Source organism: Archocentrus centrarchus, chromosome 11 (assembly GCF_007364275.1).
Source record: "Archocentrus centrarchus isolate MPI-CPG fArcCen1 chromosome 11, fArcCen1, whole genome shotgun sequence".
Lineage (NCBI taxonomy): Eukaryota > Metazoa > Chordata > Actinopteri > Cichliformes > Cichlidae > Archocentrus > Archocentrus centrarchus.
Window position 1 is genome coordinate 27,487,934 of NC_044356.1, and position 67,965 is coordinate 27,555,898.

The 67,965-nt window shown below is 40.4% G+C and overlaps 2 protein-coding genes and 1 long non-coding RNA gene across 4 annotated transcripts in view; all 3 read right to left on the reverse strand.

The window, feature by feature from the left end:
* Positions 1-294: 294 nt before the first annotated feature.
* Positions 295-30,880, reverse strand: LOC115787835 (hippocalcin-like protein 4). Of its 2 annotated transcripts, none has more exons than XM_030740575.1 (4): positions 30,846-30,880; positions 6,428-6,601; positions 3,984-4,199; positions 295-3,897 (listed from the first exon to the last, which is right to left on the reverse strand). In XM_030740575.1, the coding sequence occupies exons 2-4, from the start codon at positions 6,587-6,589 to the stop codon at positions 3,700-3,702; spliced, it is 576 nt and encodes a 191-aa protein (XP_030596435.1). In that variant the 5' UTR covers positions 6,590-6,601; positions 30,846-30,880; the 3' UTR covers positions 295-3,699. The 2 variants fall into 2 exon arrangements, with proteins under 2 accessions (XP_030596435.1, XP_030596434.1); XM_030740574.1 differs by having other exon boundaries at positions 30,705-30,860.
* A 29,004-nt stretch (positions 30,881-59,884) lies between these two features.
* On the reverse strand, positions 59,885-63,687 carry hsbp1l1 (heat shock factor binding protein 1 like 1). The gene is made up of 3 exons (XM_030741621.1): positions 63,469-63,687; positions 63,312-63,378; positions 59,885-60,794 (listed from the first exon to the last, which is right to left on the reverse strand). Exons 1-3 carry the CDS (start codon positions 63,547-63,549, stop codon positions 60,700-60,702), a joined length of 243 nt encoding a protein of 80 aa, XP_030597481.1. The 5' UTR covers positions 63,550-63,687; the 3' UTR covers positions 59,885-60,699.
* A 2,413-nt stretch (positions 63,688-66,100) lies between these two features.
* The window catches only part of LOC115788570 (uncharacterized), a 12,757-nt gene continuing 10,892 nt past the window's right edge, over positions 66,101-67,965 (reverse strand). Inside the window, exon 3 of the long non-coding RNA XR_004020603.1 lies at positions 66,101-66,718. This is a non-coding gene — a long non-coding RNA (uncharacterized LOC115788570). The remainder of the gene's footprint in view (positions 66,719-67,965) is intronic.

Below are 67,965 nucleotides of genomic sequence, written 5' to 3' on the forward strand. Positions count from 1 at the left end.
AGAAACATTTAAATTTCAGTAAGAAAATAAATAAGACTGATACCACTCTCATATCTGTAGACCGCTGTAAACATGAGATATCATAGTAATTCCTCTCCTGGTCACCTGCTTTCATTCATATTCACATACACAACATGAGCCACCTCTTCAACTTTTTGCTCTTTTTCATATTGATTTTAGATCTAAGCTGACTTCAGAAAAGTTCCTCCCCCTCCACCTATTATCAAAGCGCTTCCTCCCTGACATTTAAAGAGGAAGAAGACAAAAAGGTGGTGGTGGTGGGGGGGGGGGGGGGGGGGGGGGGGGGGGTGCCCGTTTCAGCTTTTCATGTGAAACAACAGTGAATCATGGAGGCAGGTTTGGCCTTTCTGAGAAATACTGTTTGTGTCATAAGGCCTGCAATTACTGTCCTGATTATCCCGATCCATGCTGCTACACTCGATCCTCCTGTGGCTCAAATTGCTGGTCTTAGAAAAGCAAGATTTATATTAGAATGCATGTTTTCGTTATTTCGGTCGGGACTATTTTAGTCATAGATTATTGCAATCTAGAGTAAATTATATTTAGCTGTAGGGCTCTTTTCTAGGATCACCCACCTACTATACAGTAGGTGGAGAGCAGCAACAAGACCCTCGGTACAGAACAAAGCATGTGACACTGAAATAAGACACGGCATCAGTGTTGGGCTATAGGTGGGTTGCAAAGCAGCTTGCAAAGGTAGCAGCAACAGAAAGCAGACTAAAGGAACTTGGACAATAGGACGTGTAGAAGGGCATCAGGTGATACATTGGCTGATGTGCAGCTAATGTCCCAGATTTATTTATTTTTTTGCACTTTTTCCCACCGCGGCTTTTCGTGACAGTGGAGAGAGACAGGAAACGGGGGAAAGATACAGGGGAAGACACGCGGGCAAATCGGCGACGGGCCGGGACGCAAACCCGCACCACCCGGACCGCAACGCGGCGTGTGTATGTGGTCGCTGGCTGCACCACTAAGCCACCCAGGCGCCCATGTCCCAGATTTTTGGCTGAGTTTGACTTCATAGTCAGTCTGAAGTAACATATCAAATTACCTTTTTTTCAGTTACTTCACTTTTGCTCTTTCTTTCCTCTACTACACAAAACAGTGCACACAAACCAGATCTAACAGCTTAACAGAAACTTAAATTAAACCTTTTAATGAAATAAATACCCAAATTTGCATGTTCAAAATTAAATAGCGGCCTTTTATAGCTGTTTTTCTCAGGGTGCTTTTAGTTTATGTTGCCAATCTACTGTTAACCATAACTGAACAAAGCAAATCCAAGCAGTCCTGATTAAACGGGTAAGGTTTTGGATTTTTTTACTCTCAAAATAATGCAGAGGAAGTTATTTTCTGCATTCAAACAGTGATCGTAACTTATTTAGTCACTAAGATTGATTATTATAGAGAAATTAACACTAAAATGTAGGCTGAAAAGAGCACATCCATATTTTTGGCAATAAAAAACCCTTGCCATCAGAGAGCTAATAGAAACTATACATACTATACAACTACACATGGTGGCGTTAATGGCAAGCTGATGTAACTTTCAGACTTTCGAGGCGTTGTTGCATAAAGTAATTATCAAGTGAGCCATGATGGGAGCACCTGCTCAAAAAAGCTCTGAATATATTATCTGGAAGAGAAGATTCAATTTAACTTGATTACAAGTCTTATTATGAAAACATAATATATGTAACCATTTTGATTACATATTGATTTTTTTAATCAAATGTCAAAAAGCCAGAGGCGCAGCCACAAGTCACTGAGCAGGACATCAGTATGCCTCACCATGCTGCTGGTGGCAGCCAGCTGAGACATTCATCACCTCCCTGCCTCATATTTAGAGTAAAGCATGTGGACAGCGTGCTGTAATGAAGCAGAACTGCTCTCCGTAAGCGACATATAACTGGCTGTGCATTTGGCTGTAAAGGAACTAATGACTGCCACAGCGTGTTCTTACAGAAACAAGTACCTTCAGACAGGGCAGTCTGACCTGGCTTTACAAAGTGTATTCACTCCTAATAAGTACACACATACAACAGGGCCTTGGTGGGTTAATACAATCCTGTTTTGTTTTGTTTCTTTAAAAAAGAACATCATCTAAAATACTGAGCATTCCTGATGGCAGAGATTACATTGGGATCCAATTAGATATTAAAGCAACATTTAATTTATTTATTTATTTTTTTTAGTAAAATTATCATTTATTTCATGAACTTTCTTAACCACTTATCCAGTTGAGGGTAATGGGAGTCTGATGCCTATCCCAGTTGTTATATGGCGGAAGGCAAGGGTACACCCCTGACAGGTTCATAGACTATCACAGAGCTAACACAGAAAGACACACATCTGCACCTACGGCTAACACAGAACCACCACTGAGAGGTGGGTGCTCATGCTAGAATCAGACAAAACAGTAAAGGGACATACATGAGCTGGTCCTGCATTATTGTGTGCTACTATGTACTGTTGTACATGAGAGTATCATTATAATTACAGTAACACTTTGGTTTCCAAGACTTGGACATGACTTGGAAACCAAAGCCGTCTTGTGTAGCTAACCACCCTCATGTTAATCATTACTGCAGAAGGCAAGTATTAGTTGTACATGTGTTTTTATACTCAAGATGCAACTTAGCAGCTAGTTAGTTAACTATAGCTCGCTTGCTTGCAAATGTTGTCACTACCAAAATAAGTCACTTTAGTTTAGGTTTCGTTATACTAATGTGGAGTTTGTATTGTACTCTGTGTTGGTGATGTTAGTGGACTCTATTTAATGTTAATGTTTGGATATTCATGCTAAATATTCCCGAATCCTCCACATTAGTCATGCTTAATGTTCATTCAAGACTCAACAAAACCCACTGTAAAACTGCAAGTTGTACTATTCAATTTGCACACATTTAAAATACATATTAACCAGTGTGCTAATTAGTGTGTTATTCTAAGTGTTACCCTTGAAAAGAGCCAGGATAGCTGTTTCCCCTGTTATCAGTCTATGTGATAAGCTAAGCTAGCATCTCCTATTGAACGGACATACATGAGAGTGACATCAATCTTTCCATCTAAGGCTTATCTGTTAGCTTATATAATTTGGAAGTAAGCTGCTTTACATTTACATCTTGTAAGATTAAAGTCTTGAAAAAGGTAGATGAACCATCCATGGTACACAAGCAAAAGGTCATGTTCAAAAGAGATAGCTGATCTATGCACTTCAGTCATGCTGCAGCCTTGTAATCTCACACACAGAGCGTGACAGCGTGAACGCCTGAGTGACACTTCTACATATTTCCTCCATAAATTTCTGTTTTATTTCTTTGATCTGTGCTAAACAGAGCTGAAGGGATTTCCACTTCCCACAGATCAGGCTGAATTTATAAAGACACTCAGCTGGACTGAAGCAGAAGTACTGCAGGAGTGTTGCACAGCAGGGCAACCTGGATAAAAGAATGGCATCAATCAGGGGGCCTCCATGTTCCAAACATGGCTCATTTCCAGTCATCACTGCCTCAGAAAAAAAGGGGGGGGGAGATTCCCTGCCTCTCTCCTCCTAGTCCTCCTCTCTCTAGCAGCATCCCTCCCTTTCTCCTCCTACTTCACTCTTCTCAGCCTCCTTCCTTCTCTAGTTTCAGTTCAACTCTATTACCCTCACTCTGTTTCTCCACCCCTCCCAGTCTACTTCTGCATGTCACACTGCAGCAGTAGGACAATGGAAGGGTCAGATTTGGCCGCCTCTTTAAACTCTTCCAAGGTGATCTCATCATTTTGGTCTTTGTCCATCTTGGAGAAGATCTTGTCTACGCGCTGCTGAGGGGTTAGGCCGTCCTCGTTCATACGCATCATAATCACTGTGCCCACCATCTTGTAGATGGCCTGCAGAAGGGGAAAGGGAGAGAAAAAAATGCTACATTTTGCTTTAAATAGTACAATTAACTGATTTATTTTTGACAGACACACACCTCGATGATCTCAAGCATCTCCATGCGTGTGATCTTTCCATCTCCATCCAGATCATACATGTTGAAGGCCCAGTTCAGTTTCTGCTCAAAGCTGCCCCTGGAGGTGATGGACAGGGCGCAAATGAACTCTCTGAAGTCGATGGTCCCATCGCCATTTTTGTCAAACGTCCGAAACGCATGCTGAGCGAACTTGGAAGCATCACCATATGGGAAAAACTGCAGTTCAAACATGAGAAAAAGTTTGCATAAATGAGACATCTGTGGTATTTTACATCATGAGACCATATTGGCCACTTTGGGTTAAACTGTTGACTGTGACTCTCTTTTAGAAAAGAACTGAAAAGAATTAATGAAAAGTATTCATTGGGACACTGTCCATGTTCAATAAAATAAAGAAATAAGGTACAGCATGACTTTTTCATTGACTTTACTTTAGGGTTAAAGTACCTTTCATGTCTCAACCAATACCAGGGCGTTACCTGGAATTGGGTACCGGTACCAAATTATAATATTTTTCGGGATTGTTCTCACTCTGAAATGAAGATGTTCTCTGACAAAACAAATCCAAACTTCTCAATTGAAATTGTTCATTTAAAAAATTTTACACATCACACAAAACACAACCTTTGTGTTTTGACCAAGTGTTTTGCCATGGACAGCATTTGCATTTTGCACTAAAAATGTAGCAGACAGCATTGTCTGAGAGCCAGACTCACTGCAGTACTCTCCTGGATAATAGATGTCACTGTTCAGACATTGCATCAGTGTTGGTACGGTAATAGATGCAGTCAAAACAGGAAGTAAAGAAGTTTCATCTTTTTAAGCTGTTGTCACATCTCCCTCTGTATAACCTGGGAATGGAACCCCATGAATCACTGTACTGATACATCATTTAGTAAAAACTAACACAATTGTATGTTCATGTCTTCATCGCTATGCTGCACAACCAGTCAAAATGACACAAGTGTGTGGTATATGCTAAGGATAAAAAAACACCCTGGTAATCCACAGAAGATGAAAGTGATGGATAGTCACAGGATCCCTTCCATGGTAAAGAAAAACTCCTTCACAACACCTAGCCAAGTGAAGAATAAAGAATTATGACAGGAAAAAGTATATTTTCTGCCAATTCATGCTTATGTAAGTTAGGAGGTTGCTGTGGCAGAATCTGTGTGAAAGATACTCTTCCTGCCAGTATCTCAGCTAAAATTCAGCCAAATGCAGCAAAATTAATTAGATGTCACCTCACAGTAATGACCCAGCTGACAGTGACCCAAAACAAGCTCTGGTTGCAACCCAGGAGTTTTTGAAGGTAAAGAATTGGAATATTCTGCAGTGGTCAAGACAGTCACCTAATCTCAACCTGGTCTTGGCCACCCATTTCACTTGCTGAAGGCAGAAGCAAAGTCAAAAAGCACCAAATAGAAAGAAACTCTGAAGACAGCTACAGTAAAGGCTTGACAAAGCAAGGAGGAAAAACACACACTTTGCTGGTGTCCCAGACTTCAGGCAGTCAATTTCTGCAACAACTTTTCAACAAAGTATTAAAAATTAGGTTGTTTTTTTTAAGATCATTTTATTTATGCTCATTTGTCTAGTTAAATTAGAGCCTTTGAAAACAGGAGTCAGTGCAGCTATATTTTCCTCTGCAGTTAATGCCATACTTTCATTCAACAACTCAGTCAGCACTTAAGCCCACAGATACATAAAACTCTTCATTTTTAATATGTTTTGGTAATCAGTTAAAATAATAAAAGCTGTGTCAGTGTCTAAATATATATGGACTTACCTGCACATTAAACTGACAGCTGTAACTGCAATTACAGCTCTGATTTCAAGCATTAATTGCTTAAAATTAGTCTAGTTTTTTTTACTATGTATATACAAAGTGCAGTTTGCAAATGCAGCATTTACCTTTCCTGCAATTCCTAAACACAGGATGTTTTTTCAAAGAATGTCAGTAGTTGACTGAAAGAGACCTATGAAAGACCTGTTAGCAATGCTGCTTATAAGTTTTTTTTTTTCTCCTTCCGCCCGGAGAACTTTTAAGAGATTATCCGTACAAACCACAGTTGTTTTCTGTGCCCTTTAAAATCAAGTGGGAGTGAATGAGCCTGAGAGGATATGCAAAATTGATTTAAAAATATCTTTTCCCCATCCAGCCAATGAAAAATCAGTAGGCCGCTTTGTGGCACTGTGGCATTTTTAAAGCTCCAAATATATTTGGAGGGAGTTTTCGGTAGCAACAGAGGCATTAATATGGGCTCCTCCTCCTTTCTCTGCTCTCAACAATTGATTAGTCAGCCTCAGTAACAAAGGCTTTCTATGTAACAACACAACAGTGCTATGAGTCATCTAAGAGGTAACTTTTTTCTTTACATAACTATGGTACAGAATGAGAATCATTTTTACTGTAGGCAATGCTTGAGGTGGCTTACTCTCACCTTGACATAGAGCTGCTGAAACTCCTCCAAGTTTAGAATGCCTGAAGGACAGTCTTTAAGGAAGCCCTTGTACCACTGCTTGAGCTCTGCCTCATTGAATTCAGTGTTTTTGGTCAGGTCATCCAGGACCTCTGGAGCCAGCTTGCTGTTGTGCTTCCCCATGATGCCTCGCCTCTGTTGGAGGGAAGAAGCAGAGACAGAGAGAGAGAGAGGGTGACCACACAGGTGCTAGAGAAACAACAGCAGCGGCAGTAATACCCCTGAGCAGCTGCAACAACCTAGGTCTCTGAGGATTGATGCAAACAAGGAATTACTGAGACACACACTTAGAGAAAACCCTGCTGTCTTCTTATGGTTTGCATGTCAAAATAAGTCATCTTAGCATTGTGTTCTGTCCTATGGTTAAGAACCATGCACACAGTAATCATACATTTATATTTATCTTATTGTGTGTGTTACTACCTAAATTTAGTTATAATTAGTTGGTTTTAGATTTTATATTCTGGCAATTATACTCTTAGATTATTTTAACAGGCTCGTATATTACTCAGACTGAAGTATTATATCAAGTAGTTCATTTGATCTATTTTATAACTCATATTGGTGGTACATGTACCTAAGTAACAGAAAACAATTCAGTGTCATACCAGGGTGTAAACTAGTATCAGCAAAAAGGTGTTCCTCAAGGTTCTACTCTTGGACCACTGCACTTTATTGTTAATTAATGATTTTTCAATATTTTTTATGACTGCTATTATTTTTACTTCAAAATCCTATTTACCACAAATTAAGAAGCTAATTTTGGTTCAGGAAGATGGTACATCTCTCAAGGAAGATGATTCTATTACAGTACACTTGTAGTGAATCCAGCCACTTAAGGCTATCTTTCATTAAGTTGCTGAAATCTAATGCTAAAAATAAAACAATAGAGTATTGTACAGTATATATGCAACCACTTTAGTGCTTAGTTTTAGTGCTCTAAGGAAACATGCAGCAGGTGGAGAACTAGTTTTTATGCTGCTATATGGAGGTCAAAGAGGCTGCAGGTGAAACAAGGACTATCAGCTGCAGTCCAAGACGTGGAGTTAAAATCCACGGAGAGACTCACTCCAGAGGTACCTGGTTATGTTGCTGCTTAATTTATTTGTCTCAAAGTATTTGGCAATTATAATATTTGCATATTCCCCTTATAAACAGTACTAATTAGCACATCTGGGCCTCTGTTTATGGGAACACACAAGAGCTGCCTGAAACCAGTATAAAAGCACCCAAAACATAATGTGTTAAAATTGCTTCTTCATTGTTGACGGATGCTGAATCCAGTTATAACCACTCAAAAGGTTAAAGCTATGGAAAACTAAATATAGTCAAAGATGTCCGCAGTGCAGAGTGTATGGATAGAACTGCAGTGCTATACACATCAGGCTGGTTCAGTTCAATGTTAAGGCTCTTTGATTACTCTTGCTTTTTATGTTTCATCCATTTTCACATTATCTTTTTTTCCCCTGAACAGTACCCTTCATATTCTCTTTGACAGAAGTAAGAGGATTCATTTTAGCTTTTTAAATAGATAAGATGACACCTACAATTTTCAAAGCAGTAATGCTAAAACAACCTGTCTCCAATTGAAATCCATTGTTGCTTTTTCTCTATGCTACAGCACTTTCACATTGTCACAGGAATACAAAGTGTATAATCCTTAAAGATTCCTTTTTACACACATTTCAGACAGGATCTTGACAGTCAAAACACAGTTTTTATTTTCATCTGCAATAATTTATATTTGGCACCTTAACTGAGTTCTGGGTCTAACTGTGCAGGACCCTTGCACAGAACAAAACAGGTATCAGTGGCAACAGATGACACTGATTTAGCTTAACATAGCATGGAATTTTAAGCTGAGGTGGGTTTCAAAGTGCCTTGCAGAGGCAACATCAACTATGGTCAGCTTAAATAGCATGCCCTATATGTGATTTGCCAATTAAATGGGTAGAAGTATTTCAGCTGAGCCATCTGTTTATATGAGCTGGAATGGAGATCAGCTGATTTGCTTGTGATCTGAGCTGCTTGTGGTTTTTAAATGATAAAATTTTCTTTCTGGGAAAATATTTGCTTGACTGAATTTGCTTTTAATGCATATACTAACAATATAAAGTGGTTTCATAGCACTACTAAGTAAGTAAAGTAAGTAAAAAATTATTTATGAAACACATTTAAACAGTTTTTAGTGACCAAAGTGCTGCACACTGTATACCTATACACACGTGTGCTGGCAATTACATTTATAAAGAGAAAAGTAAAAAGTGAACATATAAAATACGGATTAAGTGATCATTACCAATAAAAATACACATACAGATGCAGCAGAAGCTGTTTTGTTCCAGATGTTTCTTTATTGTCTTTACAGTAAGGAAGATGCTAACATCTCTAATTATATTACAGATACTCAATTATGTATGTAATCTGTAAAAAAAAAAAAAAAAAACATTATACAAAGGTCTATGCATATATTGGTCTCCATGTACAATTACACAGAAAAGTGTAAATGAATTAAGGAAGTTTCTCTTTCAGTGGTGTATTGAATGGACAGTAGCAGTGCACATATATAACAGACATAACCACTGTACTAGAGAACTTTTCCATTCCCATAATGGCTGATATCTACCTCCATGATCACCTAATGTGAGCTAAGCCCATGACAGCATCTCTGCTATATTGGCCATAAAATGGCCCATTATTCCCATCACCAAGCACATTCACATGACTGAGGACCACTGCAGTGCCTTCATGACGCCATTCCTGACTCATGGCCCTGTCTGACAGATTTCACACTTTGACACCAGGACACAGCCAATACTGCCACAGCCAAGTGGCCACAAAATCCTCAGAGTGTGAGGTCAGTGTAATGGCTGAAATATCATCCTGTCTTACTTTATGGGAATGAGTCACACAGGAAGAGGCAACTAAACCCCAAATTACTGCAAACTGCATAAATATTTTAGATTTTGCATACCTGTGACAAGGTGAAAGTGTTGTAATGTAGAGAAAAGCAATAAAAGATTTCAATAGTTGACGGGTTGTCTTCGTATTACCCTGCTTTGAAAAAGGTAGCTGTCATCTTATCAAGTTAAAAAGCAAAAAAAAAATGAATCATCTTAAGAGCTGTCAAAGAGAAAAAAAAGGCTGCTGTTAGGAAGAAGATGTAATGTGAACAAGATGAAATATCTGACAAAGTGTCATCATAATCTTCATCTTTTTACTGCACTTCTCTACATACACTCAGCAAAGCAGACATCTTTGACTTTACTGTTTACAGTTGCTTTAACAACTTTAATATATATATATATATATAAACCTGCAGCTTAAACAAGCAAAATTATTGTTTGCATGCTCTGTTGTGCCAAGCACCTTTGCTGTGCCAACAGGAGCTCTATTGTAAGCTCTATTAGTCTCTTTCTTTTATTTTCTTTCTAGTTTCTTTATTCACACGTTTAAATGGCATGGCCCAGCAACACCGGAACTGACAGGCGGGAAGGAACAGAAGAAATGATGTAGAGATTTTTGGGGGTGTAGAAAGAAAAAATAAAACAGGAAGACTGCGTTTAACCTTTAGAGTACAACTTCAAATTCAATTCCAAAAAATCTGACACTATATAATGTAAAACTATTATAAACCCATATTTTATTCACAATAGAAGGTTGAAAAAACATGGCAGCAACATGTTTCAAAAATACTGGGACAAGGCCATGTTTACCACTGTGCAGCATCCCCTCTTCCTTTAACAACAGTCTATAAACTGTTGCATGCTCCATAAACATGCTCCATAAATGTCAGGGAAATGAGGAGAGCAGCTGCTGGACTTTTGGGAGAGGAATGTTATCCTATTCTTGTCTGATAGAGGATCCTAGCTGCTCAACAATCCTGGGTCTTCTTTGTCATATTTGTTATTTAATGATGTGAAATGAGAAAGGTCTGGACTGCAGTACCCGGCCTATTCTACTACAAAGTCATGCTGTTGTAATAGATGCAGTATGCAGTTTAGAATTGTGAAATATACTTCCCTAAAAAAAGAGTCATCTCAGCAGGAGCTTATGTTGCTCTGAAACCTATATATATATATACGTTTCAGCACTGATGGTGCCTTTCCAGATGTGCAAACAGATTAAGATTTCTCCAGATTCTCTGAATCATTTGAACTGTATGTTCTGCACATGATGAGATATTCAAAGTCCGCACAATTTTACACTTAGGAACATTAGTATGAAATTGTTTTTGCAGATTGTTGAAGCTATCTGTCATCTCTTCTGAAAAATGCTGCCAACATAACATGCTCTTTTTTTTTACTGACCTGCTGCCAATTAACCTAATTAGTTGCAAAATGTTCCTCTAGCTGTTTCTTTTTAATACCACTTGCTATCTTGCAGCCTCATGTTGGACCCATCCCAACTTTTTTGTGGCGTGTTGCTGTCATCATGGAAAAAATAAAATATGCAACAATATAACGCCAATATACTGGGGTGGCCCACACAAGTGAAGTCTAAGTGTATGAAAAACTGGGGGGTTCTATTTCTACAACCGCTCCATTTAAAGGAATACTTGGCACACACTGATCACACATATCACTCTAGGTGCACAGTGGTGTTTAATTGACTATAACACCACAAAACAGCTAATTTGCATCTGTAGTATATGGACTGCAGTCAGTAACACTTCAGTAAGCACAACAACTAAAAACAGAAGCAAATAGAAGAGCACTCAGAAGAGCGCATACCTCCCCCACCCAAAATTTTCTATTTTAATGGCTTTTAAAAACTGTAAAATATGATTTTATATTTGTATTTTAAAAAATGAGATCCACATGAACAGATAATGGCATATTTAATCGGAATATATTTTATTCAGTTTACCCTAATGGTAGCCACTAAAAATCTAAATGACAAAAAAAAAAAAAAAACATTTGGCAAGATATGAATTGTATGTGTCTCTGATTTTTGTGTAGCATTTGCAGTTTACTTTGCATTATTGTGAGTATTTTAATTTAAAATAGAAAAAGACAATAAATTATCAACAGTAACTGTTTATACCTGAGAACCAATTTCATCGTGATAGATGAAAAATTCACTGAGATATTAATTTTGTCAATGATGGGATAGGGATATTGAAAAATTTTGGAAATATTTTGTAACCTTGATCTTTGACCTTTAAAATGAAAGCCTATGTTCTTGGGCCCCTAAGGAATATTTCCACAATGTTTCACAAATTTTGCTTCAAAACCTTTTTAATGGGGGGTAACCATTGATTTATAGAGGTTCGTTATATAAATGTTCACACTTTTTTCAAAATGTTTTTTTTCTGTGTCTAAATTATTGACAGCATCCAATCAGGGAGGCGTGTACATCACTGACTGCGGTAGCAAAGACAGCAAAAATAAAACAACTTATACCACAAGCAATTTATTTTGGATTGTACCCTCCTGGGCACACACACACACACACACATAATCCACAGAGTTGTAATGTTGTTTCCTGGCTCCAACTGGGGAAAATGAGCTTTTATCCCTCTGTTAGTGAAGCAAATGTAGCAGATAATAGAGTTTCCTGAGAAACACGGCAAGAAGCAAAAAAAATAGCCACTCGAACAACAAGACTGGAACCTTATTTTGTCTAGAAGAATCAGAATATATATGGCTCACGGTGGCAAAACAGACAACCTGTGGGTTCAGTGTAATCATTCCCAGGTTGGGTCCTCGTGTTCTGAGCTCATTCTACTGAAGCAGAAATCTAATGTGGCAGAGTATTCAGGTGATGAAGGTTATGCAGAGGTATCCACAGTGTTTCTTTTTCTTGGCTTAGGCTGCCTTTCACTGCAGAGTCAGATCTCTGCAGAGCCAATGTGAAGGGCTGAGAACACAGATTAACAGGCGTCTATATCATTTTCTCGTCTAAGCTGCCTTGGAGAAGGTTAGGCTTATCTGGGTGCTTGTGAGAGAGTTTGCAGTAAGGATGAGCCATTTGTATTAGGATAAAGAAAAAAATAGAAAGGCAGTAATAAGAATGCGTGAAATACAGACTCCAGAGTTGTTCCACCACATAAGCTGGGGTCAGCTGCACCACTACCTGCAAAACAACTCACAAAGATCAGAGCCTGGCCCAAAACAACACCTGTTTCCATCAAACACAGTGACAGAAAAACTGCCACAAAAATGAGCAAATGTGGATGAGAATGAAACAGCTGTACACCGAGACAGAAATCATTACTCTTAATCAGCATGTTAAATAGGAGTTACAGTTTCCTAGAGAATTAGAGCAAGGGGAGCATGCATGTGCAAACATGCATCTGAAAGAAGGTGTACCAATGCTTTCTTAATTAAAGTGATAAATAATATCTCATTTGTGACAATAAATAACAATGCAATATTCTGCTGTCCCTCCAGTCAGTTCCTCATCCTGTGGGTGGACCTCAACTCAACTGCTAGCGCTAGCCCTCGTTCTGCTAAGGAACCTCAGCAAGCTTGGTGTAGTGACACAGTTCTCTACCTGCCGCAAATTATAATTAGTGGCCACACAAAACAAGAACTACCATTGGTATAGCTGGAATTCCGAATGACCGGAAGATGAGAAACTTTGAAGCACAGCAGAGTGAGATTGTGGGCTGCCATAATTGCAACCTGGTCAACCAAAGTGTTCTCAAAATGACATAATATAATATACTTGCTTCAATGCCAGTAGTTTGCATGGAAGATGCCAACTTGCATCTTCCATGCAAACTACTGGCGACTGTGGTAACCTGTTAGTGACCAAAGCAATTGCAAGGATGTTTTTGGTGCAGCACCATATACCTCTTTGCGACCAATTTCATGCTAGCAACTACCAGCAACCACTCACCAACTGGTTGGGAAATACACTTTTCTCTAGCAATCACTGGTTACCAAGAGGTTCCTAATTTAGAAATCGATTTCACAGTAAAGGTAGAAGTTCTGATGGCAGACAGGGAAAAAAGCATCGTCTGCAAACACAAGTTGATTGCTAATGGGTTTATAGGACACCCAACCAAATCGAGTAACTATTTCTACAACATGCTAAACCACTGGGGACAATTTCATTAGCATGGCCACACAGTGTTAAACACTCTTTCTAAACTTTCCAGTGAGATAAGAATGAAGTTCAACATATCCTGAATCCAAGACTACCAGTTTCCATCGGGACATAATAAACCCTTAACAGCCTAACAAAGGATCCAATTCAATGAGAAACGCATTTATGCTCTTTATTGCAATCATCACCACCTCTGCTGCTAATATGAGTAGGTCTAATACCTAAATGCTGCACTTTCCCTCTAGTGTGCAACCCTGAAAGGCAGCTCTGTACCTCTTAGCAAAAGGATCCGTTGATGTGGCAACATGCTGTTGCTTTGCACGATGACGTCTTTGACATTCCATTCACGTCAACACACAGTGCAAACGCACACACAGACACACATGCAAACATGAACATTTAACCACAGACCTATTAGGTTTATCACACACTGACAATCTTACCCTTACAGACACTCACACATTGACATTAAAGTGACAGAAGATGAAAAAAGGATAGAAAAAAAATAAAGAAGCTCCATATAGAAAAATATGAAGAGGATGACTCAATCTGGATTCACACCTCTCAGGGAGAAGACAACAGACGAGGAGAGAAAAGGTGATAAAGACGGAAGGATGGAGAGAGATGTGAGACAGCAGGCAGATAAGCAGAGCTTGTAGAAAATTGTCCCAACATTCATTCAAGAGAGAAAGACGTGCTTCTTATTGAGTCTGAAGGGGCCTTAATGCATGTTCATTCCAGCTGTCAGACTGATAGTAAACACTAAGTCCAATCTGTGTATCCCATGTAAATGCATGAGAGACTCAGTGTGTGTCACTGTGTCTGTGTGTGTTTGTCTGCACAGCATGATGGCATTCTAGCTGACTAGATAAGCTGGTACAGTAAACCATGCAAAAGCCCATATTACTTTTTTTTTTTTAATTCACAGCACTTGTGAGGCTGATGTATGGCAGAAGTGCTACACTCCAAGCTTCTCAGAGTGAGATCAGATGGCAATAAGAAACTGCACTCCCAAGAAAACCAACAAAGTTAGTTGTTTGAGCAAAAGCTCTAAAATAACATTTGTTTATTTGACGAATCCTTCCTGGAGCTGTAATGACAATGATAACATTAGCTAGGTGATACTGTTAGAAGTAAAGGTCAGCAGTTGGGGCAACAATAACTGAGAATAATCTTCTTTATTACATTTCAAACAAACGTTTTCTTTTTTACTAGCCACATTGTCATCAAGGTGTGTTTACATTTAATGTGTAGCAAAGTCATACGTCAATTTAAAGACGTGAACTGATGCAAATTCTGGCCCGAGGAAACAAATGATGCAAATTTGTGTCAGTGTGACTTGAAAATATTTCAACTTCTGCAAGAAATTCAGAAATTGCAAAAAGCCTTTTAGCTTAGATTCTCACATAGACTGTGGATTCTAGACAGAAATGGGGGACAACTTTACTTGCAGACAGGGATAGAACAACAACAGAGGGATTGGAGACGTATGACCAACATTGCTGGTTAAGTTCTAAAAAATATTAATTGTGTTTCCATAATCACTTTAGTGTCTTTGCATTTTTGCCAGTATCTGATCCATAAAAGCTTGTTTTACAATAGCTAGTTTTGCTGTGCTGTTCTACTTACTGGTAGCCAACTCTACAGTGAAGTTAAGCACTTTAACTGTCCTTTGCTACAGTGGCCCTGAGAGGTCAAATGCACCTCAACCAAGTTGAATAAAACACAATGGAAATAGGAAAAAAAAAAAAAAAAAGATAATCCCACAAACAGAACGATAGTGTTTTTGGGGAGACAATAATGTGACGGAACAGCTGCATGACAGTAAACGGCTGTTCCGTCACGTTATTGTCTCCCCAAAAACACTTCCACTGTGTTTTGTAAGATTTTTTTATTTTAATTTTTTGCGAGCTTTTGTGGCATTTTTTTCATTTTTGTGTGTGTTTTGTTCCGCTTCCATTGTGTTTTGTGTGCTTTTGCAGACTTTCTATTGAATGTAGAAAATGACTTTGAGGCTTTCTATTATTTGGTATAAAATTTGTTTGGGCAATTAAAGTCTAAGGTTTAAATTATGTGTCACAGGCTGAAACTGTGAGTGTTTGCAACCCTAAGTTACCTGTTACTATTTAAAACAAACCAATTATGCTCTGTTATGAATTCTTCTGCTTGAGGGAAGAATCCACTCACTGGCAGATTATCTTCATAGCTTCCACGAATTCTGTTGCACATAGACTTTTAAGAAGAGGGCGATAAAGACTGTCCTCTCTCTCAGTCTCCTTGAAATATTAACTGGCCAGACAGTGACTCATCTTGTCCCAAATATGAAAATATTAGACTAGATCAGAATGTCACAATATGACACTTCTGGCCACTCAGTGGGGACATTCGTCCACTTTGATAGAGACATCCCAAAAGGGCACTCATCAGCGGTCATTTATAATTTTTTTAAGCATTCACCTGACTTTGTTTGCTCTTCTAATAGATCATTCTCGTTTATTTTTTCCTAGGGATTCCTCAGTGGGGGTGTAGATGTACCATCTAAAGCAGACCTCGCGGAGGATGTTTTTGGAACATTTTATGCTATTAAATTGGCATGCATCTCAGAATTTAGATTTTAAACCAGTCAAAGTAGAGTGATCTACTGTTTCTTAAGAAAGGGGTTGGTGGTGCTATGCAAGGGCAAAACACCCAGATTTGGTACTCTAACCTATGCAAGGATGCACACTTATCAATAAAAGCAGCCATGCCCCTAATTTCGTGCCTTACCAGTATCCAAATAAAAAAAATGTATCCACCCGATATCTAAATCAAAAGCATTTTTTTAGTATTAGTCTGTAAACGTGCTTTCCAGTGCTGTTTATTTGGACATTTTAACAAAGGACTCTATGGAGTCTGACTTGCTTTTGGAGCCAGCCACCAGTGGTCATTCAAGAAACTGCAGTTTTTTGCACTTTTGTGTTAGCGTACTTTTTCAACCATTTATATGTATATTTACATGTACATATAAATGTATTGCAAACAGTTTCTCTTTTATATTTTAATCTCCCTCCCCCATGCTTCGCTTAAAGAAAGGTGGAGGAACCTCCAATGCCTTTATTGACCATTATCATACGAGAATGCTGTTCATGGTGCTGCTGAACTATATTACTTTATTTGAATTCACAGTTCTTCAGGTGAGTCCAAATATTTTCTTTCATAGACACTCGGTGCACTCAAGAGACTACACACAAGGAACAAAACAACGCTGAAGTCATTATTATGTTCGTGCAGTCTGGATTTAACCAAACAGATCCCAGAGAGGAAAATGTGTTGGTGTCCCAGTGGCTGGAAATGATTAGCTGGCAAAAGCTGTAATTGAGTTGGAAGGAGAGCAAAAATGGCAAGCTGGGCTCCCATACAGTTTCCAGTTTCATATGTGTGTGTGTTTTTGCTTTGTGTTTGCAATGGTAATAACCTTTGTGAGAGTGGAAAAAGTACGATGTACTGTAATAGCAATAGAGGAACAATCAATCACATACCAGTCCAATAACAGCCGCCCTGTGTGTGTGTTTGTGTGTGTGTGTGTGTGTGTGTGTGTGTGTGTGTGTGTGTGTGTGTGTGTGTGTGTGCGTGTGTGTGTGTGTGTGCATGTGTGTGTGTGTGTGTGTTTAAAAGAGAAAGTGAAGGAACCGACCAAAAGAAGATAGAGACATCTGATGAGACCTGGACGGCCAGCCTATTGATATGTGAATGAGAAAGCCCAACCAGAATGGTCTTTATGGCAGCACGCCAAGCCATCAAAAATGAAATTGAACAATATGTCGCCTTGACAACAGTTGCCCAGCTCACTGCCAAATCACCATCCGGCAGAGAGTGAGGCTTTCAGCCAATCAAAGCAGTCCCTCTGCCAACTCGACCTGACGAAATGGCTGACAAATATATATGGGCTGGATCTGTGATTTTATTGAAAATCTGAATATGGGCCAGTGTCTTCCACAACCCGCATGATGCTGATGTGTTTGATTAGATATTGTTGTTGAAGTGAGGAGAGGGCCATTACACTGTGGAAAACATGCAGCATGGTTCAGTTCTCATGCAGTCATGTGATAAATTGTTAGAGAAAAAAGTCTCATCGTCCTCTGTATCTGGAAAGTTAACACGCCAGTTTTGTGATTTCTCCTGTTGTCTTTTTTTAACATAAGTTTCAGAATAATTACATGGTTGTGCTTAAGATTTTCAAACGAACTGGACGTATTTCCCATGAGAGTCATAACGTTTTCCTTGCAGTAGCCTGTTTACAGTTACCTGTGTTGTATTCTCTCAGGTAACCTCCAAAACCAAATCATATTTCCTGTCTTTAACCCGATAGTTAAGTAAATGTGGTTAAAACTGCTAGTAAGGAGAGAGATGTTTACATCCACATGTGAATGTAAACATCAAGAATCATGACCCTATGCTAGTTGACAGCAATAGGTTGTTAGTTAGCTAATGCTGAAGCTTATGAAGGGACCATAAGGCTGCTCTAGAGCCTTAGTAACCCCATAATCAATTTTACATATTATCTCTCTAACCTTTAATATTTACCCAACTAGATTGTTTTGGCATAAGTATTGGAGATGCTGGCTATAAAGATATCAGGTTCCACAATATTCTCTTGAATATTGTGGAACTACATGTTCTTAAAACTCTTCCAGACTACATCTGAAAAACTCAGTGGCAATGTTGCTTTCCAGAAATCGTGTTACATACTCAAAAAATTCACAAACCTTGTTCTTTCTACTTGATTAAACCTGTAATTCGAAGGAAGAGTGCATCTACCCATGATAAAAGGCTAGCGCTTGTTAATGCCAGCATGAGAGGATGTAAACACTGATGATACACACCCATAGACAGTATAAAAAAGGGTGTAGCTCCTGGCTCTGAAAAGTGAATTCAACATAGAAGTGTCTTAAACATGCATTAGATTTAATGAAGGAGACAACCTTTGTGGTTGCAAAAAGGCTTCGTTTCCTTTCTCTGTGACCTCAGTAAACACTTCAATGAGGTCACAGTGAATAGAACATTAACTTGTAAATTGGTCATTCGAAGAATCAGAAAGCAAGATTACTGTGGTTATCGGCTAATGTGTTTCACAGTAAGATCAATCCCTTGGTCATTACATCTTGTTTAAAAAAAAAAACAAGATGGCAATGGCAGAAATGCTCAGCTGATGGTTTCATAGCAAGACACAAATCGTTACATCGTTACATAGCTAATCTGTCGAAGAACTATTAGTAAGCAGGCATTTCCAGAAAAGTTGTTAACCCTGGTACCTTCAAGTGGCACTGGAGATGGCAATTTCATGTTGCACTTAATTAATGTTGTGTTATTAATCCCATTTAATGCTGTGCTGAGGCACAGACGGAACAGCGGAGGTGTATTGGCCTTGGTGCATCGCCGTCTCTGGAGAGACAGCCTACACCAACAGGACTGCACAGGTTAACATCATTTACATAATGCACAGAATGAATCCTTATAATTTTAAAAGGATGTGTTGCTTCCTAAAAATATCATCTCATATTATCTTAATCTCCAAATCAGGCTATTTGATATATAGTCTGGTACATGCTGCGAAAAGGATGAATAGCTGTAGAAACACAGCTCACCTCAGTGATGTTCAAATGCTAAATTAGGACCAGGCGAGCCTGGGGAGAAACACAAGGGACAAAACAGCTGTGTGTGTGTGTGTGTGTGTGCCCTTATGAATCATTCTCTCATCTAACCTTTATCCCCCATATCTCAAAAAAATGATTTATTCACCCTTGTATTTTATTTATTGCCACAATTGCTGCACATTTACTGAAGTCTGGGTGATTCATTTCTGACTGTTGCACTAATCATTGGCTATAAGGTTTTAGTGTTTCTGTCTGCACTCTAACCAACCTGCACAGCCATGCTTAAGTATTCCAACAATAGTATTGTTTTTTATATATATATATATATATATATTAGGTGCAGGCAGCAGCATTTAGTAGTGCAATAGTCATGAAAAAGCAGTATATATATATAGTGGCACAGCATAAAAGTAGCCTAGGTAGTGTTTTCCCTTGAAATTCTAACTAAAGTTTGACAGTCGCTCTCCTTTTATCTCAGACAGCGTGCTGTCATTAAGCTTCTCTCATCCTGTTTACATCCATCCTATACATCACCATCATCTTGTGGCTGTGGTTGGCTATTAGCTCTGGAAGTGGAATTAATGTAGCTTGATGGCAGAACCACTGAAATTTGTACGGGGTAGGCATTCTCATGAGTTTGTTCATGTCCCATTGACAATGGCTTATGTTTATCAAGCCAGCAGCAGCTGGTTGTTTGCGCATGCACATTGTGGATAAGCTTCTGGTCTGCTGCTGGCTCTGTTTTCACTGCTCTGAGATCAGTTATCATCTATGCTTTGTCTGGCAGCAGAGCTAACACTAGCAAGTAAATGAGCACTCTTATGTACATCATAACAGATGAGTTTTCTCTTACTAACCACCTTGGCCAACATGTGTGATATAAGAAACTTTTAAAAACTTGTTTAGTACATTAGTAATGAAAGCTTTAATAATGGATAAGGGAACTCCTGCCATGTAAGGTTTAATAAAACAGGCGAGTTGAACAAGTGCAGGATCCACCAGCACTTTGAGAATAGCATCTCTGAGATGCTAATTCAACGCTGATTTTTTTTTATATAAAAAGTTTTAATGTAGTTTTGTAAAGCTGTTTTGTCGAGATATGTCGTCCTCACAGGACAGCCACTACAAACATATGATTTTATGTAATATGACACATTACTGTAGACTGAACAGAATATAAAGTGTTTAAAAGAAGCTCAACCTTAAACATCTGCAGCACTAATATTGATATGACTCTGATGGGGAATATTTTTCTGCAGAATAACTACTTTTATTTTTGATACTTTTCAAGTAATACAGTTTTATATTTTATTGCTAATTTTACTAAAGCAAGGGTTCTAACAAAAATCCTATACCACTAGTCATTGTCAGCTATTAGCAAATAGATAAGAAGAGTAGTTATAAAACTTTACAATTCTACAGCCAAGAAGGAGTGCGGGGAGGTGATAGAGAGAAAATGTACTCAAATATACATTGATTAGTGTGTAATCACATCTTTCAACAAATTCATGCAGTCTCATGGACTTAGAATGAATCCGTTAAAAATACATAGCATCGCTTTGTGGAGATGGACATCCGTGCTCCCCCAGTTGCAATTTATGTATCTGGCTAGAGACAGGTCACATATTTAGTATGCTTTACTTTTAATTAAAAGATCACAAATAGCTCTTTGAAACTATGTATGACCATTTAACAATTTTACATAAATATTTTCATAATCTCTCATTATGTCTTTTCCTCCTCCACCACTGCTCTCTCTCTTTCCTTATCTCCACCTCATCCTCTTCCTCCTTACCTTCTCCTAAATTGAAGTCAGGGACCTAACACACGAAAACGTGCATAAGCGTGCTTATTTATTCCTGATATTGTGGAATTTACATATTGTCAGCAGATTAGGCATGCAACCCTGCCATTCACAGATAGCTGACAATAAGCCAGCTGAACAGCAACAGCTGGTTATAAGCTACCATGTCAGCTAATGTCAAGCTCGAATGTCCTAAAAATCACACTTTCGCTCTGATAAACAGTTTGATTACGTTCTCAAATTGTATGTGAGTTTATTCGCTAAGTGTCCCAATCCAACAATATTAGATCCACTTTAGAGACAGTGTCACTAACACTGGCTAACTGCAGCTAACAGTGGCAAAAACTGCAGTGCTTATAACAGAAAAGTTCAGGATATCCTCAACAACTCAACTTGTCATCGCTGTCATCAGACAGAAGTGAGTGCCACTGAATCATTGACCCATACTAGACTCCTTTCACACAGTTTTACAGTCTCCTCCTGAGTAAATAGACATGGACACCACCTGAAGTAAATAGCTGGCTGACAGCCAGGCATATAAACAGTGACCATAGCTGTTTGTCCTATATTGGCCACCATAGCTAGGATTATGCACTTGAATTGGGAGGGGGAAGAATTCAGCTGACTGCAATCTGCAATTTACCGACATCTATCTGTGAGATTTTGCACACCATAACTTTAAAGATTAAAGAAAGCATTATTGTTATGTTCTATGTTCTTATTGTTTTTTTGGAGTGCGTAGTCTCTGCTTGCCTTTCTCTGAAAGTCACCGCACACTACTGACTATTTATTTTGTAAGAAAATTTTAAATTTTTATTTAATAACTAGCAAAACAAAAGATAATTTAGATTAGATTAGATTAGATTAGATTAAACCCCAACCCCAGAAACTCAGTGGTTTTGTTCCTGTTTTGCTATGGTTTTGGGTGGGCCTGTGTGCTCTATCAGTTGATTTTTGGGCAGTGCTGTAAAATAAAGGTTCAACCTATTTGCTTTTAGACAGCGTGATCTTAATGCAAAATATATATACATTACAGGCATATTATCGGCAGCAGGCATAATTTTATTTTATAACCTACACTGACAATAAATGTGTTTTATTTTAAACAAATAATTGTATGCTTTCATTTTGAAATATTCTCTTGGTGCATGGATTCTAAATTAATACAAGAATATCCAGCTGAGTGACCAAGTCTTTTTGGAAAATGAAAGCACTTCAGAAATATTTCCTCAGGATATACTGTGGACAGTAATATGTGTTCGTAATAATCAGTACTTTGGCAAATCCATGAGCAAGAAAAAAGGAGTCATTGAACCTTTGCAGCCCATATACAGTGTTATCATTTATTATGTTTATGTCTGTAGCTGCTAACCATCTGTGATTTAAATTTCAGTAAAGAAATAATATCTGTATGTGGATAAATGAAACTGAGTACATTTATTTAACTGTGTTTGGATGTTATTAAATATGCAACTGAAACATATTCAGATAATATTTCTATGTATTTAAAAGTAAACATCAAACACTTAACACTCAGCATAAAACAGGCAAAAAAAAAAAACGTGTAAATTGGAAAACTGTATAAAATTGCTGTTTGTGAACATTCCCAACAGACTAAAGTGTAAAATTCATACACACTCAACTTGAAGCCCCTCCAGACAGAGACATTGCCAAATTTCAACACAAAGCACTGAACATAGACCTTAAACACATGGAATAAACTAAACTGAACAGCTGTCCTCTTTATAGCAGAAGCTTTAAAATGCCACTGGTTTAAACACAAACTGTTCCAAGTATCCAAGTTCTTGAGGAAGAAGCGTTCTTTCACTCATTAACACAGAGCTACAACCAAGCTGGAGAAAAGCATTGGCTGCATCTTTAAAAGAAGACATGTCAGTGGGATAATTGTTACATTAAGCACACTTTTTAAGTTTAGAAACAAGAAATCATTTATAATAACCACATGGAAATCAGTACTTGGTGAACACATTTCAGTCTTGTCACTTTTAGGGATACACCAGTAAAACAGCTGGATATCAGCATCAGCCAATAATCAGCCTTGTTGACTGGTATCAGCAAATATCACATCAGTTTTGCTGAATGAGGCTAAATTTGGCTAAATATTTCAGAACAGTGTGATGAAGAGCTGAAGAACTTGTGATATTTAAGATTTATTTGTTTTCCTGATTTAACAAAAACAAACGAACAAAATAAACATTAATAATAGATAGAATAAAATTCTGGCATTGGCTATTGGCCAAATTATTATTTAAAAGATTGGCATTGGCCAGGAATTTAACAGTATACGCCTCCTTAGTCATTTTGCTCATTGATGGTTTCATGTAGAAATATTTAAGCAATTAAAAAGGTAGGCTCCTTCCCCAACAGAGAGGTTGCGTTCCATCTCCCAAACGCCAGCCTCAGTAGCCATGGATCAGTCCACCAGGGCCTTCGACCTTGCCCACTGTCCGACACACACTGCACTCTACCCCTATGGCACCTCCTGCGGGTGGTGGGCCTACAGGAAGGCAAGCCTATGTCTCCTCTTCAGGCTGCAGAAGATGAGACAACGCATAGCCTGGGCTCTGGAACCACTCTAATCCTATCATGAGATTTGTGGCTGTATGTTCTGGACACTCGGGTGAAGAAAGGAGCTGAGCTGTCAACTGATCACCACCTGGTGATCCACCTGATCCAACTGATCACCACCTGGTGATCAGTTGGATCAGGTGGTGGGGAAGGATGCTGGACAGACCTGGCACACCTAAACACTGGGGTTCACTGCGAATGCCTGGCAGAGGTTCCAGTCCACGGGATCTTCAAGTCCCACCTCCGTCAGAACTTCGATAGCACTCCAAGGGAGGCTGGGGACATTGAGTCTGAATGAACCAAGTTCTGCACCTCCATTATTGAGGCTGCCACAGAGCGGCATAGAGCCAGCTGCAAGGTGGTTGGTGCCTTTTGTGGTGGTAATCCCTGAACCAGATGGTGGACACCGGAAGTGAAGGGAGCCATCAAGCTGAAGAAGGAGTCCTATTGGGCTTGGTTAGGCTGTGGGACTTTGAAGGTAGCTGACGGGTCCTGGCAGGCCAAGCAGAATATGACTTGGCCGGTGGCTGAAGCAAAAACTCATGTTTTGGGTGTGGGAGGAGTTTGGTAAGACCATGGAAAAAGATTTTTGGACTATGTTACATAGTATCCAATTTTTTGTGTTTTCCATAAGTAAAAGCATTTCAAACATCAATTTAAGCATGCAAGAATGCAAGGATTTAAATGTATATATTATCAGGGGTAGAGCCCCAACATACAGTTTGCTGACAGTGTAAAAGTGGTCTGAGAAATAAAGCAAGAACAGAAACAACAGTTTGTTTTTTATTGAATTTAAAGCCGATACTGCAAGCAATCATGCTGCCGCAGTATCAGCATTAATGGACTATCCCCATGGAACAAAAACGTGTTGAAAAGAAGTTGGAAAAGATGACTCTGCATGTTGAGATATGGTTCAACTCATGTTTTGGGTGTGGGAGGAGTTTGGTAAGGCCATGGAAAAAGACTTTTGGACAGCCGTGAAGCAATTCTGGCTGGTGTATAGTACAGGTGGGGTGCTGCTGACTTCCACTGAGGATATAGTCAGGCAGTGGAAGGAATACTTCATGGACCTCCTTAATCCCACTGGCACACCTTCTGTAGAGGAAGCAGAATCTGGAGACGAGGGGAACAACTCACCCATTACTGGGGGTGAGGTCAGTGAAGTAGTGGTTTTTAATGGTAATTAGCAACAAATTAATATGAAAATGATTAACTTACAGATGAAACAGGAAAAATCTGACATGAAAGACTCAAATTTGGGTCTCTGGTGTGAGCAGCAAAATGTTTCATTCCACCACCAATGTGTTGGATTGAAGTGGACAATATTCATTTAATGTACACAGAAACAAATCAGTACGGGACCATGTGCAGAAAAAATGTTTTTAGGGACAAAAAAAAAATAAGGGTTAAAAATTTGAGTCCTAGAACATGAAAAAAGGGGGAAAATAATTCAATATATAGAAGGGTAAACCTGTCAGTCTGTAACATGGCTGACACACACACAGAGGAGACAAACAGTTTAACAACTAAGGACAATTTTAGTGTCAAGGCTCACTCAGTGTGGGAGGAAAACCACTCACTGAATTTTTTTTTTTTGAATTCAGCACAATTCTTCTAAATGTGTTTGTCCACACAAACCTTTTTCTTAAATGTTTCTGGACAAAAAAGAACGATTAACAGGTATAATAGATAAACACTGACAGTATTCATATTTTCAGTTTATTTTATTCTGAAATAAGTTTCCTTGCTGGTGCGTGTGTGTGTGTGTGTGTGTGTGTGTGTGTGTGTGTGTGTGTGTGTGTGTGTGTGTGTGTGTGTGTGTGTGTGTGTGTACCACCCCATTGTACCTCACTGTAACTGTCAAGCCTCTACCGATGGCGTCCATTAGTAACTGTGGGTGTTCATTAGTTATTCATCAATAATGCCTAACTCCCTCACTCAACATTCCTTTGTTTTTCAGCCATTCACAAGCAGACAGGAGCTAGGACTATGATCCCCCCCCTCCCTCCTCTTCCCCACAGTAATTTTTTTATACTGCAACATCTGCCTCCCTGGCTAATAAAGCATGAGACAGGAATGGACGAATCAATCAGTCAAGAGACGCACATGCAGCAGCTCATGCCAGCCGCCCTCACAAACACAAAGCACACACTGAGCCAGTGATGCATGAGACAGATGCACAGTACACCTGGCCACAGGCTTACAACAAAATGGAAGTGATACAAGGGGACGGAATAAAAAAAGAGTGTGTGTGTGTGTGTGTGTGTGTGTGGGGTGGGGGGGAGGGGGGTGTCATTGCATCTTTTATCCACAGATACAGAACAGAAAACAGAGACAAGAGGACACTGGAAAAACAAACAACACATTCAAATGAACAATCACATACAGGAAATTGTAGCGTAACGTGTTGCTCCAGGCTAATATGATTGAACTACACAGAAAGTGGATCAATAGGTCTTTCTTTCTAGGGAAGAGCAAGTAACTATAATAATGTGCTCTCCCATCCAGTGATCTGTCACTCAGTCAGCTGTTATGTGTAACTGTAGCCTCTTTCCACCCACTGTTGGAAATAACAGTGACGCTTTGACTGTAACAACGCTGCAAAGATCAGGCGATCGACTTACCAAATGTTTAGGGAACAGCCTGTTGCTCGTATTATGTGATGAGTACAAGGGCATCAAAATAAATGTCCCTGCTATGGATTGCTCTGAAGCTAATCGACAAACATGGCAGTTTTGCAATCAGCCACAATAGTGCAGCTGATACTGTTTTCACCTTGTGAATATATTTGTCTTTGCACATGTCATCCTGGCAACAGGCGGCCCTGGAGACACCCACTGTAGTGGGACCCACCACAAAGGTTGTTTTAAGTACTTTTGCAGGTGTAGACAGATTTTGTTGACCATAAAAGATCCAATCACAAAAGGTTATGAACATGTAGTTAAGCTCAAAATGAAAGTCGTGTTTGAAGCTGTGTACTCCTGGGACAGACCACAGCTGAAAACATGACTTCCTCTCAGAGTACCCCGTGGTGCCTTGAGCCAGTCTGATGTTTTAGGAACTGTGTTTTTTGAGGTGGTCTCTGTGGATCAGACCCAGAGTAGAATCTGGGATTTTTTGAGTAAGGATGCACCGAGCTAATATTTTGATCAGAGCTGGATTGGGTATTGTTACAGTGGGCTGATCTATGGAACCGTTCTATTCAGTTCAATGATGTTTGGTGCTTACTTAGCCACACAGCAGATGGTCACCAATTGCTAGAAGGAGCACTGAGCATGGAGCTTCCTCCACAGGATTGAGGAAGCCAACAGCAAAGCATCAGCAATTTGAAGTTGTTCCATATTCTGTAATATATTATTACATATTCTATCATACCACTGTAGCAACTAGCGACAATCAGATGTCAACTTGACATCTGTCTGCAAGACATTATCCTGCAGAAATCTTGCTGAAGCAGATCGGAGCTATAAAAGTCATAAGATAGACAGAATTCTATTTGTTTGAAAGCAGGCAAATACATAAGAGCAAAGAAAAGTAAATCAGGAAATATTAAAACAGAAAAGTTGAAAAAATTATGAAAACATTGTAAAATGCCACAGCCTGACAACATTATATTCCAAGATTTTTTAACTGTTACATAGTGTCCGATTTTTGTGTTTTCCATAAGTAAAAACATTTCAAACATCAATTTAAGCAAAAGTTCATGTATAAAAAATCACCAGGATGCAAGGAATTATGTGTATACATTATCAGGGGTAGAGCCGCAACATACAGTCTGCTGACAGTGGAAAAGTGGTCTGAGAAATAAAGCAAGAATAGAAACAACAGTTTGTTTTTTATTAAATTAAAGCCGATACTGCAAGCAATCATGCTGCCGCAGCACAGTATCAACATTAATCGACTATCCCCATGGAGCAAAAGCTTGTTGAAAAGAAGTTGGAAAAGATGACTCTACATGTTGAGATATGGTTCAAATGTGATGGATATATGAAAAAAAAAAAAAAAGAAAAAGACATCTTTTTACAGCTAAATAGCTGAAAAGTGAAAGGACACAATTCCACCTCAACACCTCTGAAACCCATAAGTTTGGACTGTAATAAGTAATAAGTAAGGCCTGTAACATTAGTCTGTGTACCTGGAGCTGATGTTGCTGTCTGATCACAACCATTTCACAACCAAACAAAAGGCCCTTCAAATGGCACATTAACAATGAGGCAAACATTTGTAATTAGGAAAAAAAAAAAGTTGTGATGTTGGAATCTGCTGAACTTTAACTAAAGATACACAGATTTGATACTTGGATCAGATATCCATCAGGTATCACTGACAACTGGCTTCTGTATGGGGCTGAGCTATTCAACATTCTGTGTTTACTACTGCAGCGCTGTACCGATCACTAACAGGAGAGGTGGCGCAGCATGGAGGGAGCTAAGATAAAAAGGTTAGCAGTCTGGTGATATTTCACCGCTGCAATGACAGCAGTTTGTATGTCCGCAATAGGTTTTCTACTTATGTGCAAACTGTGGTCAAGCGAGTTGACGTGACTGAGAAATTCAGACTGCAATTCTTTCCCCCGTTTAATATGGTAACATAACATGCTGCTGTCAAACTGATTAATATTATTTCACTTCACCTGTCTCCTGTCATCTTGACTCTGCATGTGTGTGTGAGAGAGAGAAGGTGCACTCACAGGGAGAGCAGGGAAAGGAGATGCTAGCAGCACAGTAAATAACAGCAGTAAGCAGCAAAGACTCCCACACTAAACTGAAATGAGACCAGTACAAAAACATTAGGTGAATAAGGTGGATAGATGGATAAATATGAATTCAGCACATCTATATTCATTTATTTATCCCATTTTTTTTTAACAAAGTAAGGAAAGCAGTGTTTAAATCAAGTGGACTGTTGCCTTACACAGAAGTTCCCAGTCTCTTACACAGCTTAATGGTACCCTAATGGAATTAGAAAAAGTTGGATCATTGCATCCCTAACTTTCACTTTTGTCCTTTTATATAAAAAAAAATCTTTCCACAGGGCTGAAAACCAGATTCAGAGGTAAACTGACAACCTTTTAGAGAGCATGATAACATCCGTGAACATCTGGCTCTTGATGGCTATCATGTATCAGCAGACATGCACCGGTGGCTGCCGTTATCAATTTTCAATGAACTATAACTGACAGTATATACAAACAACTTTTCTTCAATCCACATTTTTATGTTCATTACCAAAAAAATGATTAAACTTTACAATTTCTCCCAAACTGCGGCAAGCTACAGGGTTTTCTCGCACTTAAGCAACTGAAAATAAAGTGCTCTGATACTATGAGTTGCTATGCACCCCCATATTTTACCTTACTAAACAAATGCAGGTGCAACAGATTTATATAACAAAACAAATGTCAGTTACATCATTTTACAGTATGTTTATAACTTCGCCAGATATTAGTTCATTGACCCTGTTCTTGATTCTGAGCTCTGGATAGCCTTAGCCACTTTGCCTTTGTTAGCTTCTTTAAGATGTCCAAGTTCAGCTGGGTGAGGGTGATTGAAGTGTCTTATTAGAGTTGTCATTACAAATGTTTTTGTGATGTCCCCCCACGGTTTACTTTGGGAAACTTTGCGTCTTCAGTCAAGACGAGGGGCTTCCACACTAACAATATGTTAGCATGGGACTGTTAGTTTGAGTGCAAGTATTTGCCTGCGCTACTGTGCACGTGTTGCGCACGCATGGAACAGAACGGCTCATAATCGGACACAGGTGAGACTGACCGGCTGGTCACCAGTCCGGGCCAAGCACGCAGGAAATTAGCCGATTCCAGTCCCCGTCCGGTCGATCGGTGCATCTCTACGCAACAGTTAAAGCAAACCTGAAAAACTGTAAAACTTACATTTTAATCTTAAAAATGTAACAAAGCAGTGAATGTGTACCCCTCAGGTCTGAGACCTGCCGTGTACTAAGGACCTGCTGCTGTTCAGTTAAAGGTTAGCAGCCAAAGGACCACACAGCCAATCTAATTTGCCAATGCCACAACCGAGTCCATCATGGATGTGTGTGTGTGTCTTTCCGTTTTATGTAATACTGCTGTGCTCTGTTATGAACTTAAACAACAAACACTGCATCCAGACTCATCATAGCACATAAATCCACACACACAAACACATGGTGCGGTACTTTGATGCATTTGGTATGAGTGTTTAAAACACAGAAGGCCACAAGCACTTACACACAGACAGACACACACAAACATTTGAAGCTGGTCTTATTGATTGTCCTGGTGTCATCCAGAGGACCGAATTATGTAGATAAAACTGAACCACCAGCTCAGCCTGCTTTGTTCACCCATCTCTCCCTCACTCTGCACTCTTACAGGTCAACAACAAATGACTCATAGATACAGTTTTCTCTTGCAAACACACAAACACTGACTCCTTATATAAAACACTTGTTACATTTAGCGCAACCATCCACTCAGGGGGCAGTCAGAGCCTCCGTGTATCCTCCAAAAACAACAATTTAAGCAACCACTTTTTGCATGTTTATATCAAGCCATTAACAGAACACAGTCAGAGACCAGTTTCAGTCTTGAAACACAGAGGGAGCTTTATTTTGTTCAGCCACTTATTGCTCCTAAAGCATGAAGGGCATCCTAGCTCTGACTTCCCCAATGCTGCATTTTCAGGTAAAGGCAGAAGAAAACAGCTTATTCTTTTAAAATGACTCACCAAATGTAACAAACACCAGGGTGATAATGAGTGCTGTCCTCACCAGAGTGCCTCTTATGTTTTGAACAGGGAAACATGAATCCAAGTTCAATTGCCTCTACAGCCCCAAGTGTCCTTGAGCAAAACACTTAAAACGCTATTTGCTCAACAAAGGCAGTCCAGTCCGCCTAAAACCCCGACTTTGATTCATTTGCAGTGCTAAATAAGATTATCACACTGACACTAACAGGGCTGAGAGTTAAGTTCATCATTCCTGGGTACCAGCCAAGCAAAAATAGTATCCATATGACTTCTTGTTTTAATCACGTATTGCTTTTCTTAGTTAACAATTAAAGGCAAATTTGACACACTCTCACCACCCCCTGCACACATTAATCTGACCATGAAAACACACTATTTACAAATATGACGAATTAATGTCCTTCACTTACCCAGTAATGTGTGGAAGAAGATTACGCTCCTTTTAGCCAGAAAACAAAAGCCTCTCTTTTGCTTTCTAGCTATTCTCACGGCGGTGTTTTTGCTCCAAAACAATTGTTCCCTAATGTAAAATAACCTTCGCGTTAACTCACCTCTCTCTCTGGAAGCAGATGAATGAACCGCTGCGTCTCCCTTGCCAACACATTTGCATAAAGCCCGCCTCCCCGGCGCGGAGATTGGCTAGGTCTCTGTTTAAAGGTGGAGCCTTTCTCATCCGATTCGACGGAGCGGCTCGTCAATAAAACCCGCGGCTCACAACGAGTGCGCGCTCCCGTGCCCTCGCGTCCTGCCTCTGAAGCAGAGAGAGAGAGAGCGCGCGTGTAGTGAAAAGCTGTGAAGAAAAACAGCTCCAGTCACAACAAAAAGTACACATGACACTGTGTGTTTTTCTGGTACTTCTCGCTCAACTTCACCTTGTAAAGTGAGTCATTTAGCCTCTGCTTTCCTGCTTTCCTGTAGTGGATATTTACTTGTCAGAACAGGCAGGAAAACTGGGTTCAAGCCCACATGGAGTCAGCCACCAGACAGTAACACTATATAACTCCTTCGACAGGTACCCTGACAGACATCAATCACAGTCACCTTAGAAATTATTTCACTGTTAAAGAAGTGTAAAGCCTTATAAATATTTTTCATGACAGTCATGTGACTGATGACTGACAGCTGTGGCTGATGTGCTGCTCTCCCTGGGCTTTGGACTCACTCTGTATCACACTTTCCCCTTCAAAGAATAAACTGTGATCTTTTTCTTGCAGTTACTGTGTTTAAGAGACTTATAATAGAGTTAAGTTTAATTGTACTTGATTATAACACCTGATTATAACACCTGTCCGGAAAGACATCAGATTAGATAGCTGGCTCCCTTGCTCAATAAACACTATCCTGATGAATTTATCAGTTCAATCGCTAGTTACAGATCATATTATTTAAGTATGAATTTTCTTTTGTAAAGTATGATCATTATTACAGCCAGAACAGAAGATTGTCAAGGGTATGCTCATTGACTGAAAGTCACAGGTCACATTGAGTGTGCCATGTCCTCACATTCAGGCTCTTCACACTTTTTATACTAAGAAGTACCCAAATTGAGACACGTCATTTATTCTTGGCTAAAGTAGCAGCCTGTATATGCAAAGCACAAAAAGCAACACACTGCATCGCCTATTTAGAACATCCTACTTCCAAATGGAATATTTCAGCCATCTTTTTATGCAGTCTATACACCAGACAAGTCATGGGTGAGGGTCTCTAAGCTTATTTTTATGTTTCCAACCCTGTCGCTGAGCGCTAATGCTACTATTGACAGATAGACACCCTCTCTATTTTTAAGATTAGTCTTAAATCTTGTGATCTTTTTGATAAGGCTTATAGTTAGGGCTGATCAGGTGACCCTGAAACCTCCCTCAGTTATGTTGCAGTAGGCCTAGGCTGCTGGGGGGAATCCCATGATGTACTGAGGATTTCTTTTTTATTCACCTCTTTTACACCGCTCTGCATTTAATCATTAGTTATTATTAATCTCTGCTCTTCCGCAGTGTGTCTTTTGTCCTGTCTCTCTCCGCTCACCCGCAACCAGTTGCGATAGATGACTGCTCCTCCCTGAGCCTGGTTCTGCTGCAGGTTTCTTCCTGTTAAAAAGGAGTTTTTTTCTTCCCACTGTTGCAAGTGCTTGTTCATAGGGGGTCGTTTTGATTGTTGGGTTTTCTCTGTAATTATTGTTGGGTTTTTAGATTAAAATATAAACCACCTTGAGGTGACTGTTGTGAGTTGGTGCTATATAAATAAAACTGACAACAAAACTGAAAAGAGACTCACACCCCCTGAGACTAATTATTGGCACATATCTGATTTCTAAAGAAAAACAGTGGCTGCAGAGAATTATTTTATACATTTTGTCATATGGCAGAGCTTCAAATCATGTCCTAAATAGTTACATAATAGTCAGTGCAGGTATTGATTTCTATCATTCCAAACACACTAATGCACTCTTGTTGTTACTAACAGAATCCAGACTGTAGCATCCATTTTTATTTTGTCTGAGCCTACATGTTGTAAAGCAGATTTTATTAGAAATCAACTTCTGTGAGCTAAAATTGAACAGAACTCAGATTAGCAGGTAACCCTTTTACTGTTTTCTTGATGCATGAAAATGTATTTGATATTGTAAGAGAAAAACTGAGTTCTGACAGATAAAATGTCACAGTGTGATTAGCCAAGGTCAGCCAGGGCCTCTCATTTAGGAATGATATAACCTTCAGCGCAAGGCGAATGTCCATATCTCTGCAGGAGCACTGCAACACACACTTACTATTTTCTGTGGCGTGAGTGTATGTGTCCTTCAGTACAAGGTAAGCTAGTTAAGCTGGCAGTGCTGGTTGAATTTGGTCACAAACACTTACTAACTACTAACTGAGCAGTAGTAAAAACTGAAGAAATGTGATGCAAACCAGTAACAGAGAACGTTCCACCTTCTAAGGGGGTCACTGAGCGGTCTTTAGGACTGTGTGACTGAGGCTTTAGCAGATGATTTCACAATGACTACCATTATAAAATTATCTTAGGGGTTTCTTATTAACCTCCAGCAACCACTTGTCAGCCAGTCAAGGAATATGCATTTTTCCCTCACAAATGGTTACCAGATGGTCCCCAAGTGGTCTCCAGGCCTCTGTGACAACGGGGCCTTTTTCACTCAACCTTATAGTCACACATCCAAAATGCCGGTCAAGTTAACAGTCATGTGGTTAACCATGTGACTGCAAAACGTCACCCTTTGGTTTTGGGAGTGTATTTTCAAGCTTTAACGTCAGCATTTTGGCTGTTGTGATGGTCTTTTCATGTTTTTTAATTAGTTTGTTTTGTATTGTTTGAGCCAAAAGTGACTATATTTGGGCAATAGGGTGGCGTGCTAAGTTATCAAGCAGTGTAGGATAGCTTGGTTAGCAAGTGTCATCTATAAAGTGTATTGGTCTATGCACACACATAGCCTTGCTCTTAAAGGCACTACCACCAAAAACACAGATGAGGAGTCCAAATCAGTGACTACAGCCAATTCTCCAACCTTAGCCCTTATTACCATTATCCAAGTACATTAGTAATTAAAAAAATAAATAAATAACCCACCATATAGTGCTTACAAAGGGGGAAACTATCCAGGACAAGGCCATCATTTTGTACCAAGCAGTCTGTTGACAGCATAGATAGTATAAAACATGGTTTTATACTCTAAAACATGGCTTTATAACTTCCAGGTTGTAAAAATAAAGCCGAATGCACAAGTGCCATAAACCTGCATTCTGTCTGAAGGCCACCAGATGGTGATACCTGTGGTTTCAAAAATACTTCCAGTCCTGTAGAAGTCAACTGGAAAACAGCTTTCTGACTTGACCTCTGTAATCACTTTCCTGCCAGCTCATTGGCTAAAAACTTGTCAGTCACTAGTCATTAATCAGTGAGTGTGCGGTTTCACTGCCAGACCGCCCTTCCTCATCACGTTTTTTTTTCTTGCAATCAAACCAAAGAAACGCTCATCCTAAGGCATCAAAACGGGATTTCATAAACCAAAGGGTGACATCACAGTAGCTACGTCCATCCTTCACACTGACTCTGCAGTAACACTCCTGCATAGTACTAAGGCTAACCTCAAAATAGGAAGTGTAAGTATGGAAGCGCACAATTTGAGGCACAGCAAAACACTAGCTTCCACGAAACACCAATTGGTCAGCACATGAGCTTTTATCTACTTCATTGTGTTAAGAGACCAGGTTTCATAATCAAGTACCATTAAATTTAACTCGTTGGCACTTGACTGTAGTGTTATATTTACTGTGCCAACAAGAGAGTGAAATTCACCAAGAAGTCATATGTTTCCAAAAATGTACCCCAGCAATGATCTCACCATTATATCTCAAGCCCTTCAATCATTTTTTACTAACTATTTTAACAAAAATCACGTCCTTATTTTTCCAATTTGTCTTTCTGCTGTCCTCTTTCTTCTCCTCCCTGTAATTCAAATATGTATTATTGAAACCACATTAATTGATATGAAATGAATCTCTCGCCCTCTAATTGAAATATGCTTAATTGAAAACGGCATGAATATAGTATGAACCTCCCTCCCTCCTTCTCACCTCCATGAATATTCATGAGTGAATATGTCCATCAGCAACAGAGAGTTGCCATGGGAGACAACCCATCTAGCCTGTCCTCATCCTCTCATCCCTCTCTTCTCCCTTTCATCTCGCCTGTCCTCTGTCACCACTGATCTCCTCACTTTGGCATCGTTCAGGGTTTTCTCAGTTCCTTCTTTTTCCCATTTGTTCTATTGACACTTCAGAAATAAGATCATTTTTAATTTAAAAGGTAGTTTTTTTTCCCTACAACAAGTGAAGAACTTCCTGATATTTTTCCAGTGTGAAAGATACATTAAGTGTAAATAACAACAGGTTGCAGCAAGAGCAGATATAATCTAAATCACATGGTTGATCAGTAAGTTGGCAGCATGACAGTGAAATTCATACCTCCATTCATGCCTGAATGTCCATCTGAGGTTGTGTGTACATGTGTGCGTGTGACGCTTAAGCTCGTGCAGAAATGTCCTGTAAACTGTCAAATTGACCTTTCCACTCTCCACAAAGGACACACACACACACCCCCACACACACCCCCACGCACCTCGTTCCGCCAGCTATTCCCTCCCTTCTCCTCTTTCTTCCATCCTCCTTTTCCCTCCTGTTGTCCTCTGTCCCTCATGACTATTTTGTCATTCAATCAATAATTGTTTTGAGAACTGGAGGCTTTGGAGCCAGTTCAGGGTCAAAGAGGCATGGGAGCCTATCCCAGCTGTCACAGGGCAGGGTACATCCTGGACAGGTCACCAGTCTGTTGCAGGGCTAGCGCATAGAGACAGACTCACACCTGGAGTCCATTTAGAATAACACATTAACCTCATGACTGTGTTTCTACTGTGAGAAGAGGTCAGATATGGGGAAACAAGCAAACTCCACACATAAAAGGTCACATTTTGGATTAAAACCCAGGACCTTCTTGCTGTGACGCTGCTAACCACCACACCACTGTGCTGCCCTGCAGCCCTTAAACTTTACATTCTTTCTAATTTATTAAAACTTGCACAGTGCTCATCACATGAACCACTCATACAAACAGTGAGTGACTGAAGTCTCTGGTCACTGGAAACCAGAAGCATATCCAGCTATCTTTGTAAAAATCACTTTGAGTTTTAGTCAATCAGACTGATTCAGTTTTCCACCAGCCTTTAGTTTTTCAGGGTTAAGGCTTTGGATTCAAGAGACAGGCACCCGCTCTACTTTTACAATTAGGCTCAAAACATTACTTTCTGATCACGCATAGGGCTGGATCAGATGGCCCTGAACCCTCCCTTACTAATGCTGCAATAGGCCTAGGCTGCTGGGGGCTTCTCGTGATGGACTGAGCACCCCTTCTTCGCTCACCTTTTTTCACTCTCTGTGTGTTTAAACAGCACTCTGCATTTAATCATTAGTTATTAATTAACTCTGGCTTTCTCCCTTAGGATGAGGCAGTTGGCTGCCCCTGCCTGAGCCCAGTTCTGCTGCAGGTTTCTTCTTGTTAAAAGGGAGTTTTTCCTTCCCACTGTCACCAAGTGCTTGTTCGGAAAGGGTCATGTGATTGCTGGGGTTCCTTTCTAATATTGTAGGGTCTTTGCCTTGCAATAGAAAGTTCCCTCAGGTGACTGCTGTGATGAATTTGTGCTACATAAATAAAATTGAATTGAAAATTGGCGGTCTTGATTGAAAAGCTGTTCCAAAATGAAAGCTGAACTGACATCACGGACGTTAGCATGAGACTGGTTTGATGTACTTCTGTGGAAAAGATGTGTTGCTGTTCACAACCAAGTACTAACCATATTAGTTGTTGTTTAAAAAAATTCAATTCAATTCAATTTTATTTATATAGCGCCAAATCACAACAAACTGTCGCCTAAAGGTGCTTTGTATTGTGGGTAAAGACCCTACAATAATACAGAGAAAACCCAACAGTCAAAACGACCCCCTATGAGCAAGCACTTGGCAACAGTGGGAAGGAAAAACTCCCTTTTAACAGGAAGAAACCTCCAGCAGAACCAGGCTCAGGGAGGGGCAGTCATCTGCTGTGATCAGTTGGGCTGAGGGGAGAGAAAAAAAGACATGCTGTGGAAGAGAGCCAGAGATTAATATCAATTAATGATTAAATGCAGAGTGGAGTATAAACAAAGTAAATAAGGTGAATGAGAAACAGTGCATTATGTGAACCCCCCCAGCAGACTAGGCCTATAGCAGCATAACTAAGGGATGGTTCAGGGTCACCTGATCCAGCCCTAACTATAAGCTTTATCATAAAGGAAATTTGGAAGCTGGTTCCACAGAAGAGGCGCCTGAAAGCTGAAGGCTCTGCCTCCCATTCTACTCTTAAGTATCCTAGGAACCACAAGTAAGCCAGCAGTCTGAGAGCGAAGTGCTCTGTTGGGGTGATATGGTACTATGAGGTCTTTGAGATAAGATGGTGCCTGATTATTCAAGACCTTGTAGGTGAGGAGAAGAATTTTAAATTGTATTCTAGATTTAACAGGGAGCCAATGAAGAGAAGCCAATATGGGAGAAATATGCTCTCTCTTTCTAGTCCCTGTCAGTACTCTAGCTGCAGCATTTTGGATCAGCTGAAGGCTTTTCAGGGAGCTTTTAGGACAGCCTGATAATAATGAATTAAAATAATCCAGCCTAGAAGTAATAACTGCATGAATTAGCTTTTCAGCATCACTCTGAGAAAGGATGTTTCTAATTTTAGAAATATTGCGCAAATGCAAAAAAGCGGTCCTACATATTTGTTTAATATGTGCATTGAAGGACATATCCTGGTCAAAAATGACTCCAAGATTTCTCACAGTGTTACTGGAGGCCAAAGTAATGCCATCCAGAGTAAGTATCTGGTTAGACACCATGTTTCTAAGATTTGTGGGGCCGAGAACAAGAATTTCAGTTTTATCTGAATTTAGAAGCAGGAAATTAGAGGTCATCCAGGCCTTAATATCTTTAAGACATTCCTGCAGTTTAACTAATTGATGTGTGTCATCTGGCTTCATTGATAGGTAAAGCTGAGTATCATCTGCATAACAATGAAAATTGATGCAGTGCTTTCTAATAATACTGCCTAAGGGAAGCATGTATAATGTAAATAAAATTGGTCCTAGCACAGAACCCTGTGGAACTCCATAATTAACCTTAGTGTGTGAAGAAGACTCCCCATTTACATGAACAAATTGGAGTCTATGAGATAAATATGATTCAAACCACTGCAGTGCAGTACCTTTAATACCTATAGCAAGCTCTAATCTCTGTAATAAAATGTTATGGTCAACAGTATCAAAAGCTGCACTGAAGTCCAACAGGACAAGAACAGAGATGAGTCCACTGTCAGAGGCTCTAAGAAGATCATTGGTAACCTTCACTAATGCTGTTTCTGTACTGTGATGAATTCTGAAACCTGACTGAAACTCTTCAGATAAACCGTTCCTCTGCAAATGATCAGTTAGCTGTTGTACAACTACTCTTTCAAGAATCTTTGAGAGAAAAGGAAGGTTGGAGATTGGCCTATAATTAGCTAAGACAGCTGGGTCAGTGATGGCTTTTTAAGCAGAGGTTTAATTACAGCCACCTTGAAGGTCTGTGGTACATAGCCAACTAATAAAGACTGATTGATCATTTTTAAGATTGAAGCATCAATAATTGGAAAGACTTCTTTGAACAGTCTAGTAGGAATGGGATCTAATAAACATGTTGCTGGTTTGGAGGAAGTAACTATTGAAGTTAACTCTGAAAGATCAACTGGAGCAAAAGAGTCTAAACAAATACCAGCAGTGCTGAAAGCAGCCCAACATGAAGAATAATCTTTGAGATGGTTATGAATAATTTTTTCTCTAATGTCTAAAATTTTATTTGTAAAGAAATCCATGAAGTCACTACTAGTTAAAGTGAAAGGAATACTCGGCTCTACAGAGCTCTGACTCTTTGTCAGCCTGGCTACAGTGCTGAAAAGAAACCTGGGGTTGTTCTTATTTTCTTCAATTAATGATGAGTAGTAAGATGTCCTAGCTTTACGGAGGGCTTTTTTATAGAGCAACAAACTCTTTTTCCAGGCTAAATGAGCATCTTCTAATTTAGTGAGACGGCATTCCCTCTCCAGCTTTCGGGTTATCTGCTTTAAGCTGTGCATTTGTGAATTATACCACGGAGTCAGGCACTTCTGATTTGAAGCTTTCCTTTTCAGAGGAGCCACAGTATCCAAAGTTATACGCAGTGAGGATGTAAAACTATTGACGAGATAATCAACTTCACTGGGAGCAGAGTTTAGGTAGCTGCTCTGCACTGTGTTGGCACATGGCACTGAAGAGCATAACAATGAAGGAATTAGATCCTTAAACTTAGTTACAGCACTTTCAGAAAGACTTCTACTGTAATAAAACTTATTCCCCACTGCTGTGTAATCCATTAAAGTAAATGTAAATGTTACTAAGAAATGATCAGACAGGAGGGGGCTTTCGGGGAATACTGTTAAGTCTTCAGTTTCTATGCCATATGTTAGGACAAGATCCAGAGTATGATTAAAGTGGTGGGTGGGCTCCTTTACATTTTGAGAGAAGCCAATTGAATCTAACAATAGATTAAATGCAGTGTTGAGGCTGTCATTCTCAGCATCTACATGGATGTTAAAATCACCCACTATAATTATTTTATCTGAACTGAGCACTAAATCAGATAAAAAGTCTGAGAAATCAGACAGAAACTCTGAGTAGGGCCCAGGTGGACGATAGATAATAACAAATAAAACAGGTTTTTGATTTTCCCAATTAGGATGGACAAGACTAAGAGTCAGGCTTTCAAAAGAATGAAAACTTTGTCTGGGTCTTTGATTAATTAATAAGCTGGAATTGAAGATTGCAGCTAATCCTCCTCCTCGACCTGTGCTTCGAGCATTCTGACAGTTACTGTGACTCGGGGGTGTTGATTCATTTAAACTAACATATTCATCCTGCTGTAACCAGGTTTCTGTAAGGCAGAATAAATCAATACATTGATCAATTATTAAATCATTTACTAATAGGGACTTGGAAGAGACAGACCTAATGTTTAACAATCCACATTTAATTGTTTTATTCTTTGGTGCAGTTGATGAAGCTGTATTATTTATTGTTTTTGAATTTTTATGCTTAAATAGCTTTTTGCTGATTTTAGCTTTGGTTTTTCAGACAGCCAGCGATTCAAGGAGAACATGCGGCTAAACATGTCGCTCCTGGTCTGATTGGGGAGGGGCCCAGAGAAAACTACAGAGTCCGACATCGTTTTTGCAAAGTTACACACCGAGTCAATGTTAATTTTAGTGACCTCCGATTGGCGTAACCGGGTGTCATTACTGCCGACGTGAATAACGATCTTACCAAATCTACGATTAGCCTTAGCCAGCAGTTTCAAATTTCCATGAATGTCGCCTGCTCTGGCCCCTGGAAGACATTTGACTATGGTCGCCGGTGTCTCTAGCTTCACGTTTCTCAAAACAGAGTCGCCAATAACCAGAGTTTGTTCCTCGGCGGGTGTGTCGCCGAGTGGAGAAAAACGGTTAGAGACGTGAACAGGTTGGTGGTGTAGCCGGGGCTTCTGCTTAGGACTACACTTCCTCCTCACCGTCACCCAGCTGGCCTGTTTTCCCTGCTGCTCGGGATCTGCTGGGGGGGAGCTAACGGCGGCTAAGCTACCATGGTCCGCACCCGCTACAGGGGCCTGGCTAGATGCAGGATTTTCCAGGGTGCGGAGCCGAGTCTCCAGTTCAGAAAGCCTGGCCTCCAGAGCTACAAACAGACTACATTTATTACAAGTACCGTTACTGCTAAAGGAGGCCGAGGAGTAACTAAACATGTGACACCCAGAGCAGGAAAGTGCAGGAGAAACAGGAGAAGAAGCCATGCTGGTAGTGAGTCGGCTAAGGGCTAAGCTACTAGCTGAGCTAAGCTAGCGAATTTCTAAAAACAAATAAAGTGAGTAATGTGAATACAGGTGATTCAGCAAAGAGTATGCTATTTAAAGTAGGTGAAGATTACACTAAAATATGTTATTATCCAGATAAATCGAGTTATACAGATATAACAGCTAACAGACAGCAAAGCACTGTGCTCCGAAACAGGAACAGGAAGTGATACAATACCGCAGTGAGAGCCAACACCAAGTGACAGCCAACAGACAAATGCATTTAATTCCTTCTGTACAATAATCTGATCTATATTTCTCACTTTGTAAGAGATGGTCTGGCCCGACCTCTGCTTGGAAACGTTTGTGGCATTGTACCACAACTACAGTAGTTTTGACCAGGAGGGTGACGTCATGTTTTAGCCATGTTTGCTGGGATGCATGTCAGCACGTTCATGAATCTAATTCCATTGTCTGGGTTTGGGTTGAATGCCAATCAAAGTTAGCTCTGTCGGTTCTGAGGGGTGCCTGAAGCTATTTAATTTCTAAAAGGAGGAGCAAATTGTGTACTCAAGCAGCTAACAGTAGCCATAAGAGCTAGCTAGATTTCTTTAAAGTAACCCTAACATATGGATGTGTCCCACTGATGGACTACAAATAGATGAAGTGGGCCTCATGGCCCAGTGTGTTTTCCAAGTACCAAAAATCCCACTCCTTCAAATGGACACTCCAAAAGCAAGCCACTTCCAACAGGATAAACTTCAATGTTAAAATGCTTCATGGCTAATGTCCCCCTTCCCCACTTCCATCTTTTATACACAGTCTATGATAGAGATCAGTGCTCAAACAGATCTGTGTGCTCAGATTGACTCCAACATCATATGAACGTTAACAGCTTTTGATGTGTGTATGATGTTATATAATAAATGCACTGGAGCTTTTCCTCACTGTGTCTCAAAGTCCTGAGAGAATAACAGCTAATTTCAATGTCAGCTTGCGCTGTCACCGGGGACAGGCCCTGTAGAGGCTGTTTCTACACACTTTCACTTGACTGATGCATTTACAGCTTTTTACCATATGAAGAGATTGCATCTCAATGAGCACAGTCGCATTTCAGTCTCAAATGCTTCCTGAATGTAGGAGTTCTCATATCACAGAACACTCTGATCATGTCAAATTGTGTTTTTGATAGTAAGTGGGATCCAAGTGAAGTCTAGACTTAACCAGTGAGGTAGCATATCAGAAAGATTCATATATTGTAGGTCTTTTTCGAAGGCATTTTCACTTTGGTTCTTTGTATTTGATCGATATTTTTTTACTCATCTTCTCTGTTCTTCTGTTCTGCCTTCCCTTCCTTCCTTCTTCTTTTTAATCCCCTTCTCACAAACTCTCAAGGGTGACAATGAGGGTGTGTGAGAGGGAGATGATGAGTGTCTGGGAGACATAGCAGCTAATTACCAGCACTGATGATTAAACACAGCCTTGAACACTCTGCGTGTGTGTGTGTGTGTGTGTGTGTGTGTGTGTGTGTGTGTGTGTGTGTGTGTGTGTGTGTGTGTGTGTGTGTGTGTGTGTGTGTGTGTGTGTGTGTGTTTCAGTTTTTATGGACTGATGGGGCAAAGTCATCCGACTTCACACAGTGTTCAACAACTTTTACTGTCACTTTTTCATGATTCAAACCTACTGCTGTGTCTGGAACAGGCTCCACTGAGTGCTAAAAGAAGACTGATCAGATTTTGCTTGTTGCTCTTCTTTAGATGACCCGCCTTTGCCTTTTCACCTTGTTCTCCTCTCTCCTTTTTAATTTCCCTTCTCCTCTCCCATCTGTGGCGATGTAAAGAGATTACTGAAAATGTCTTGAGATGGCCTCTCCATCGCAGGTCAGCTTCTGCCATTTTATTTGGCTATTTAAATAGAAACGGGCTGCCTCTGGCAAAAATAAGTACAGACCAATAAAAACACAACATGCGTGCAGGAATGCCCAACATCTACAGAAAGATGGGGTCGTGTAAATAACAGGTGTTTATTCAGAAGGATATAATTATTATTGTTATAATTATTACTAGTAGTAGTAATACTGAGTCGCCATTTTTTATTTCATTTTTACTTCTCATTTTTTAAATGAGCTGACTGAAAGGAAAACCAGAGTTAGATAATCAGCTTGCTGATGAGACGAATCATTCCATAGTGGAAGTATTTTCATTCAGTGAAATCTGAAAGTCTGACACACATAATCAGGACTGCTTTTCAACTTATCTCCACAACTTATCATGCAGGGAAAGGCAAACATTACTGTAATTTTGTACCAACTTTGTACCAGTGTAGTATGGCATGAAAATTGTCTCTTTTATAAGGATCATGTGAAAGATGTATTTATTTAAGGATGGTATTTAAGAATCCACATTTTTGGATTAAAATAGGGCTCTTCAGCATTAATGTGAGTCTGCTTTTGAAAGGGCAATTCTATTTCGGGAACACGTAAGTCATTCTACTTCACAGTATTGCCTGCTATGTGGAAGTCATGAACTGCCATAAAGAGCTATCATCAGATGTGCTCAGCACTGTGCCACTGTGTGCTGTGCAGCGACATGTACATTTTGTATACATGCAGTGCAGTTCCATGAAGTCCTCTGCTGTGGTCTACTTCAAATTCAAAAATTCAAATCAGTTTGAACGCTATACTTTCAGATTCAGATTTATTCAGGTATATTTCATCCAATAGATTTTACTATTTTAATAACAGGCTGGAGTGCAGGTACAATAAACATGTGAAGTTTGAATTGAGAGAAAGGAGACAAGGATAGCAGGTATCTGTCTTCAGGAAATAAACCCAGCACCCTACTGTGCCAAGGAAATGTCTATAGTTCAGAGAGATTGTAGAAAGTAGAGAATTTCCTGTGCCAGAAACTTGGGCATTTCATCCAATGAGTTTCTCACAGGAGATGTGAAGCCCACCCTGAATTTATGAGGGCTTTATGCTCTATAGCTGCTTCTGCACAGACTTACTTCTCATTGCTGGAAACATGGAAAAGTAATCCAACTTTTGTTAAAACAAATCCAGTGTTTCTCAGCTGAAAGCTGACTCTGAAGTCGCACTTTCGTCTGAAGATTTTGCACAGTTGTCTTGCATGAAAGTTGTATGTGGGACTCTTACTATTCAGTTAAAATCATGTCAAGATAAACTGACCTTCATGTGTGCAATGATTCTTCTCTTGAAGAAGCGATTACAGCTCTGCAGGGTTGAGTCTGTTCTCAAAAGGCACATAAATTCAAGACTTTGTCTGGGAGTAATGGGTATAAACTTGTTGCAGGAAATTCACTTAGTCTTTCATGGGAAACTGCAGAGGAAATGTTACTAGAAATGGATGCAAATGGGAATGAAAGTTACGTTTCCCCTTTAAACTCCAAGCAACTGCCTCCCATTGAAGGACAGTTGTGTGTGTGTGTGTGTGTGTGTGTGTGTGTGTGTGTGTGTGTGTGTGTGTGTGTGTGTGTGTGTGTGTGTGTGTGCGTGCGTATGTTTATAATACCTTGTAGGGACAATTTTCCTGACATATACTACGTTGTGGGGACCAATTGCTCCTTGTGGGGACTGGAACCTTGTCCCCATAAGGGGAAACCCTGTTTTTGGGTCAGGGGTCAGAGTTAGGGCTAAGGTATGAATTGAGTTTAGGTTAGGGTTAGGGTTAGGTATGTGATGGTTAGGGTTAGGAAAAGGGTAAAGGTAAGGTTTAGGCTGTAGAAATGAATGGAAGTCAATGGAAATTCCCCACAAAGATAGCAAAACACACTTGTGTGTGTGTGTGTGTGTGTGTGTGTGTGTGTGTGTGTGTGTGTGTGTGTGTGTGTGTGTGTGTGTGTGTGTGTGTGTGTGTGTGTGTGTGTGTGTGTGTGTCTTAAATCCCATATTCAGTTGTTTCACTGAAACTTTCTTTTGCCTTTTTTTTCCAGCTAATGGCTCTCACCTCTCAAGACCGCTCCCTGTTGTTAATGACTCTGTCTTTAAGCCGACCAATGGATGTACCACCTTGGGCACTCAATCGTTAATCATGAGGGGACAAAAAGGGAGCAGACAGAGAGAGATGAATTGAGGGGAGAACATGTGGGGGTAGAGGGGCCGATTACCTCGGATTGGACAATGACTCCACACCAGTGACTTAACATAGAAAGAGGATTAAGGCATGCTCAGAGGAAAAAAGAGAAAGAGGGCAAGAAGGTAGTTTGACAGCTCCTTAATTAGCTGTAGTATTGAGCAGAGGATGAAGATGAAGAGGAGAACGGTGCATGTAGCGCAGTCACCGATCAGACACGACATTAAAACTACCTGCCTATTGTGTAGGTACAGTAGGTTTTCATTATGCCACCTGCACAGCTCTGATGAGACCTCTGACAGTGTTGTTCGCTTACAGAAGCTTCAGAATACTGTGTGAAAATCTGGGGAATTTGGAGGTCAAGTGGATCACAACCTGTTAGCCACTCAGCACACGCTGGACAATCCTCTTTTCCAAATCTTAAAATAATAAATAATAAATTACAAAATGACCTGAAAGGAGCCACTGTGCTCATAACCTCATCAGAAAAGTGTTTACTGCCGTCACAGAGTGATGAAACTGAGGGCTGTTTTCCCATGGACTAAAAAGAATGCAGGTTTAAGGCACTTCTGCATTGGCTTCACTACATCTTTCACATACTGTCCATGATTGTATGTGAAAAAAGTTAGTAACAGGCAGCTAGCATGTAAATGGTATATAGAGTGGTACTTACATAGCTCCTGTTTGCTCAGCTCTACAAGCAACATTCATCATTCATTCATAAATTAACGTGTACTGGTTCAGATTTACAGTAAAGACTTCAAACAGCGCTTCAGAATGGCTGACACGCTATATAGTGCACCACGCATTTTATAAGCTGAAGGTTCAAAAACAGCCAAAGCAACTTCCACATGAATGCCAGCGTCCCATCAGTGAGTCCATCCAGGTCAAAGCTGGGATCGGGGACATCTTCACAAATTGTTGTGTGATTTGTAATATTTTGCTAATATTGTCAATTATTTGTTTCTATTCCTTTTTGGACTTATTTACAATTACTGTTCCAATTCTGTGTCTAAGACAATAAACCCAATGCAGAAGTGCTGTAAACCTGCACTGTATTTATTGGCCAGCAGTTATATAGAAGTCTTGCTTCCTTTGCTCTGTGGCCTCTATAAACACTTTTCTGATGAGCTTTTGGACTCAGTTGTTAGTTTCACATCTTCTTGGACACAACATGAAGTTAAAATTGTAATTTATCTTTAAAGTCAGAAATGAGGATAAACCAGGCTATGCTCATCGGCCAATAACTCATTAACCGGTGAGCATCACACATACCTACCCCATCAAATGTTTTCTTCTATCATAACCTATCTCCTTACCTGTTGCTGTACCTCAATTTCAAATCCCCTATCTGAATCTATTATATTTCCCGTATGCCCAATTTCCATTCACCCTCCTTTCTTCTCTCTAAATCTCTCATTTTGCCCTCTCTTCATCTTTGATTATCACACCTTTCTCAGACTCTTTTGTCCTTCTTCTGTCTACATCTTCCCGTCTCATTTCCCATCTCTGCATCCCTCTCTATCGCTTTGTGTCAGTGAGACATGGGTGTGTCCAGGGATTGGCAGCTGGCAACCGACCCCATCTCTGTCACCATGGAAACTGGGTCAACTTCACAGTAGCCATGGCATTGAAAAGTGCGTGTTCTCCTGCAACAGGTGTGTGTGTGTGTGTGTGTGTGTGTGTGTGTGTGTGTGTGTGTGTGTGTGTGTGTGTGTGTGTGTGTGTGTGTGTGTGTGTGTGTGTGTGTGTGTGTGTGTGTGTTTCAGTAACATGACTGTGCAAGTCAGGGGCATTCTGGAAATAGACAGGCCCAGGAGATCAAACGCACATGTGTGAACAGGTGTCTGCACACGTGAGTGTGTATGTGTCGTCTTAATTGAGTTCATGTGTAAGTCTGGCATCTGTAATTCTGAATAATACTGCATTTAAAACACTGGCAAAGCATTACATATTATCCTGCAATGCTCTTATCTTGTATCAAAGTGAGAATTTTCAGAATAATGTTCTATTAATAAGCTAAAGACAGTAGCACCTCCCCGGTATTTATCTGCTCTAATGTAAGCCACAGTCATTAGCATGCCAGGCTAACTACCTTAGGACCTACACACATTAGGTCTGAGGTGCAGACTCTAATGACTGACTGGTTGGCATTCATTTGTGATGCTGCATATACAGTTAGCAATTAACTCTGTTTATGACAAGCACATGCTCTGCTCAAGGTAATTTTTGGATGAAGTTAGCTGTTAAATGTGTAAAAATATAAAAGCCTTTGTAAACTTTAGTAGCTAGACAGTTATTATTATTATTATTATTATTATTATTATTATTATTATTATTATTACATGTCTTCTGATTAATCATCAGTTAATAAGGAATCTCACTTTTCCTGGACACTAAGCTGGTAACTGGCTTCCCATCAAGGCGGTCTCCTTATGTAGAAATGCTCTGCACCCAGGCAAAGACTGAGACAACTGCAAAGTAGGTTACAACAGTAAAGCCAGTGTGGAAGTACCATTAACCTGCAATAAACCTGCATTCTTACTAGTTACTTAGTTAAGTCTGCTGGTGGTGATGTAAGGGTGTGGGAGATATTTACTTGGCATACTTTGGACTCCATAGTACCAGCTGAGCTGAGTATTGTTGCTGAACATGTCCATTCCTTTACAACCATGGTGTACCATCTCCTAATGACTGTTTCCAACATGATAATGTGTCACATCACAAAGCTCAAATCATCTCAAACTTTCTTGAACATGACAGTGAGTTCACTGCAGTCAAATGGCAAAGTCCAACCCAGTACTAGCAAGGTGTACCTACGTAGCAAAGTGGGCAGTGAGTGCATCTAAGAAAATTACTCTACTTACTTGATGGATTTGAGCTATGACTTTTGTTTTGTTTGTTTTTTCTTCATTCAGATACACACAAAAACAAGTTGGCCGTCATGCCATACCCCATAGGTGACGTCACATTTTCATGTACATCCTTTACATTCAGTCTATATTCTCACCATCCCCTGAAGAAAACAGCCAGATTTACATCAGGTGGGGTTTTGCTTTTTTATTGGTACAAACTCTGAACTTCCTGTCTTTTAAGCAGAGATTCTGTTCTTGTATTGACAGTCAAAATGTATATTTATGCCTGTTTGCAAGTGTGACAAACTATATTGTAGCAGCTCTTTCATGAGAGTGCAGAGAACAGTACTGTTCATTAGACAAATGTTGTTCATTACCACGCTGTTTTTGCATCAGTGGTGATGATGATAATTCTCCCAATGATTCAATTCTTTTTAATGATTCTTTGGTGCAAATGAACAGAGTCATACTTGAGAAACATTCATTTGTGCCCAAATTTCATTAGTGTTTCTCACAGGTTTAGAGTTTATGTGTCTCGGGGTGGCCGATGTGTACACAAAAACTCGTGCACTTTTGAAGGACAGAGTGTGCTTGCTTTCCAAAAGCATTAATCATCTCATTACAATCCAATATTTTGCTGGGAAACATTAGATTCTGGCAATCATGTGGATGTCACATTGTTATGTACCCACCTGAACACTGTTGCAGACCAAGTGCACCTCCATGGCAAGAGCCATGCGTGGTGACGGCAGCCTCCTCCAGAAAGAAGGAGAACACCTCCACACACCCAAACTGCTCCGAAAAGACTTGAACACAACAAAGAGCCAAAGGCACTGACCCAGCCCGCCAAACTCCCCAAATCCCAATCCAATCAAGCATTCTCAAGATGTGCTGAGATTAGCCTGCTCCGCTGAGGCCCCAACCCACAACCTACAACGTCCCAGCCCCAGACACCACAGGATACATGTGTGTGTCACAACAGGTAAGAGCATAAGGGAGACCTAAACAGGTCAACAAGCCAACAAGCTGGTTGTAATGAATGAAAATGTTAAACATACAGACTACTGGGGTACACAACAAAATACTGAGGTTCCCTAAATGCCTCACAAGCAGGCTATTTGTAAATTGCTATTGGAATGAGCTGCATTGCTGAACTGACTTTATTTTGAAAGAGCAACAGGTGAAAGGGAAACAGCACAGCTAGCTGTTCTGAGAAAGGCACAGAGCAGTATGATCCAGTAACTCCCACTAACACTTGGCTGTATGGGCACCTCAAACTGAGGTTATAATTTGCCAGTTTTCTGATTTTAACACTTGCCTCCACAGTCAGGGTGGTAAATATACAAACTTTAACATAAAAGCAGACATATGCTTTTATGTTAAAGATGTTTTTAACAGAAATCAATGATTGCCCATAAAAGATAGCTAATTAATATAACAAACAGTCTAACACGTGCAATAATTGTATTTATAAACCAAGTTAGACTGGTTCTTTAGGACCATTTATGGCCTTTCTTGTATCCGAAGGAGTTTGCTGGAAACATTAAAAACAGCTGTTTCTAATTCTTGAAATTGTTGCACATTAGCTCAACTAGCTAGCATGGCAGCTTCGTTAAGCATCATTATGACCTTAAAGTGCTTTTGTGTTCTATGGTTGATAGGAGAGCCTCCAATTAACCTAACTGACTGATAGTCCTCAGTTAATTCGAGTGAATTGAACTAAATGAATAAAAGAATTATTTAATCCAGCCTCTAGAAGAAAAAAAAAAGCTCACATTTAAGCTTTATTTTCACAAATACAGTATTTCAATTCAAAGTAAAATGAAATAATAGTTATAATAGTAATGAATTTTTTAATTTTTTTTTATTTTGTTACAATAAAACCGCTTTTACCCGTAATGCCCGCGGTCCACTAATGCATGCTAACTGGGCGATTAGAGATTTGACACAGCACTGATTTAAAAGCATTAAATAACTAGAAATTAGAAGTGCAGTTAAACCCCAGCAGAAACTCCAATGTGTGTATAAGAAGCAGCAGGTTGGGGTGGTTGAAGGTGACTGCTATCAGGAGGCTACAGCTAGAAATTCTCTTCCGCTTCTCGCTTCGTGCCTGAAATCAAAATGTCGGACACCTTCAAGTGGCTCATGGTACACGAAGGTATTTTATTACAATTGAATCTTGTGGGGAAAATCCAAAATTAAATTGCATCTATTGTCTCAACCCCTTCTAACAAAAACATAAAGAAACTTACCAGAAGAAAAAATGTTTATTGTACAAAATTTACATTTTTGGCTACAGCTCCACAAGCCCCATTCATTCTACTCTATCTCGCAAGTTCTTCAATACTGTGCAGTCTCATTGCAAGTTAGTTATATGTAAGCAGAGCATCTGGCATTTAACTGCATAAATAATGACTGGGTTTCAATTTTAATTTCCAATCCAGCATATCCTTCTGCCCTTAAGGCCTTTGGCCTCTCTGCTGCTCTCTACCACATCCACTGCCTGTTCTTTGTTCCAGCCATGAATTGACTTTTGTGTCAGAACAAAGTTGGAAATCTGTTTCTATTCCTGTGGATAGAAATGTATTACAGCAGACAGAAGGTGATGTATGTTACAATGACCCTAAAATAACTGCTGGGGTAAATTTAGGCACAGCTCTCTGCTGGCACAGTAGAACAGAATAAACGTGGGCCTACATATGTGACTGAGAGTCTGGCTCCTAACTGAGCTGCAACTCTGAAATTACTATGACAAAGATAACAGGTGGTCATTTGTGGTTTGTTTGCGTGTGTGTGTGTGTGTGTGTGTGCAGAGAGAGAGGGTGAATGTGGCCGAGCCAGAGGCGAAGGTGACAGAGATTTTCACTTCAAAGGCAGCCAAGAGCACAGCACAGATTAAAGCACAGCAGGAATCAAAGAGCCTCGGGCGACCGGCACCACACAGGTGTCTTCCGTATGCTTGTTTGTTGTGTTGTAGAAGAGGGACCCTATCTATTTTTACCTCCTATCAGCCCACCAAGAACAACCTCTCTTGGTTCTTGCACTGTTTTTGTTTTCCTGCAAAACGTATGACTTTGCAGTAGAGATTAAGGAAAAACCCACAGACGTGAGGTGCTCCTCTGTGGATGTAGTCGATGTTAACAGAAGGTGCAACATTCAAGCATGCTTTATGCCAGTGTTTCCACAACTGCTACGGTTCACTGGTGTCCAAGTTCCAGGGATTTTGTCATCAGAGGGATTACGGCTGTTGTCTGCATACCTTCCATTTTGTCGTGATCTCACAGACAGTAGTGCCACAATACCACAGGGGCACTGGCTGCACTTCTGTCCTCTAAGTGCCATCAGTGCTGACTAAAAAAGTATAACACGAACAACAAGGTGTCCGAACCTAATCTGTCCATGTGTATGTCCGCAAGGGAGCTTAATCCTGGCACCTCTGTGTGAAGCCCTCTTTTCCTTCTGAAAGCACTGCTGCCACCTCTTTAATGAACCAATACAACAATGGATAAAAACTTTTTACTGAATGTCCTGATGATTAATATTTGTAAACAATACTATGTACTAATGCATTTGTATGAGGCAGCTGCACCGTAAAAAAGAAAAAAAAAAGAAAAAAGAAGTTGAGCAAATTGTTTAATATTTTGTGTTTTCTCAACTTTTTTACAGTGTCTTTTAACAACAATTTTTAACACCATTATGTTGATTATGGTTAACAGTATCAAAGCTGCACTGAGGTCTAACAGGACAAGCACAGAGATGAGTCCACTGTTGTAACCTTCACTAATGCTGTTTCTGTACTGTGATGAATTCTGAAACCAAGATTTTTTTTGAGAGAAAAGGAAGGTTGGCGATCGGCCCATAATTAGCTAAGACAGCTGGGTCCAGCGATGGCTTTTTAAGTAATGGTTTAATTACTGCCAGCTTAAAGGCCTGTGGTACATAGCCAATTAATAGAGATAGAGTGATCATATTTAAGATTGAAGAATTAATTAATGTTAGGACTTCTGTGCGCAGTCTTGCAGCAATGGGGTTTAATGGGCATGTTGATGTTTTGGAGGAGGTAACTACTGAAGTTAACACAGAAAGATCAATCAGAGAGAGTCTGAGTAAATGTCATTAGTTATTAAAGTAGTTGTACATAATGATACATCTGTGAGGTGGTTATGAATATTTTTTCCTTAATGGTTAAAATTTTATTTGTGAAGAAATTCATGAAGTCATTACTAGTTAAGGTTAAAGGAATACTCGGCTCTACAGAGTTCTGACTCTGTCAGCAAGGCTGCAGTGCTGAAAAGAAACCTGGGGTTGTTCTTATCTTCTTCAATTAATGATGAATAGTAAGATGTGCTTGCTTTCCAAGCCAAAGAAAGATCTTCTAAATTAATGAGATGCCATTTCCTGAACTGCTTACAAATTATGTGCTTAAAGGTGTGTGTTTTTGAGTTATGACAGGGACTCAATCACATCTGATTTGAAGCTTTCTTTTTTACAGGAGTCACAGTATCCAGAGTCGTACACAGTGGGGATGTAAACCTCACTGAGAGTGTTGATGGAGAAGTAAAGCGAAGGTCAGAACGAGCTGCACTGTGTCTCAGTGGATCTAAAGAAAACATATGATCGAGTGCCAAGAGAGGAACTGTAGTACTGCACGAGGAAGTCAGGAGTGGCAGAGAAATATGTGAGGGTGGTGCAGGACATGTATGAAGACAGTAAGACGGTGGTGAGGTGTGTGGTAGGAGTGACAGCTGGGTTCAATGTGGGGGAGAGATTACATTGGCTCTGAGCCCCTACTTGTTTACAGTGATGATGGACAGGTTGGTAGATGAGGTCAGGTAGAAGTCTGTATAGACTATGACATTTGTAGACGACACTGATCTGTCTTGGAGGAACACTCCAGAGAGAAGAGGAATGAAAGTCAGCAAAAACATAACAGAATGCATGAGTGTGACTGAGCGGGAGACAGGTGGAAAGGTGGAGGTGGATGACTTTAAATACCTGGGGTCAACCATCCAAAGCAGCAGACGGTGCAAAAGAAAGGAGGTGAAGAAGAGAGTGCAGGAAGGGTGGAGTGGGTGGAGATGAGTGTCAGGGGTGATTTGTGATAAAAGGATAGCAGCAAAAGGGAAAGGTTTACAAGATGGTAGTGAGACCTGCTGTGATGTATGATTTGGAGACAGTGGCACTGACAAAACCACAGGAGGCCAAGTTGGTGGCGGCAGAGTTGAAGATGCTGAGATTTTCACTGGGAGTGACCAGAATTTACAGTGGATGGGATGAGCGGTTTGGAGACATGGTTAGAGAAGCAAGGCTGATACGGTTTGGACATGTGCAGAGGAGGGATAGTGGATATATTGGACAAAGGATGTTGAAGATGGAGCGTCCAGACAGGAAGAAATGAGGAAAACCACAGAGAAGATTCATGGACGTAGTGAAGGAAGACATGCAGAGGGTTGGTGTGACAGAGGAGGATGCTGGGATAGGAGATGAGACAGAGGCAGATGAGGCAGAGATGCTGTGGTGACTCCTAAAGAGATTGACAAGAAGAAGATTCAGTATTTTTACACTTATATTGGATTATCATGCAGTGTGAAACTGATCACTTTTAGTGACCCCAACCACAAAGAAAGATCAGCTAAAGGAGTATTTTAGATAAGGGGATGTATTTCCCTCTGGAGTTAGTGGAGACCAAAACAGAGCAAGAGGTACCGTGAATTTAGGACTTACACTCATGAAAACTGTATTCCCATATCCCTATTATATGAACTTTATATTGATAGGTTGTGTTGTTTTTAAAGAATACTTTAAGTATAGCCATCATTTCCTCCAGATGTATGCTGTATTTTTGTGAAATTATTAGATTTAAAGGCGCTATCATTGAAGCATCCTAATAAATACTGGGGCTTTCTCGATGCTGTCACATCTTCATCAATACTGCCGCATGTTGCAAACCTTCACACATTATGACTTTACAAAGGAGTGCAGGCTCTAAAAGGTCCACTTTCCCAATCAGGTCAGGCCAATAATTCACAGCAAATCTACTTAATGACATCAGCAGGAAGATGGAGGTGAAACAAGCGTGAAGAATGGGTTCAAAAAAGCATGGCGATAGAGAGATAAACACGGTGAGGAAAAAGAGAACTGTGAAAAAATAAAGAAGGCGTGGGTTGTCGGTTTCCTTAAACAGTACACATTTCATTTTTTCTCCGAAAGCTTCCACATCTACTGCTACAATGCATGAAACCCAGGAAGGAAAACCTCAGCCATGCATGAGTGTTTATCATAGATGGAAAGACATTAAGAGAAAAGAGAGGAAACCACTTTAGATTATTGACATTTACCTTGTTTCTCACATATTAAGTGAAGTGTGCAAAAGTGGCATTACGGAGAGGGAGAAATAGGGCGAACAATTGTACACACACTCTCTGAAGTGCCTTGCTCTAGCCTGAGCAGAGTGCTAACCATGTAGACAGCTATTAAAGCCCCCCACCCCACCCTCAGCGTGGGCCACAGGGCTGAACCTCTCAGCCTCCAATCGCTGCCGGTCACCACTCTCCACACACCCACTCACCACTCCACCGCAGAGGAGAAGAGTGTGAACTCCATTTACTGCTCCAACTGCTAAAGTAGTATCATGCAATGCTCAAAGTGTCTCATGCTCACACGGAGCCGGGAGCAGAATCCATCAGCGTAACACCCCTCCTCTCTCCCCTGTCTTTGGCTGTTTTCCAAGTACACATAGTCATGTTCATGGGTAAACACACACACACACACACACAGTCATGCACACAAATACACTTACATAGGCTGGGAAATGTCTGCTTTAGCACAGGCTGCCATAGCAACACGGTCAGCAGCGTTCTTGCTCTTTAGCTTCGGTGAGCATCACAGAGAGGCCAGGCGGTATTTGAAGCACACTCACGCACAGGCACACATGCATGCACCTCTTCTCTCTCTCTCTCACACACACACACGCACACACACAGCACATGCAGTCACATCCACATAAATCCTCATACACATAAACCGGATTCTGTTGCATACATGACGAGTATGACAGTGTTTCTGATGGCCTTAGAGGTGATTTGGTGTCTGTCTCAAGAGGAGGAGAGAAAAGTAACACAAAAAGGGATTCATGTTACTGCCATCTACAGCTAAAAACTTGCAAATGCAGTTTTTTGGTTTGTTATTTGTTGGATTCATATGGAAAAATAGAAAAGTCGGACTTACTTTACATCTGTTATACTTGCCTTTTGATCATGTAAAATGCCCAAATGCATTGTTGTACCATTGGGCATTGCACAGCTGAGAACTATCATGTGTGCCTAACTGGGCACACAAGGAACCTTATGATCTAAAACGACTTCCTCCCATGTATCTGACCTCCCATCACAGTGTAAAACTGCAGAAGCACCGTAATAATACTGTTGTTAAAAATGAGACTGAAATTTGGTATGATGTGAGAAAATACTCATTAAAAATATTAACTCTGTCACAGTGCAGTCCAGTATGGAGTAGCTAGTTTCTCACCAAAGGAAAAGCAAATGCAGCATTAAAGCTGGGCTTCCAAAAGGCTTGAAATCACGTTTTGAAGCAGTGAAGCAACTGAAGTTTAAAATGAAATTTAAATAAAATGTAAACCTGTAAATGTATCTACAGCTAAGATGTTTAGTAAAAGCACACAACATAGTTCACTTAACAGAATCCCACCAACACTTGATGAATATACCATTTTAAAAAAGGTGATCATGTCAGAGTTTTAGAATCTATTTCCATTCAGTTCATCAGAAAGGTCACAGCACTGTATAAGCCAACCGAAATCTCGGCAGGTTAATAATAGTCCATAACTCATTTGTTCATCTTCTTGTTTCACTTTTTGGTTGAAATTAAGATTTTTTTTAATGCAAGTGCATCAACAAATGCATTTATCTAGCATAGAGCATATGGACACTTGAGCATAAACTCTAATCCACTGTGGGTATTAATCTGCAGCTCCCTCTCATCAGGGAAGGTTTCACCAGATGTTGGAAACTGGCACAAGCGTTAGTGAGGTCAAACACTGCTGGTCAGGGATAACACTTGGCTCGCGCTCAGAGTTCCAGTTCATCCTAAAGGCTCTTCCAAAACAAATTATGAAAACTTTGTGTGCAGGGACATGGTGAAACAGCAAAGGAAGAAAGCAAGTAAGAAGCAAATTAGCATCCACCATATCATTACAAGATGCTTCCATAAGATTTGTCTGAATGGGATCTAAGAATTGAAGTACTGCAATTGTCATTATTATACAGGTACAGACTGATGAGGGAAAATTTCAGCACCACGGTCAGCAACAAGCAAATGTATTGCAATGAGCTCATGTGCCCAGCAGAGGGGGGTGTAGCTCCACTTTAGCAGCATGAGTGTTTCAGAGTTCACTGTGCTGACATTAAAAAAGGATTAGGAAAAAAATACAAGTTTACATGAAAGAAGAATGTAACGTGCTTTATTACACTTGTAGTATGACGCTGCATGACAATGTGCGACTGAAAGCTACACAAACAACCCTTGGCCTAATCGTTACATTTTCTTTTCATCCTTTTTTTTTCCATCTGCGTGAACTCTGCTCTGGTCATGCCACGCTGTCTTTTCTCTTAGTTTAAAGCTTAAAAGTGCAATATGAAAACTTCCTCTTTCAAAAAGAAAAGAAAAAAGAAAAAGAACTGTCCTCACCACAAGGGGGCAGTGTTTTAACAGAAAAGTTGTCCACCTGTATATGTATAAACAAAAACATGCATAGTACCTCCTAAATGTCTGTGGTCTCCACACCTTTACCCTCAAGTTCAAGCTAACTTAACACTCACTGACTCAATAACATGACTAAAGTGATCACAAAAGCTACTTTTCTCTTTCTTTCCTGACCGGATCAGGATGGATTGTTAGCAAGACTTCTATAAACATCATCTCCTAACACACATTGCAACTGTGCACATTTAGTTGTAGTCCACACCATACATTGTCATGTCTCATAGCTTAAAACCATATCCACTAACTAGAGGGCACTTTTAAGAACATGATCCAGGTTCACACCGAAATCTAAAGGTTTTTTCCTTTTTCCCATGCTCCACCTCCCTGCAGTGTTTTCCTAAATGTGGATAGGTAGCAATCTCTGTTAAAGCTCTCACCTTGGCAGATGAACAAGATGTACTGTATGACAGAGGTAGAAGCATCCATCTGATAACTGTGAAGGAAGCAGAGCTTCAGCTCTACAGAACAAGCACATACGTTTTCTCCATTGGTGCTTTTGAACCACAGGAACCTGTTCATAGTTCTGATACCTTTGTCTCCCTCTTTGTGTTTGCACTGCTGGAACAATCAAGGTTGTTTTTTAGCTCCTGGAACCTTTAAGTGACAAATAAACAGCAATTGGTCTGGACATAGGAGCACATTGTTGCAGCACTGGTATATTTAAAAACTCCACAGTGAAATCCATGCTTCATTAGGACAATCTTTGACAGAAAATACAACACACCAAAGTTACATTTTTTTTTTTACTGGCATTTCCTCCCAACTTGCTGCGCTGGGAAGCCACATACGGCAACGCAATGTAAAAAGTGGTTAGTGCTACATATTTAATTAAAACCCCTTTCTCCTCAGGCAGTTAGGCCCTGGGAGTCCCGAGAGATCTTTAGTCCAGAAGTGCATTGTTAATTAATACTTGTTCACTATTATAGAATCAGTTTATTGATTTCACTTTCCTAATTTTCACAATAATCTGGCTGCTGCATGAGAAACAAAGGAAATCATATACAAAAATTTAATGACACTGGATGGGACATTACACATTATGTGATATTAAGGTCAGAAATAAACTGCATCAATTTTAAACGGTATCATCTCCCAGAAATGTTACATTTCAACAAAACAACAGAATATGAGCTGTGAGAACAGCATTTCTACGAACAAACACAAAGTTTTGAAGTTCTAAGCTGGACCTTCAGAGGTCACACAGTGGGTGGATTATCTGTGCTCTGAAGGGTCAGGACATAAACTGGATTTATGTATTTTATTTATTTTTGCATAGATGCAAAGTTAAGAAATGCCTTTCAGGTTTTAGACTGTTCCACACTAGAGGTAGGTGATATAGCCTCAAAATTATATCACATTTCAAGGAAATCTGAAATAATGATATTTCTGACAATATACTGTAGGAAAAATAAATACTGAATGTTTTATTGATGCTTGCAATTTGAAGGCAGCAGCATTTCTAAATGTAAGTAAATGAAGGGTATTTTCCATCCTTCTTTTCCTGTGAGCTACTGTCACTGATGGCACACGCTCTAATATGAATTGTGAATCCACTGAAACAAGGTGCCAGCAGCAGCTGTATTATAGTGCAACAGTAGTGACGCAGCACAAGTCAAATGTAAGCACAAAAGTATCCTGGGTAGAGCTTAAGTATAACTGCTTAACACTTTGACAGTAACTAAAGTAATTTAACCTCGTAATTCGTCAGGAGCTCGTCTTTTTAACCAGCTTAAACAGTGACCCCAAATGTTGGGCATGGATCATTGCAGGTGGGTTGTGGAAACCCAGGGGAAAAATATTAAGTCAACAGGAATGGTTTTTGCATGGAAAACAAATAATAGTTTGCTGAGGTGTTCTTGCTATCACAGGATGTGCCACATAAAGCCTGACAACCACTGCCTGCTGCACGCTCAAACACTGTATTCTACAGCTTCGTTTTTCCAAAGGGAGTAGAGCTTATTAAAAGGCTTCTTGGTCTTCTTTTATTTTATATATTTCAAGGTAGGTTCTTTCTAGCACAAGTGGAAGCTTTGAGTGCCCCAACTGTAACATGAATGGTCTTGACTCAGGGATCTTAAAGTGTGGCTCACATGGCAGTGGTGGCCCTGGTAACATTTTATGGAGCCGGCAATTGCAAAGGACTCAGTGGGGGAGCAGCCACATGCTCCATGGCCAAAATGCAGCTGACCTGGCTGTTTATCTTCCCCTTCTCTCTCCCTTCTTTCCTCTCTATCTTCACTGTACTGCTATCCAATAAAGGCAAAAGGCCCAAAAAATATCTTTTAAAAAAAAATGTTCAGCTGCTCTGCCAGAGAGGATCTTGTCAATCACATGGGCATATTTCAGCCATGCTGGACTGCTCTGATTGAAAGTACTCTTACCAGAACTGCAGCAGGTGAACAATTGGTACAGGCAGGGCTCTAGCTAGCGATTGATCGCCCAGTGCTGCACCGGGCTGAGAATTTCAGCTGTTAGCTACCGGAAGGCATCGTTATCATCACAGGCGTGGCCATTAGCACTAGCAAGCAGCCATTCCGTACTGAGGAGGATCCCTCAGCTGGCCTGTGAATTTTTTCTGGCTAGACCCTGACGTGCTGCTAAGCAAAACTCAAAAGGATTTCTAGAAGGTGGAACTGGAGATCATCCATAGGATGAGACACTTACTGGAGAGCAGCTGCAGCCACAAATATAATTAGCACAAACAGTAAGGAAATTTTGGTTGTTTATTTCTTTGTTGTAACAATGCTTCTTGGCAATAAATCTTATACTGTTGGAAAGCCTGTTTATTTCCCTGTAAATTGAGTCATATTTGTAAGTAAAATGTATTTGTGGGTTGCACCCATTAAAAAAATTGTCAAATTTCCTCTGCCAATGCCAAACAGCTTTTTCTACTATTGCTTCTTCTATTCTACTATTAGGGAGAAAGCAAACATTTTCTCCTTAAAGTTGATGTGTTAGAAGCAGGAAAAATGGGCGCACATAAGGGTTTGAGAGAGTTTGATGAGGGCCAAATTGTGGAGGCTAGATGACTGGGTCAGAGCATCTCCTAAACTGAAGCTCTTGTGGGGTGTTCCTGGTCTGCAGTCGTCAGTATCTATCAAAAGTTGTCCAAGGAAGGAACAGTGGTGAACCAGCGGCAGGGTCATGGGCAGCTAAGGATCACTAATGCATGTGGGGAATGATGGCTGATCATGTGGTCCAATCCAACAGATGAGCTACTGTAGCTCAAATTGCCAAGAAAGTTAATGGTGGTTCTGAGAAAGGTGTAAGAATGTACACCCTTTCATGGAAACAGTATTCCCTGATGGTTGTGGCCTCTTTCAGCAGGATAATGCACCCCGCCACAAAGCAAAAATGGTTCAGGAATGGTTTGAGGAGTGAGTTTGAGGTGTTGACTTGTGTTCAAATTCCCCAGATCTCACACACAGCACACCTACAAGGGTCTAGTGGAGTCCATGCCTCGATGGGTCAGGGCTGTTTCAGCAGCAAAAGAGGGCCCAACACAATATTAGGCGGGTGGGCTTAATGTCATGCTTGATCAGTGTAAAGAATAGTGATGTGACAGTAAAAGTAGGGACGGCAACCCCCATAACATGCAAACAATGTCGGTTTTAAGAGATTAATAAAGCCTATGAAAATGTGCTATGCTGACACTTACCTGTAAGTGCAGTCCTTCATAACAGCTCAGCCATCAACCTTACCTTTAACAAGATACTAAAGTTTGTTTGTAATTGGCAGAGGGTCAGAAAGGCATTTAATTATATGTTTACAACCAATACAGACTGTCCTGAGAATAGGCATACAGTTGAAGTAGCACTTCTCTGAATACTTCCACTCAAACTGACAGCGATAACTTGGTCATGGAGGAATATGAGATGAGGCAGCGCTGTTGTCCAACAGACTGTATAGGTGTACCTAATAAAGTGGTCAGAGACTGTATGTCATGAGTTGGAAAAGTGGAAAATAAGACTTTTTAATTGGAAGGCATTAAGAGTTTGTTTGCAATAACTCTCCACAGGCTACCCTGAAATTTGTGTCTGCAGCATTCTTATTGGACACGATTTGAGCAGCATATTGTAGCACTTGGGAAAACATGGACATCAGGCTCAGATTTAACATGATATCCACTTCAGAGATAGCAACACAGGTCCTGTTTCAAAACTGATGTAATGTGAGGTCACTGTTTTAACAGGAAGTCCGACAGAAAACGCTCATTGGACAGATGAGCCGTCACTTTGAAGAAGGCTGCTCCTCCATACCAGCTTGTGTCATGAGCTCAGTGACGTTCTTCTCAAGGTCATTGATGCGGGTTCCCATCTGATCAAGTGGGAGCATTAAGAAATGAACAAGTCTGCACGTATGCATCTGCAAACTAATGTTACTCTACAGCTACATTATGTTAATGTTTCACAGCCATTTGTATAAGACTACCTCTGAGGAGCAGAGGTTCAAGGTATAAATTAGTGCTGTCAGAACATCCCAACAATAGCATTAGATTATTTGTTCTAAGAAGCCCATACAGAATCATGAAGGAAGCTGGCTGGCAGTGACCAGGACTCACTCATTTTTATGGCGGCTTCATTTTAATGGAGAGAGACAGAATATCAGCCAGTAATCCCCAAGCAAAATCCGACTTAGCACTTGGTGGAGAAACCCTTGCTGGCGAGCAAAGCAGTAAGACGTTTCTTGTAGTTCGTCACCAGGTTTGCACACATCTAAGGAGGGATGTTGGCCCGCTCCTCTTGACAGAAACTCTAAATCCTTTAGGTGTCCTGGCTGCTTCTGGGCAATGCAAAGCTTCAGTTCCCTCCACAGATTTTCTATAGGACTGAGGTCTGGAGACTGGCAAGGCCACCCCATGACCTTAATGTGCTTCTTTAGCCACTTCTTTGTTGTCTTGGCGTTATGTTTTGGGTCACTGTCATGCTGGAAAATCCATCCACGACCCATCTTCAGTGTTCTAGCTGAGGGAAGGAGGCTCTAGTTCAAGATTTTACAGTACACAGCCCCGTCCATCGGCCCCTCAATGCAGTGAAGTTCTCCTGCATCCTTAGCAGACAAACAGCCCCAAAGCATAATGTCTCCACCTCCATGCTTGACTGTGGAGATGGTGTTCTTCGGGTCATAGTCAGCATTTCTCCTCCTCCAAACAGCAGGTCGAGTTGATGCCAAAGAGTGTTCCAGCCGGCAGATTAGTGCCTGGCACTGTGCCGGGCTGATGTTCTCTTGTGGCAGGCTTTCAGAGCATACTTTAATTTTGTCCGAGATATTCAGGAAAACGATCGATATTTCACACAATTTCGATTTCACCTGTTTGTTTTCGGCCCTGTTATTTTACCGCAATTTGCAACATACCACCGGGCGCTGCCAATTTGGTTCACAATGTGCAATCTTGCAATTCTCCCATTCAAGCAAGACTTCACAGGGCTACAGAAAGCGACCAGTGAGGAAGTGAGGGTGAAAAAGATACAATTTCGGGCTTCCTATTGAACCAAAAAAAAAATGTGCGCTTCCCCTCCCAAGGTCTACCATTTATTTCTAGCTAGAACATTGCAAAGAGCTCGATTTTGTTTCATCTGACCACAGCACTTTGTCCCAAGCCTTCTCTGAATTTAAATGTTCACTGGCAAAATTAAGACGGGCCTGTACATGTGCCTTCTTGAGCAGGAGGCCCTTGCGGGCACTGAAGGTTTTCAATCCCTTACAACATGTTGCCAATGGTGTTCTTGGTGACTGTGGTCCTCCCGCCATGTAGCTTTGGGCAGATCCACCACCTTTCCCACAGTTATCCTCACCCATGAGGCTGGATCTGGCATAGAGCTTCAGACCAAAAGTGATGGCCATTTATATTTCTTCCATTTCAGAGTAATTGCACCAACAGTTGTCACCTTCTCACTGAGCTTCTTGCTGATGGTCTTGAAGCCCATTCCTTGTGCAGGTCTACAATCTTGTCCCTGACGTCCTTTGACAGCTCTTTGGTCTTACCCACGGTGGTGGAGAGGTTGGAATGGAAGAAACTGATTCTGTGGACAGGTGCGCTTCATACACATAACGAGCTGAGATCAGGAGTATCTCTAATTCATTTATTGAATCTGTGGGAGCCAGAATTGTGACTGGGTTCTAAGGGATCAAATACTTATTTTACTTAGTGCCATGCAAATCAATTTATAACTGTTTTTGTCATTTTTTTCTAATTTTTTGGTTGAAATTCTGTCTCCCGCCATTAAAATGAAACTACCATAAAATTATAGACTGTTTACGTCTTCATAAGTGAGCACACTTACAAATTCTGCAGGGGGATCAAATAATTATTTCCCCCTCATGTATCTGGTGACACCCCCTAGCAGATAAGTCTTTTTCTGTGTACTTGCCTGCTGACTTTTTTTTTAATGGGAAGAAACCTCTTTAGTGGGTGCCAAAGTGTCTTAAATAGATAATGCAAATATACAAATACAGTACAGTGTACAGTTGTTACTCACTTTGTAAAAAATTATTATATCACCTTGAGGTGACTGTTTGTTGTGATTTGGCAGTATATAAATAAAACTGAATTGAATATAAAAACCAATAATAGCGTGATTTTAAAACATGCTTATTTTCCCTTCAGTGCTAATGGCCCTGAACTTCTACAACACTTGATAAATGGATGGGATGCGATGGTAGTTTCAGTAAAGTTTGGACGCCCTCTAGTGGCCACATGTTCTTTGACAGGAGAAGGTCTCATTAGTAACGTAACTGCTCTCAGGTGTGTTTCAGCAAGCTTAACTTTTAGATATCTGACGTTGCGTCAATAAAAACGCCTGAAAGTGAACAAAACGTGGTTTAAAAAAAAAAAAGGATATGTTTGGACTCCAGCTGTTCAGAGATGCTCTGGAATCTTTGCTGAAGTCGCTGCATGGTTGTCTCCATCTACGGACCAAAAAAAAAGTCCTTACGAAAATGTTTGCTTGTCTGATTGTGCTCTTTACAAGACACGTAGGTCACAGAGAACAAACTCACCGCCTCGGCCATGTCTTCAGCTGCTTTACTCTTCGTTTTAGACATCGTTTTTCCAGCAACACACAAACCGTTCGGCTGCATTGAAATTTAAGCGCCACACAAACAAAATTATTTCCGTCTATTTGGCTGCACTGGCCTGTGACACCCAGGATAAAAAAAAATCCCGACTTAGTTTCCTCTCTGCGGCGCGGCCGGTGACTCCCTTAACTTTGCGGTTTGCTGAGTCCACACGAGTAAAAACAATACGACTTCCGCTTGTATCGCTGATCCTTTCAAAATAAAGGCACCGAAAGCTCTACTACATTTAGTCTTCAGTGGAGTGTCGCAAGGAGAATAACAGTATTTAAAGGGTTTCATTTTGCTGTAGTAGTCTACAGGTTCTTATTGTGCTGATATGCACTGACTGACACACAGCAGGGGTGTCAAACAAGACTAGTATTAATTACTCCAGTTTGCCAGTAAATGCACTGCTGTGCCTGGTTTGGTGATGCCGTCATCTTTGGCTCTGCCTTTTCTTCCTTGATTTCTGCGCTTTTGAAGGACACCAGACAACACTGTCAATTAGTACAGCCTGGTTGGTACAACACAGGGTGAGGTTCCGGTGGCAAAAGCCTTCCAGCCGGTTTCCCAGTCATGGATTAAGCACGGTCCTAGACTAAAAGGAAAAAGTCATTGAAGACCACAATAGGAAAAAGTATTTAGTCCAAGATTAGAGATAATCCCTGTATGGGAAACTAGGCCTTCATCTCTAGTTGAGCTCAAGATGTAACATTTCTGATATAAAATCTGTGGTTATTAGAAAGCAGGCGGTGCATCTTACTTGACTGATCAGAATTTTAAACACCAAAATTTTGAAGCAAAATATGTTTGTTCAAATAAATTACCATGATCAAAGGATCTGCTTGAGAAGGTGTCCTAACCATTACAATTCCTCAGGTGGATATTTACCCCTCGCTGCCCAATTTCTATATGTAACATATTTTCGAGGAGTGATGAGCTCAGTGTCTGCAGACACCAAAATCTAACTATTTTGCTCAGTGGCGGTTTCTGATATGGGCGACATGGGCAGCCGCCCAGGGCGGCATTTCATCTAGGGCGGCATGACCGCCCCCCTTCCCCCAATGCATTGCGATCGCCGCAGCAACGCCTACCGCACTGCTCCACTTGTGGGGTAATGGGCGCCCTCTGCTTGCTGTGTATTGCATGTAGCTTTCTGCCATGGTCAGACAGGTTGTAACTGAAGAAAAAGGGCAGGCGGGGGATTCTCTCTCTGTCTCGCTGTCACTGCTTCACTCGATCGTCACACACACAGCGCTGCCCCGCCCCCTTCTCCTCTCAGCCTGGGGTGCGAGTCGAGTGAAGCAGTGATGGCGTGAGAGTGAGACTGTCAGCCGGGTTCATTCATTCATGCCTGTACAGTTTGGGCCTGGTTACAGCCAACAGTAACCGCGGAATTATAAATAAAGGCGACTTTTGCTGGCAGTCTCTCGCCAAACCTTTCATCCTCACGGACACTGCCATATCAAGATTAACGCGAAGTGTATGTCCTAATATTGAAAAGTTTTGCGAGATCTCGCAAAAGTAACTCAGGATCTCGCAAAACTTTTGCGAGATATGCAAAACTGACTCTTTTTTTTTTTTTTCCTCCCATGTTCCACAGAATGAATCTGTGCGTCTAATAAAATTAGATGCACACAACTGATAGAACACAAAGCCCATTTCATTTATAATACTGTAAATATGGTCATTAAATCACAGTATTTGTGTGAACCCGAATCCTGATAAAAAAAATAACACAAATACGAATCTAGACAGTTTGGACAAATGTTGGTGGATGGCGCAGTGTTGCCAGATTGGGCAGCTTGTGAACACATTGGGGTGGAATATTATATAGATATTTCTATATAATTATAAAATTATATAGATATATAATTTTACAATAAAAACTTCCTAAAAACCTACCAAATATGGTGAAAAGCAGCCAAAATTTTAACAAGTTACCCAAAGCTTGTATATTTAAATATATATCACACCTGGTGCTATTAACATGAGTTTCAGTGGAGGTTTTGTTGTGTTGGGCTGGCAACTGTCAGTCAGATCTGACAACCCTGGGGATGGGCGGTGGTGGTGGCGAATTGTGGCAGATGGAAAGGAAAAGGTCAAAGCCATCAGGTGCACAGTTTAGGAAAAAGAGAAAAGAAGAAGAGGAGAAACAAGCAAAGATAAAGGTAAGCAGAAGCTGTGTAATATTTCAGTTTCTTCCATGTTTTTTCAAATAAAAATTTAAAAGAAATTCTGAGTGTGCCTGTGATGGTGGGGGGACCTTCTGTTAAAGCCTGTCTGTCAGACCATGGCAGAAAGCTACATACACCACACAGCAGTCGCTCATTACCCCCCCAAGTGTAGTAGTGCGGCGATCGCTATTGTGTGTGTGTGTGTGTGTGTGTGGGGGGGGGGGGGGGGGGGGGGGCGGCGGCGGGGATGCTCGCCCAGGGCGCCAAACAGGCTAGGACCGCCACTGATTTTGCTGCTCTGTGAAATCATTTCAGTTATACTTAGCATTTGATGTGAACTTGCTTTTTATTAAAACATTTACTAAAGTTCTGCTATACACTAGAGGAGGCCACATGGGAGCCGATCACTTACTGATGGAGCACTGAAAGTGTTCTACAAACCAAAAACCACAGAAAACACCAAATAAAACATCATCTCACCATATGAAAAGTCAGTGAACTCCCAGCACACAGACCAAACCTGTGACTGGGGGGGGGACCAGGTGTCCCACCTTATGTTTAAACAAGTATTGAGGTAGAAAAAGCATGATGCAAGAAAAGTTCAAACAAATGCCAAGGTGTGACCTGAATAGTCTGTGATCCTCGTTTATCTAATTACTTTTCAAGAACATGAAGTCCGACATATCAAACAATTTGGAGAGAGCAGACACTCAGAGCTCCACCAGCACTGAGCTGATCCACAGCTCCTCTCTCAGGTCCCAGCCTCCTCTGCCTGCTGCAGTGACTGTCAGCAGTGACCTGCTGGAGGATCTGCTCATCCAGCTGTTGGTGAGGCTCAGCCCACTGAGGAGCATCAGTGACTCACAGGTGGACCAGCAACAACTGCTAACTCTGTGTATATGAGTCTGAAGTGAGTCTGAAGATGCAGAGGAACCTCCCACGTGTCTGTGTGGATCAAAAGCTCGCTCCTCGTCCCTGTAACACCCGGATAGCTGCGGTGCTTCCTCCAGAGCAGCCTGATGAAAAGATTAAAGAAGCACGTGGTTAGAAAAGACAATTCTGTCCACACAACATACGAGGCAGAAGAGTCCGCTCCCTCCCCGGACAGCCACCGATGAGGGGGAACATCTGTATTCTCTGTTTGTCCCTGAGCCTGGCAGAGAGGAGACATTGACACTGCAGTCATCAGGCCTGAACAATTAAGTGTATGACTTACAGCTTCAGCTTTGATAGAATAGGTCCCATTTTTGTAATATTACTAAGGTGTAAATGCCAAGTAAGAGCTTTAATATGAGAGTAGGATGTCTGAGAATCACTTCAGTGTTTTTGACATAATACAGTCATCAGTGTTAACTGGTGACTGTATTATGGATAAAATCAGTCAAGCAAATCAGTCAAAAGCGAGCACACAGGTGCTGCAAATTTGACTCGCGTTGTTTCTCTCAGTGTCTGAGCAGGGTTGCCAACATTCAGCCATCAGCTGGCGTGAAGGGGAAAGTGTCTAACACCAGAGATTTCTAAGAATATAATCGGCTTTAGTCATTAAAGTAGCCCAGAAGCGCCGCCGTAAAGACAAAATAAAGATTAACAAGATTAGCACAAATAAAACCACTAATTATAACCACAGATCTGCTGCCTATGGTGTTCTTAAAATGTTTTTATTAGTTTACTGATTTCCAAAACAGAAAATTTGTTCGAGTGTAATCATAATTCGATTTACTTAAGCAACTTATGACGCAATTAAAGGTATTTTCTAAATTACTACTGCTATGTTTATTGTTCTAGACAGGAAATGTTGTCTACAACGAATATCTGTTTAAATTAGAATTATGAATGTCATAATTCTAATTTAAACATTCATGTTAATGAAGTCCATTTAATTGAATTACTAATGATGAGGTAGATCACATCCATGTGTTCAATACTGATATAATGACCTTGATTACAAACTGTAACTTTAAATTTAAACAGCAAATTTGAAAAAGTAAAGTAAAAGCTCTAGTAAACAGATCAGAAAACACAGCAGATGTGTGAGTTTGCAGCTTTGAGTTATGTTGAATTCATTCTTGTGTTTTCGTCTGCGGTGTAAAGTAATGTCAACAAGGCATTTCATCAAGGCAACGGCACTTATTATAACAACAGTTACAACTCTCGCACTCATTTCCTACACTAAACAGTTTGAGCTTTTATTTTGAAGGCCAATTTTGTTACATTTCCGTTGCTCTAATAGCAGACTTTGGCCTGCTTGACTGTGGCAGTGACA

Coding starts and splice junctions, on each gene's coding strand:
- hsbp1l1 (XM_030741621.1), bottom strand. CDS start 63,549: ATGCAGCCGAACGGTTTGTGTGTTGCTGGAAAAACGATGTCTAAAACG. Junction 63,379..63,468: donor CTGAAGACATGGCCGAGGCG/GTGAGTTTGTTC, acceptor TTTGGTCCGTAG/ATGGAGACAACCATGCAGCG. Junction 60,795..63,311: donor TGAACAGCTGGAGTCCAAAC/ATATCCTTTTTT, acceptor TAATGCTCCCAC/TTGATCAGATGGGAACCCGC.
- LOC115787835 (XM_030740575.1), bottom strand. CDS start 6,589: ATGGGGAAGCACAACAGCAAGCTGGCTCCAGAGGTCCTGGATGACCTG. Junction 4,200..6,427: donor TTCAGCAGCTCTATGTCAAG/GTGAGAGTAAGC, acceptor TTTGAACTGCAG/TTTTTCCCATATGGTGATGC. Junction 3,898..3,983: donor AGATGCTTGAGATCATCGAG/GTGTGTGTCTGT, acceptor CCCCTTCTGCAG/GCCATCTACAAGATGGTGGG.